Consider the following 72,089-nt stretch of genomic DNA (forward strand, 5'->3'; position numbering starts at 1 on the left):
ATTAGAAGTTCAAAGAAGAAACACATTTTGGAAGGTATTACAAAGTTACGGTTGCTAATCTACCTGAGAACTATCTTTGAGGGTAACTTTGTTTTCTTTTAAGTGTTTCATGTGCATTTTTGTTACTCAAAAGCAAACCTATACTTGAGATGTCTTTTTTTTTTTTTTTTCCAAGACAGGGTCTGGCTCTGTTGTCCAGGCTGGAGTGCAGTGGTTCCATCACCGCTCACTGTAGCCTTAAACTCCTGGGCTCAAGCTATCTTCCTACCCCAGCCTCCCAAGTAGCTGGGACTACAAGCACATGCCACCATACCCCGTTAATTTATTAATTTATTTTTTTGGTAGAAATGGGTAGAATTTGGTAGAAATTTGGTAGAAGTCTCACTATGCTGCCCAGGCTGGTCTTGAACTCCTAGGCTCAAGCAATCTTCCTGCCTGGACCTCCCAAAGAGCTAGGAAGACAGGGTTGACCCACCATGCCAGGCCTTTAGATGACTTGATCTGTTGGTGGGAAGTGTTCCTCACCAACCTCCACCTATCTCCATTTTTTTTTTTCTTCCATACTCAATACCCACCACAAAAAGATGCCAGAAAGAGATATTACAAATGTGCAAGTCATTACTGCAACCACTGAAAACAGAATGTTTCTACAGGTTCAGCTTTAGATCATGTATCTCCTCTGTGTTTACCTAACTAACCACACCTATGTGGACATAGTGATTCACAGAGAAATATAATAACCCATATTTAAGCATAAAGATCAACAACAGAAATACCACCCAGGGAAATACTGTTACAAGTGAGGTCATGAGGCGCGTTTAGCCTGAAAGATGCATAAACGAATTGCTAACCTAATGGCTCAGGTGCCAGCGAATACTAATTGGAGCCAGACCTCAAATCCATCTTGAGGCCTTGTAAATGACAATGTCGAGCACTAAAAGTGGGAATGTAGGAAGAGAGAGGATCAGGGACATGCATCATGCTTGAGGACAGAACAAATGTCCATCCTGCATCAAAAGAGAGGTTGCCTTTGTGAAGTCCACAGGTTATGAAAAGTAGCTATACTGGGGTGTGGAATGGGGGTACGTGAAGGATGTATAAAACTGTCAAACACCTACTCTTACCCTTGATAAAATTAGTTTCTCAAGCAAATATTGTTGAAGGCTAAGGACTGGTCTGAGAATACAACTGTTGTAAGTTCTGACCTAATGATACTAAATATCTACAGATTTAGTGTGTACATACTAAATATGTTTATGATCCTGCCCATACTTTTTAATGCTTTGTGTCTTACAGCTTAAATTCTGTAATCCTAGTTGTAACAGAAAAACATGTAGAAGGCAATATGACTATGTTTTTGAACTATGTCATATATGATCTTGATTATTAGAATTTTCAACTGCTCAAAGAGTTAAACAGGAGATGGCAGGGCAATCAAGGGAGGGAGACCAAGTTAGGAGACATTTGTGAAAGTCTTTTGATGGCTTACAATTACATAACAATTTTACAATATATGTAAAATATTGAGGGAAGAAAGCAAAATACAGTGAGATAGTGAGATAGGTATTATGTCTTTCATACAATGTTTGTTTGTTTGTTTGTTTGTTTGTTTGAGATGGTCTTGCTCTATCACCCAGTCTGGAATGCAGTGGTGCAATCATGCCCACTGCATCCTTGACTTCGTGGGCTCCAGTGATCCTCCCACCTCAGCCTCCTGAGTAACCAGGATCACAGGAACGAGCCACCACACTTGGCTAATTTTTGTATTTTTTGTAAAGACAGAGTTTCACCATGTTGCCCAGTCTGGTCTCAAACTCCTGACCTCAGGTGATCAGCCTGCCTGGGTCTGCCAAAGTGCTGGGATTACAAGCATGAGCTACTGCACTCAGTCAAAAATTTTAAAATTATGTAAAGCAATATTAAATATTTTTATAAATTCAAACATATTATAAATATATAAAAATAAACGGGACAGATTCATACACACCAAATTCGCTGAAGCCAGTATACCCAAATGTTAACATCTGTAAAATCCACTCATTGGTTGATTGACATTTGAGTTGTTTTCACCTTTTGGCTATTATGAATAATGTTGCTATGAACTTCTGTGTACAATTTTTTTGTTTGATTACATATTTTCAATTCTCTTGGGTAGGTACTTAGGAGCAGAATTGCTGGATCACATGGAAGTTCTATAACTTTATGAGGAAATGTCAAAGTGCTTTCCCCAGCGGCTGCGCCATTTTGCATTCTCAGCAGCAATACACAAGAGTTCCAATTTCTCCACACCCTCACTAGCCCTTGTATTCTCTGTTTTTTAAAAATTATACCTGTGAAGTGGTACCTCCTTGTGGTTTTGCTTTGCGTTTCCATAGTGACAAGTGATGCTGAGTATTTTTCATGTGCTTATTGGCTACTGCCTATTCAAGTCCTTTGCCTGTTTTTAAATTGGGTTTGTTGTTGTTGTTGAGTGTTAAGACTTTTAAAAATATATATTCTAAATACTAGATCCTTATCAGATACATGATGTGTGAATATTTCCTTTCATTCTTTAGGTTGCCTTTTCACTTTTTTTCTTTCTTTTTTTTCTCTCTTTTGTTGTTGTTGTTGTTGTTTTGTGTGTGAGAGACAAGGTCTTGCTCTGTTGCTCAGGCTGGAATGCAGTGGTGTGATCATGGCTCACTGCAGCCTTGACCTACCTGGCTCCAGTGATCCTCCCGCCTCAGCCTCCCAAGTAGCTAGAACTGCAGGCATGTGTTACCACGACACCCAGCTAATTTGTATCTTAGTTTTTGTGGAAATGGGGGCTCCCTATGTTGCCCACGTTGTGGTCTCCCAAAGTGTTGGGATTACAAGCATAAGCCACTATGCCCAGCCTTTTCACTTTCTTAATCGTGTCCTTTGATGTACAAAGTTTTTGAATTTTGATAAAGCCCAATTTATCTTTTTGTTTGTTTGTTGCTTATGCTTTTGGTGTCATATCTAAGAATCCATTGCCAAATCCAAGGTCATAAATATTGACTCCTAAGTTTTCTTCTAAGAGTTTTATAGTTTTAGATCTTACAATTAGGCCTTTGATCAATTTTGAGTTTGTTTCAATATATGGTGTGAGGTAGGGACCCAACCTCTCTTGCATGTGGATATCCAGTTGTCCCAGCACCATTTGTTGAAAAGATTATTCTTTCCCCATTGGAGTGTTCTTGGCACCTTTTTCAAAAGTCCATGGACTATAGACACATGGGTTTATTTCTGTACTCTAAATTTTATTACATTGAGCTATAATCCTCATGCCACCATGAATGGGGAGGTACACACCCTGTACAACAAATTGCAAATGCTTTCATAGTGATACTGGGTCATTACTGTTAGTATCAATTGTATTGTGCAGTAACAATGCCACCTCAGGGTCTACCAAAATAAATGGGTTATTTAACTTCAAAGCAAATAATCCCAAACTGGTATTTTTGATTATGTTTTATGTGGCTGTCTTTCTCTTGCTGAGAGTTATATGTTGCCCTACAATCAGCATGCCTGTCATACTTGCAATCTCATTTTTCCCTTCCTAATTCATTATCTTTAATGCCTCTGTGAATTCAGATAACTGAATTTTATTCATTCAATAAGCACTTTGAGTGTCTACTATTTTGGCTTATGAGGAATTGCAAGTGACTTTCATACGAGGTGGTGAGTATGACAGCACTCTCAATTCAACAGGCATACATGTACACAGCTCATTGTAAAACAAAATGATAAATACACTAATAAAGGTGGGAATCATGTCATGGGAGTATAAAGAAGGAAACATTCATTTAATGCAAAGAGATAGGAGAAGGTTTCATAGAGGATGTGACATTTAAACTAGGCCTTGAAAGATTAATTGGATTTTGTCAGATCCTGTCAGGTTAAGAAGGATGGGAAGTACATTTTAGGGAACGCGAACATACCATATTCAGACAACAGTAAGTAGTCCAGTGTCACTACACTCATGGTAATTCAGGCAACAGTAAGTAGCCTAGTGTCACTACAGTCATAGTAAAAGGCAGTGGGATAAACAGGCGTTGTGGCTCAGCCTATAATCCCAGTACTTTGGGAGGCCTAGGTGGGTGGATCGCTTGAGCTCAGGAGTTCCAGACCAGCCTGGCCAACATGGTGAAACCCCGTCTCTACTAAAAATACAAAAATTAGCTGGGCCTGGCGGCACACGCCTATAATCCCAGCTACTCAGGAAGCTGAGGCAGGAGAATCGCTTGAACCTGGGAGGCGGAAGTTGCAATGAGCCAAGATTGCACCACTGTGCTGCCTGGGTGACAGAGCGAGACTCAGCCTCAACAAATAAAAAAGTAAAAAATAAAAAGGAGAGAGACAGACAGACAGATGAGCTCAGGGTTAAGAGAACAGCCTTGAGCACAGTACTATGCTAAGAAGTTTGAACTTTATTATGAAGGCAACTGGAAGTCAGTAAAGATTTTTATTTGGAAAATGATGGGATTAGTTCTATTTTAGGAAAAAACTGAACTGGTAGTGGTGAGACTGAGGCCAGAGGGAGTTGAAAGGTTAATGGTTTTTTTCTTTTTTTGAGACAGGGTCTCACTGTGTCACCCAGGCTGGAGTGCAGTGGTGTGATCACAGATTACTGCAGCCTCAACTTCCCAGGCTCCAGCAATCCTCCCACTGGCTCCCAATCCTCCCACCTCAGCCTCCTAAGTAGCTGGGATCACAGGCACGTGCCACCACGCCTGGCTCATTTTTGTGTTTTTTGTAGAGACGGCGTTTCTACAATGTTGGCCAGGCTGGTCTCGAACTCCTGGGTTCAAGTGATCCGCCTGCCTGGGCCTCCCAAAGTGCTGGGATTATAGGCATGAGCCACTGCCACTACATCCAGCTGGGAGGTTGATTTTTAATCAATATGTGAGATGATGAGTACTCGGCAATGGGAATAGGTTTGTGATTTATAAAAGTAAAGCACCTGAGTTAGAGTTTGAGGCACTTTCTGATGGGTAAAGTGTACAAGAAAGTCATAGTACACAGATTTTGAGATGTTCATCTTGAGGGGTCCTATGAGGAAAGAAACCATTAAAAGAGCATGGGCTTTAGAGTCACCAGGGTCTCAACCCTGATCCTGCCATTTCTTAGTTTCTTAACTGTGAGCAAGTTCCTTAGCATTGTAAAGACCTATCATAGAATGAGTACATTGCCACTTCCGTCTCCTAGATTCATGCAATTCTCCTCCCTAACATCCTCCTGAGTAGCTGGGATTACAGGTGTGCGCCACCACCCCCAGCTAATTTTTGTATTTTTAGCAGAGACGGGTTTTCACCATTTTGGCCAGGCTTATCTCGAACTCCTGACCTCAAGTGATCTGCCCATTTCAGCCTTGCAAAGTGCTGGGATTTCAGGCGCAAGCCACAGCATCCAGCCAAAGTACATTAATATTAAGATCACAGGGTTAATGGGAATCAGTGGCTGAGATAATATGAATGGTATTCAATAAATGTTAGTTTTTGTATTTTTCTCCCCCTCCCAGATTCTTCACTATACTTTTGGTGGTTGAGGGTGCCGTATAATTGACCTTGAGATTTAGCATTATTATAACAGCTTTTAGGTTAATTAAGGGGTTGATGAGCATAGTGACTCTGATACTTCCCTTTGAACTTGACACAATTATTTTCTATATTGTGCACTTTAGTGTGGCAACTGGTTGACATTTAAGGTGCATGCCATGCTGTCTTTGGTTTCTGCTGCCCCTCTGTTTGGAATGCTCTTACTCCATCCCTTCCAATAGGCCAGGTTAGCTCACCAGGCTCAACTGAAGCCTCATCTCCTTTAGGAAGCCTCTTTTCTCCTCTACCCCAGGTAAGGTCTGCCTTCTCTGGGTCCTCGTGTTGTTGTATAATACAATGTACTAAATGCAGTGACAGAGTGCACCGTATTTCAGTGATCTGTATGTGTGCTGGGTTCCTCTTGTGGATGACAAAGGATCAAGAACTGTGTATTATAGATGATCTTGATGTTTCCTCCATTCCTATCCTGGGCCTGGTACATACAAAACATTTGATAAATCTGTTGAATAAAGAAACAAATTTTAAAAATCACCCACCACCCATTTCAAGTGCTTGCAAGTCACATCCACTTTCCCGTCTTGAAGCTCTCCTGCCCTACTTACTAGCCTATCTTTCTCCTCAGAGAAGAAGCTGGCATGGCTCTGAAGGAACTGATCTTATCATGAAAACTCCTGAGTTTCAGCCTGGCTCCACCATCATGAGATGTGAGATCTTGGGCAAGTCATTGATTCTCTTTACCCTTGCTTCCTCAGAGGCAAAGTGAGAATAATTATGGATCTGTAGCAAGAGTTAAATGAAATAGGACATAATATAAAATCTTACATAGTATCTGTCACATAATGACTTTTCATAATTTATTGATTACATATCACTTTCATTATAAATTTTAGTTAGAATATAGCTGGAAATGAAAACATTCTCTTGAAAAATTTGGATCCGTCATGCAATTAACTCAGATTATTCCAATCATCCAGGGAACTCTGTTAAATCGCTTTTATTTCTACTGTTATCCCTAGAACCAGAATGAACTTCTTAATAAAAATAAAACAAAGTAAAACACCCCAGCCTTAAAGTCCTTGCCAGTCATAAATAACTTGAAAGTTATTTAAATGAAGATATATTGCCTCTATAATGGGTGCTGTCTATAAATCAGGAAGAAAAACAAACAAATAAAAAGCCTATTAATGTGAAACACTGACAAATCTGTGTTTTCAAGGGCCCTACAGTTGGTATTTTCAGAAGCTCTAATAAAATACACATTCATCGCGTCTGTCTCCCAAGCCCCACAAATAAGTCTGATCACAGTGACTTTAGAAATGGATGCTTGCAGAGTCGAGGAAAGTTGTTACTCCCAACAAAGAAAAATTCTGGCTGTTTTTTAAAGTGAGTGAACTGTAGTCCTCCGGGCACCAAAGAGCTTTTATAGCTCTTTCTCACGACTCAGTCCTGGGAGGCTTTGGAAAGGATGCATTAGTGTGATGCTGCCATCTGCAGCCAGGACTTTCCATATGCTTTGATAACATGAACAAATACTGATCCCAGGCCCGGCCGGCCAGCATACTTTTTAAATGGTCTTTCAAGTTGCTTCCCTGAGTATGGACATATTCATCAGCTCCAAAAGAATTTTTGGCAGATATTTCTCCCAGTTACCAAAGGAACCCATTTTCGTTTCACTTCAAGAGGAATTTCATACAGAAGATGCTTCCACTTGATATGAGTTTTCCTGAAGTTCCATGGCACACATTTCCATAACATGGTATTACTACAGGAACTTTTTCAGAAGAAATGATGTTCGTGTACTTGGATGATGCTACGGACTCACTTCAGAGGACGGTTGGGTGAAGCTGGGGCAGAGTCATTCATAGGCAGGTAATTCAGCCCCCGGGGGTGCTGGCTCCAAATGTCACTCACAGGATTGCCCCCTGACCACTTTGCCTTGGGTTTTGCCCTTTCCCTCTGTTCTGACAGAGGCAGAATGAAATAAGATAACACCAGAGGGCATCAATCTTTTTTCTAGAAGACAATTTTTTTTCTAGTTGGACAATTAGCATCCAACTAATATATAAACTGCATTTATAAAACACATAACACTTCCAGAAATAACCAATCAATTTTACAAAAATAAAACTCATGGCTACCATTTCCATCTTTAACTTGTTTCCAAATGTGCTTTCTTTCAGCTAAGTATCTAATCTCTTCTGTCCCACATTTTTAAAAAAATGTTTCTTGTCTCATTATGAGTCATCTTATGTTCCACAAGCTAAGTTTGCTCCTCCTGTATCTCAATGCTCATCAAAGAACAAAATAATAAAAATCAATGTTCATAATCTCTTTAAAATATCATCATCTGAATTATCTTATTTATACCTTCATAGTGTCTCAGTGTATTTTACATTGAGTTTGACTAGTTTCCCAAATGTGAATAAAAATACCACAGAAAATGTATAGGTTGTATTAAAACTATTAGTATGTTGATATCCTTCCCAGCAACAGAACATACACAATTACTTGATGTTATACAACTACTTTCGGTCATCATAAGCCATATAACTAAACCACTCTTTTCTCTCATTTGGTAGATGAGAAAAATAAGGTATATAAGGGTTAAGTGACTTATTCGAAATCATCTCAAGTAATCTGTGCAGACACTTAGAGATTCTTACTGTTCAGATCTGTACTGAGGTCCTTGCAAGAACATTAGTCTCCTCTTTTTACCTCTCTAGTGAGAGGTGTACTTCAAATTTTTCATCTGTAAAATGGGTCTCAATTTCTCAAATTGAATAGTAGGAGAATAATTTGTGACAACCCATTTAGCTCCTAAGAGATGGACTAGAGAAGAAAAATGAGATGTCAAATTGGAAAGCTTACTTAGCGTTAAGGAGAAAATCTAAATTTAAAACGGTAGCTTTATGTTTTTGTAGCTTTGGTGGTACATATTACTAGAAAGTCATTCAGTACAGAAGCAAGTTATTCAGCTTGTTTACAAAATAGTCAAGAAAAAATTGGTAGCAATTTTATTGCAAAGCAAAAGGTTAAGTAGAAAAATCTGGTTAACTCATAATCAATCATTTGAAATACTCAGGATAAAATAGAAATATCTTAATGATTATTACTTATTGCTTTGAATCAAACCTATGCTTTCTCAAGATATAAGCAGGTTTTCTTTCCTTGCCTTGAAAAGAAAAGACAACTATTATCCTTCTATCACCTTCAGGTATTTTTCTCTAGGCATGATATTTTTAATCATCCATTAGAATTATGTGTATAGAGGGAAGTGTAAATTTCAAATAACTCTAAATACTTAAAATACATTCAGAAACATATAAACTTTTGCAAGCATCTTACTTATCTTTCATTGTATTATAAAACCACCAAACACACATTTTTAAATTATTTTTGTCGTGTAAACAAAATACTTCCAAGTAGGATTTGGTAGATGGTAGATTTCAAATTAAATAAAAACTGTGCCCATAACATATATCCAATTGTTTTATTAGCTCTGAATGGTTTAAATGTTTACAATCAAACAGGGTATTGAATAGAAAAAAAGGACCTATACATAATACCAGATCCAAAAACAGAAACAAGCACTAGTTACACTGTCCAGATATTTTCATTTTATGTATTTAACACATATCTCTAGTAATGGTGGTAGAGATATTCAGTAATAATCTCTGAACATGCTAAAAACCACTGAATTGTATACTTTTTTGGTATATGAATAATATCTCAATAAGACTTATTTCATTAAATTTATTTATTTATTTATTTATTTATTTATTTATTTATTTATTTATTTATTTTTGAGACGGAGTCTCGCTCTGTCGCCCAGCTGGAGTGCAGTGGCATGATCTGGGCTCACTGCAATCTCCACCTTCTGGGTTCAAGCAATTCTCCTGCCTCACCCTCCCGAGTAGCTGGGACTACAGGCGCCCACCACCATGCCCGGCTAATTTTTTGTATTTTTAGTAGAGACAGGGTTTCGCCATGTTAGCCCGGATGGTCTTGACCTCCTGACCTCGTGATCTGCCTGCCTTGGTCTCCCAAAGTGTTGGGATTACAGGTGTGAGTCACTGTGCCCAGCCGCAAAACTTATTTTAAAGAACACATCTAGCTAAATATTCTGTAGGAAATAATACATGATTTTTTTCCTTGCTAGCACTGTATTTTAGAGTAGACACAAAAGTGAAATAAACAAAGTGTTCATTGCAGCCCAGATAAAGTGATGCTATCTGATCAGAGTAGGATATCTTTTGTGCTGTATTTACAAGCCTCAAATTCTGATTTCAATGATTTATGTGCAATTCCCACTGAAACCAGTGACCATTACACTACATAGCTTAGGGTATAATTTGGCACTTTCTGCAGTATATTTGTATTTTTAAAGGATTCTTTGTTACAACTTTCATCTGTTTTTGTTTAACTGACAAAAAGATTGGGTGAAGGTCATGATATTTCTTTAAAAAAAAGTCTGGATAGAAACATGAAAGGTGCCCCAGTACAGCAATACAGATTTGCACTCACCGAAAATTTTCAGAAATAAACATTGTATGCACTCTCCATTTGGATGTTGAAAGGAGGAGTAGTTAGAAGATTCATTCTTTTCTGGAAAAATGGTTCTGATCATATCAAAGAATCTTAGAGTCAGAAGCACTTTAGTGATACTCTGGTTAAATCCAATGCTGTCCTTGATGAAGTAATAGAGACCCAAAGAAGTTAAGTAATTTACCCAAGGTCACACAGCAAGTTAGTGAAAGGGCCAGATCGAGAATATGTCTCCTCATTCCCTAATCAAAACTTTTCATCCTCTTATTCCCTAGACAACTATCATTTGGGGAAAATTAACATTTGTTAGGTGTCCCCAATAAAAAAAAAATTGTATTCATCATAATCCCACATACAGCAGGTGCTTAAGAAGTATTTTAAAATTGTGAATGATCTTCCATCTATTTTTACTGGTTTTTTTTACATAACAGTTTTGCGAGACATTTTGTAATTAATCTCATAATGAAGAAAATGGGACAGGGAAGGGTTAAGAGGGGTTATGGAAAAGGTCAAACAGCAGCCACATCTCCTTCCAGATTCCACTGTACCTCATGAAATCTCAAGAGAGTTTCAAAAATCAGCCATGTGATTGAGCCATGAAATAAACACGATCATGCTCTGCTACAGAGTGTAAACTGAAACAATCGTCCTGGAAAAGGCACAATTTCTATCAAAAGCCTTTAAAATGTTCTTATAAAATAATCTAATAATTCTACGTCTGGTAGCCAATTATATAAACGTAAACCAAGATGCAGAGATACAAGTTTGCAGAGAAATGTTCATTGCAATAGTACTCATGATAAAGTGATAAACATCAACGAGGGAATAGCTAAAAATACCACAGTATATCTGTTTGATAATTACCACTGTAGGCTAACAAAAGGAAATTGAGAAGAATTTAACACAAAACATTTTTTATGTGACAGTGTGAAATTTAAAAAGCAGAATATGGAATTGTATATGTGGTATGTTTTTAAAAATATAAAAACCAATGCACAGAAAAATTTGTTGGTTGTCTTTGGGGTGTAAAAACATGGGTGGTTTTTGTTACATTATCCATGCATTTAATGAAAAATATGTATGCTTTTATAGTAGAAAAAATCTAATATTATTTAAAATGACACATATTGTTGAAACAAACATAATAAGAGCTAATTGATCAAAAACAAATCCAGAAAATATAATTAGAATCTATCATTGGAATAAAGTATGTAAGGGCTTTGGCTTCCGATGCCTTAACTCTGCATCATGTTATTCAATGCCATAATTTCCGATGTTGTTGCCAAGTGCTTTTTTTTTTTTTTTTTTTACAGAATCACACATGATTAGTAGCTAACAATATATATATCATTCTTTGAGAGTCTAAAGAATATCATTCACTCTAGAGCTTATAAATAGTTCATTCAATTGGTTTGCTTGATCAGACCACACCCATTAAAAGCAAACTGCATATGTCTCCCAAACTTAGTTCAGGGGAAGGGGCTCTTCCAGCTGCCTCCTGCGAGGTTTCCTAATTTAAGTCCCTGTTTTACTACACATGGTGAAGTTGTGTTATCTCTTTGGACTATGTAATCATCTAAACTCACACAAAAGCACGAGGGGCTGTGATCCCTCATTCCACAAAATCCCAAGTTAACCAAAGTTGTCACACATGGACCTGGAAAGACGGCAACTCTTTACAGATAATAGCAACTGTCTAAAAGGATAATAAAACATTGTTTTGAGCAAAACAAAACAAAACAAAAAGAAAACAACAGGTCCTAGTGAACTATTAAGAGGAAATTTTCATTTAAAGATGAGATTTTGTGAAGGGGGATTTCAAAATTCCTGGGGATTTCAAAATTCCTGTCTCACCTTTAGAGAAATTTCCGCCTGTTGCTTACACTTGGAAATAAAAAGGCCAGCTAGAAGAACCTTGTCTTCCTCTGTCAGCGTGATTCACGTTCCAGCATTTGAAATGAAGATGAGCCTTTCCTGACTAGATCTCAGGAAGACAACCATGAAGGCAAACTGACAACCTGTGCTTCTGCTGTCAGAGATCTGCACATCAATCAATAAGACTCCATATGGCATCTGTTTTCAGTGATCATGTCACTTACATTCAACATCACATTAAATCCTTGCGGTAAAAATGGGTTCTTTCCCCCATATTCACAAACAAGTGATCTCTGATTTCATCCCCAGGCCTCTCGCTTGGGGAAGAGAGCACAGTGCAACAGTGTCTCCTGCCGCCTGTTAGCGTGGTGACACGTGTGCGTAGGAGGGGCTCTCCCTCCTGAAAAGGAATGAAGACTTAATCCTCTGCCAGACTTGACTTCATTCCAGCGTGTGCTTTCTCTACATTCAATTAAAATGGGCTTTGAGTTTCACATTGCTCATTTCTAAGTGTAAGAATATCATTATTTCTAGTTTTAGAGCTCTCACATCCTTTTGATGTTTCACGTGTTCACTCCCATACTGGCCGGCTCATCACTCCTGCCCTCCCCTCAAAAAAGCAATACAAGATAGCTAGTTAAACAGTTATATCAACAGAAGAGTCCCAATTTAAATGCCAGAGAGAAAATGACTGGTGTCAGGATATAACCTCACGGTTTTACAGGTTTTGGCATAGTGTTCGGGGGAAGTCATGCTGGAGGGATGCCACCAAGACCCACATGAGTGCAAGCTGGTCTTTTAGTATTATTTCAGATCCTCAATGGAAGAAAAATGCATGTCTGGGAGCAATCACACTCAAGCATATATCTTCCTCTGATGCAATTTTGTGAATCCATAGTGATAAAAAGAAGTTGTGACTTTTGACATTACTGAATAAATTCCGAGGTACTGTTTGAATCAATCAGGTTACTTCTTCCTCTGAAATAAATTCAGTATGTTTACGCTCTTACCATATGTCAAAAGAATGCATTTGGAAATCTCATGAATTAGCTCATTTACTGAAAAAAAAAAAAAAAAAAAAAAAAAGAAAGAAAGAAAGGCAGGGTAGAAAGAACTCATGTAGAAAAGTGCATCATGTTTGCCCACCCTCTGCATTTCTGGTCATTCTCTAAGATTTGCTCCTGGAGAATGCCTGGTTTTTATTGTCTCTTGTTTTGGGAATATTTGACAAGCAAGATTGCACTCATCTTAGATGCTGACAAAACGGCCTTTGAGTGCAGGGAAAGTTAATGTTACATATGTGTTCAGAGTTAGCTGAAGAAGAGCAACTCCCTCCTCTCATCTCAAACCAGCTACAGTGCTGAAGTCGTATGGATGTAAGATGAAATCATAGTCTGTTAAGGCCTCCCGTTTCTTTTTTTTTTTTTTTTTTTTTCCTTTTTCTTTTTTTTTTTTTTTTTTTTTTTTGAGACGGAGTCTTGCTCTGCCACCCAGGCTGGAGTGCAGTGGCCGGATCTCAGCTTACTGCAAGCTCCGCCTCCCGGGTTTACGCCATTCTCCTGCCTCAGCCTCCCGAGTAGCTGGGACTACAGGTGCCCGCCTCGTCGCCCGGCTAGTTTTTTTGTATTTTTTAAGTAGAGACGGGGTTTCACCGTATTAGCCAGGATGGTCTCGATCTCCTGACCTCGTGATCCGCCCGTCTCGGCCTCCCAAAGTGCTGGGATTACAGGCTTGAGCCACCGCGCCCGGCCCTCCCGTTTCTTAAGAAGCAAAATAGCCCATTGCTCTAAGATTGATCTGGCTTTTCACCTCTCTACTCTGATCTGTAGCAATTATTGTTTATTTTGGCCTGTAATCACATCCAATCTTGAATTCTTCCCTAATTGTTCCAGAAGTACCTCTCTTGCCTCTGGAATAGGACTAACTTATTTAATGGTATCTTAAACTTGCCGCAGTCCCTCCAGCCCAGTGTACCCTCATTGAAATGACTTGAAATTTCTCTCTTTGTCTTAGAAATCTCAATGACGACACACACATTTTAAAAAGTGTTGTAAGAATCAATTCACTAATATTTGCGCAGCACTTCAGAGATTTAAAGCCCCAAGCATTGTAGTTGGATAACAACCTAATAAGATAATTAGCCAACCACTTCTAACTTGAAACTGTACGTATGGACATGTTTTACTTCTGAGTATTTTATTCTTTCTTCCTTTTATTGGCTTAAGCATAATACTACACATTCTGATGACTCAATTTGAGTGAAAGAAAAAGAGACGTTTTTAGTTTGAATAAGAATTACCTTACCATTTAGCAGTATTTTTTTCTCTCTGTATACAGAATGTTTTTCATTTTAATCCACCATTTTTAACTCCCTGAGCAGAAAGACTATTAAAGGTAAACACCTGAACTTATCCTCTATTTTGGGAAGGTATTTGATCACGAGTTTTGTTTTGCATTTGAACCAGAACACTCTTTAACATGACAGTCAGCCCCTCCTAGAGTGGAAAGAGACTATTGATTTCTCTTATACACAGTTAAACTTTCCATTATGTGTCCTATTAATAATTATATTTGCTTTTGTGGTGTTTACTGGCTCCTAATCTCTGAGCTCAGACCTATTATAATCCTCTCTAAATACATAACCTTCGAGATCCATTCCCCAAAGACCTGCTGGGAGAGATTTCCCGCCATTTTTCTAACATTCCAGGACCCAAGCATACAATGAAAATATAAATTTGTTTTAAAGCAAAAATTAGAATCAAATAATAATTAGAAGCCCGCTAAAATTCATAAAATGTTTAAATGCATTTACTGGTCTTTTTTTTTTTTTCTGGCAAGATGTGGTGTTAAAGCCATAAATAACTCTTAGCCTAAACTGTTTTGAAGACAAGAAAGCAACAAAAAAATGAAATAATAACTTAAAATCAATAATAGAAAACAATAGAGAAAATCATTTGAAATAAAGGATTATTTTTTAAATAAAAAATTATTAAATTTCATTTACTTTGCTGAATATTAGCTTTAATAATATCATTAATATTACTCTTAGGGGAGAGGTCATTCCATTTTTGCATCCTCAATGCTTAACACAATGCCTACAACAATGAAGGCACTCAATAAATATTTAACAAATGAGCGAGAGAATAAATGAATGAATGGCTAAATGGCCAACATTTGCTTACCACTGATGTTCAGTTTACAGATGTATTTGAAACAAATATCTAGAAGGCAAACAAATAATCAGAAATCAAACGTCTTTAACCTGGATTCCTTGAAACTAACCTTAGAATTCATTTGAGAGTAAGTATTTGAGAGCAGGCTCAATTGAAGAAGTTATTGTGGAAGAGAGAAAAAGGCAGAATCCCAGGTTTTTGGATGTCTCTAAGTAGATCCTTAGAGAGTTTAAAGTTGGTGGACTTTATTGCCAATAATCCTTAACTTTTTGTTCTGAATAACTTCTAATATTATTTCACAAATTTCATTCAGGTCTATATTTATGCAAATAATATTTACAGGTAAAGGATCATATTATTTCTCTAAAGTGTATTTAATTTTTGAAACCATAGCCACAGGGGAAAAACCACAGGGGAAGCTGATCTTGCTGAGCGAGAATACATTTGGACTTCCCATTGGGATCAGGGTCAAGAATATGCCCAGAAGTGTGTTTATTGAGGGCAATGCAGAAAATATTGGCATATGTTATCCATTCAGGAACAACTATACATATCTGCATTGACATCGGGCAATTTGTTAGACCCAGAGGCAAGATTCTAAATGATGTGCTACAAACAAGACAAAAATAAGAAAACGGTTTAAAAAGCACATCATTAGATTCAGAATACAAATACTACACCCAACTAGTTTAAACAGAAAACACACCACCTTGTCGAATGAAAGATAAATGCTTTACTATGTTCTGCCACGTATGAATGATGTCATTACTGTGATTACATGAAGAAGAAACTTCTTAGCTCCAGATGGTCACCATTCCCTGTCTCTGGTAACCCTGGTATTCATAAGTAAGTATAATTTTTGTTGAATTCAATTGTATAAAAACACACTGCCTTTCTTCACTGATATGAGTGGATGAGCACACTGTTTTATTACTCTCTCAGCCTTCGCTAATGGTTTTTCTATAGAAATTTATTGTTTTAGTATAGTAATCACTAGCTTTGCCTAGATAATAAGAATAGGCTTTTAAATTTTTTTAAGGGAGAGACAGGCTCTTGCTCTGTTGCCCAGGCTGGAGTGCAGTGACATGTTCACAGCTCATCGCAACCTTGAACTCCTGGGCTCAAGTGATCCTCCTGCCAAAGTCTCCCAAGTAGCTGGGACTACAGGCACGTGCTACCAGTCCCCATCTCCAACAATGGGGAATACATTTCAACATGAGATCTGGAAGGGATAAACATCCAAACCATGTCAACCAGATAATTTTTTTTATTTTTATTTTTTGTAACAATGGAGTCTCGCTATATTGCCCAGGCTGCTCTTGAACTCCTGGCCTCAAGTGATCCTCCCACCTCAGCCTCCCAAAGTGCTAGGATCACAAGCTTGAGCCACTGTGCATGGCCCAGAATAGACTTTTAGAAAACTCTTTTCTATTAGTTTCCAAGAGGGGTCAGAGATGTTTTTTTTTTTAATGTTTATTAAACTTTATGGCATTCAAACAAAGACACTGTTTTACTTCCTACATGTGTGATGTTAGGTACCAACTAATTAATGTGGAAAGAAAAGAGTCGTAATTCTTGTCTGTTAATGTTCATATACTAAATACATAACTCAACCCTAACTATTCCCAAGATACTATAGAGTTTAGAAACCATGTGGTTCAACACCTTCATTTTTAAAATTAGGAAATTGAGGCCTAGAAAGGTTAAGCAAATGATCTAAAGTTACACTATCAGTAAATGGTTAAGCCCAGATCCCAGGCCTTCTATACAGCCTAATGCATTTTCTACTGTATGATACAATATTGCTTAGAAGTAGAGTGAATTTTAAATGAACTTTCCAGACAGTAAAGTTCATTGTTTAGCAACTATGCTACTTACTCAAAAGCTACCAATCTCTCATTATTTTTATATTTCACATCTTAAAAATGATGCTAAAGTTTCACTCTGATGAAAAGAAAGCTATTTTATCCACTTCCTAAATGTTATATTTTAAAAACATGCATTTTACTTTGAGATTTGCTTTGTTGTATATATATATATTTAAAACTAAGATAATGGAAACACTTCTGATTTTTCCATTAGCTATAAAAGCAATGTATTTGCTTCAAGATGAGAAAATGATGTAGGTATTTAATCTGTTGCACATATGAATTCTGCCAGACACTTGGCTGGTCCACGTTACATGAGTTTGATGACAGCTATCTTGCAATTTCTAATTGAGGGAGCTTTAAGTAATTGTGCTAAAGCCATCTTCAGTGTGTGTAGCAATGAAGAAGCCCAGATACCAGAGAGAAATCGTTCACTGGAGCTGTTAATAGAACCCAAATTCCAGTTTGTAAGGCTGCCAGCTGCAACCCACTTGTGATAAACCATATGAAAAGGAACGGATTAATCTGATATAAATGATTTATTTGAGAATGCAGAAATCTGCTGTTGAAAGTTCACACTAGTTGATTTAAAACAAAAACAACAAATACATCCGTCTATTCTTTTTGGACTATTACATTAAAATAAGAACAGGCAACCTAAGCAAAAACTCATTAATATCCTAAAAATATGTAATGTTGAACACATTTATTAATAAATTCCTTCTTTTGAAAGTTTTTAAAATGGAATTAGAATACCATTTGTATCATTTCCTTTATTTAAAAAATGGGTGCAAAATTCAGTGCAGCTGAATCACAGCTCACTGTAGCCTCGACCTCCCAGGCTCAAGGAATCCTCCCATCTCAGCCTCCCAAGTAGCTGGGACTACAGGTGCACGCCACCACCCCCAGCTAATTTTCATATTTTTTGTAGAGGTGGGGTTTTGCCATGTTGCCCAGGCTTGTCTCAAACTCCTGGGCTCTACTGATCCTCCCACCCAGCCTCTCAAAGAGCTGGGATTAGAGGTGTGAGCCACCATACCTGGATGTTTTCTTTCTAATTATTTCTTATATCCTTTGAAATATTTATCTTAGGTAAGTTTTTTTTTTTTTTATTTATGTGTTTACCCTCCTCATTACAATATAAGAGGATCTTTGAGAATAAAGGATGGCTTGTAAAATTCTATATTATTTTTTGGGCCCAAAAAAGATCTGTATGAGCAGAGGTGACTCAAGAGATGCTTATAATACATAATTAAATAAATCACGATGAATGGCAAGGGATAGAAAAATGATTAAAATTAATGATGAGCTAGAAACAGACTCCACAGACCTTAAAATAAACTCTATGAAGTCCAACACACAAGGAGATGAGGTTAAAGCATGCTAACTTGTAAACAGGTAGAAAAAATGGATTCACAGAGTTTCATGACACAAGGTCTTACTAATTTCTTTAGCTGGATGCTTCCCTATCACTGGGCACTAAAGACTCTTGCATCATAGTTTTTTGCTACTATTAAGCCGGAAAACAGAGATAATGTGCCAGCCTACCTACACAAGATGAATCATGTTTCTCTCCAAGAACCTCATCAAGGGCACCTAGTTAAAAGTGGTAACTGAATTTGGTTCCATCTACATAATGGCATAATCAAGACAGAGAAATGATAAAAATGTTATGGCAGCTGATGCCTTCCCTAGAGACTGACAGAGTCCAGTAGCAAGGTCCAGATCCACACTGGAGTCTGTACTTGAACAAGATACAGATATCAGATTTAGTAACTAGAAATATTCCATCGACCCTCATCCCCACCCCACCCTTCCCCATAACAGACTCAATTATTAAGTGGCAAGAAAAATTCCCCATAGGAAAGGCTTGGTGCCTTCCTTCAAGAATGTGCCTGCCATTCTACAAGAAGTAAAGATCATGGAAAATCAGTTTCCATGGGGAAGATCATCTGAGAAGGATGGGGAGTAACAACTTTGGGGGCAATGAAGTTAGAAGGTTGGCATAGTTCTTCAAGGAAAGTCAAGAACGTGGCCAGAAAATGCTCAACATTATAGTAAAAAGTTGAGGAAAAGGTACCCAACAGAAAACTTTGATGCTCATTTTGAAGAAGGTAAAGCTGCCAGAAGACTGAGACCCTGCTGAAAAAATGGGCACAAAAAGAATGACAGTGATAGAGGTGGGATCTAAAAATGTACAATTTTTGCATATGAGAGTGGCCTCGTTCCAGTTCATTACATAATTTGAGTGAAGTGGAAAGAACATGGGCTTTGGAATCATGTAGACCATGGGTTCTCAGTCTAGCTCTTCTAATTGAGACATGTATGATAATGAGTATCACCAACCTCTCTTAGCTTTGTGTTCTAAAATGAAAAATAACACCTGCATATTGAGTGCTTAGCTTAGCATAATTTCTCACTCATAGTGGGGGATCTAAATGAGATCTATTATTGCTGCTTTTAGTAGATTTATTTCTCCAGTTCTGTTCTTGCCCATGATTTCCCTTATCACCATTAATACATATTTCGAGGCTTCTGACCAGAGTGTGAAGGCACCATCAGTGCCGTGAACCTTGGACTCACTCATTAACTTCAGTGAACAGTGCCAACCCAATCTCACAGTGGTTGGTACCCTAGAGAACTATCTTAGTTGGCATAGGATTATCTACATTTCATAACATTTTTTTGGAAGTATTTGAAGTAGGTGGGCTAAAGTAACTTTGTTTTGTGGTGACCTGTGGCCAAATTTTGATTATCAATAATTTGCATATTATTGTACGTATTCACAATAATGAGGATGATAAGTAACATTTGCTTCCAATTTATGGGCTCTACCATATTATGCTTTTGCTGAAACTTGGAGAAAGCTCATACGTACATAAAAGTGTGTCTAAAAGAAACAAGATTTTTGAAAAATGTCTGACTGTATACATCAAATGAGCAATACCCCCTACAAAGGAGTTCCCTTAGGAAGCTGTACAAACATTTTAACAATCCTGCATTAGATCAAAACACTTTGGGAACTTCTCTATTGGAATTGCCTTATGACCTAGTTTATGAGCCATATAGAAAACTCAGACTCATTAATTTATAGTCACATATAATTAATTTTTCACCTCTGGTGGAGTTAACCAGCTTGATCACCCATTTTGGCTCTGAATGATTTTGCTGCTTCCAAAATAAAATCCAATCTCAAAGTGTGAATATTTGCCACTATCTAGAGTATTTAGGAGAACATATCACATGTTATGAAGGCAATTCCAAAAAGAACTCTAGAATTTCAGATTCTGGAATAACATATCTCATGGCAGTGAGTTTGCTGAGGGCAACTCTCTTCTGGACAGCAGGTTATTTTTAATAGTATATTTGTTTTTAAGACTATTCATCCAACAAACAATTATTGAGGGCTAGCTATTGTCGATTTGTTCTTTCATTCATTTGCTCAACAATTATTGAGTCCCTATTACTCGATAGGAACTGGGCTAGGAATCCAGCAGTGAATAGGAAAGACATGGCCACTATTCTCGTAGAGACTTCATCCAATTAAGAAGACAAATACTAAACAAGTAATTGCAGCAAAGAGAGGCATAATGAGAACATATTTCAGAGAGACCTAACCTAGTCTAGGGATTAGGGTAAACTTTTCTGAGGAAATGATTTTGAAGCCGAGATTTGAAAGATGACTAGGAATGTTCCAGGTAGAGGGAACAACATGTGCACACGCTAGAGGGCAAGGGAGCGTGATGTTGCAGGAACTGAAAGACATTCAGTATGACCAGAGCATTTAGGGGAATAGCAAAAGACTGACAGAGGCCAGACCATTCGAGGTCTAATAAGCCACATGAAGAGTTCAGACTATTTCAGTTGCTCATACACTAAAGAAGGGATACGCAATTCTGGTTGCAAATTGGATCAGAGGGAAGAGAGACTGGAGGTAGAGAGATGGTTTAGAAGGTTATTAGGAAAATCTGGGAGAGGATGATGGCAGTAGAGATACAAAGAAGTGCATGAATCTGAGAAATGCTCAGGAGGCAGTAGTAATAGGACTTAAAGATTTATTGGATGTCAGAGATTTTAAAGGATAGGGAAGAGTTAAGGATGAGTATTGAGTAACTGGTTTGGGAATGAAGGGTATGATGGTGGCTTTCACTGAGCTGGGGACATTGCAGAAGGAGCTCTAGTTATCCAGTGGAGAAGAGACGATGAGTATACTTTTGGCTATGCTGTGATTGAGGTGCTGGGAGAGTATCCAAGGAAAGATGGTATGTAGGTGGCTGGATATCCAAGTCTGTGTCTTGGGACAAAGATGGGACTGAAACCATTTGAGGATCATCAGCAAGAGGAATGAATCTGATCACCTATGTTGGGTGTGCAGAGTGAAAAGAACACAAGGCCTCAGAAAGACCCCTGAGATGCACTAATATTTAAGAACTGGGTAGGAGAAAAGATGACCACAAGGGAAACTGAAGAATACGCTAGGGAAGAAGGTAGATCCAGAGAGTACGGCTCTTGGAGACCAAAAAAAGAGAGCTTTTCTTTTCTTTTCTTTTCCAGCAAGAAGTCATAACTTTGTTTATGATAGAAACAGCACAAATTTCAAACCAAGCTGCAGTTACTCCTTTGAGACACCAAAAAAAGTTGCTTTCAGATGGTTACATTGTTAATTCCATAATTGCATTTACAATATCATTACTGCTGTTCTTCAGAGCTTGGACTGCCTTTGCTCTCGACACATTTGCTTGTGACATGACCAATTCTATATCCTCAACTTCTACACCTGTTTCATCGACCTCTTCCTCTTCACTCTCCTCTTGTACAGTTGGAGTCTGTGTGTTTTCTTGAATATTTGAGACAGCTTCACCTTGAACTCTGAATTTCTCAGCAGCTGCCAGTTGTGCTTGCTGAGATAAATCTTGGATCTTGGCCTCCCCAAAAACTATGTAGGTATCAGAAGCAGGGCTCTTGTAGACATCTGGTTTTGTGACGACAAAGAGGATATTCTTAAATTTCCGGATAGTGATTCTAGTCACTCCTGTAACTTGTAGAAGACCCATTTTGGACATAGCCTTCCGTGCCTTCTTTTCACTCCGACTCTGTTTTGCTTTACTAACTGGTTCTTCATCAATTTCAGCTGCTCCCATCAGCTGGGCTTTTTGTGTGGTGGTCTGGGTGGAATCCTGTTCTTCAAGCCCTGGTACTGATTCAACACTGTAAGATGCTGTTCCAGAACCTGTCTCAGCCTGGGGCTGCGGCAACTCCCGCTCTGTAGCAGGGACGGCTTCTGTGACTTCGCCGGGCATTTTGTGCGGGGAAGGCGGAAGCAAGATGGCGGCAGAAAGAGAGTGAGCAAGAGCGTGACCCGCTCCTGTGGCAGAGGGAAGCAGAAAGAGAGCATTTGAAAAGACATTTGTCAACGGTGTTACATATTGCCAAGAGGTCAAGTTGGAATGGAAAAGGATCTATTGGATTTAGAAACTGTAAGTTACGTGGTCTGAGTGGTGTGGTATGAGTGGCACTTGGGAATTGTTTAATGGTCAGTTCATTGAAAAAGTGACTAAATTGGGGAATCGCTTTTTAAAATTTACATTATTTAACATGCTATTTTAACTGAAAACATATCACTGTACCTTTATTTGCCAATCTTTTGATAGGAGCCCTAAACCTTTCTTTGAGTATGATCTGTTTATTGGAATTCAGCCTCAGTTTTCTCACGTAAATCATATCCATAAAGGTAGTGTCTCTCATTCCCTGTTTTAGTTTATTTAAAATAGACCAAGAGCTCAAAGGTGCTCATGAAGCAGTCTGAATGCAGAATCCTAGATGTTTATGTTTCCCTCGATCTTTTCTTGCTCACCCCAATTCAGTGGAAAATTGTAAATCTTTCCAAACCATTCAATTTAATTTGCACAGAAACAACTATTTTATTTTTTCTATTTATATTTCATATAACAGTTATATAATGAGTATATGTAATAATGAGTTAAATTACGTAATTATAGTAATAAGAATACCCGGCATAAATAGGTTAAATAAACACAACTGATTCTTGGTAAGCCTATAACTACATAGAGAAAACAAAAATCCATAGAAAAGAAAACCAAAAAACAAAAATCCATGTATGTACTATGCAGTAGCACGTTAGCTATAGTGCTACCGCCTATATGTTTTATAAAGGCAACAGACAGTATCAGTCAATTTGTATTATGTTAGCTAAATATACGTTAAGAGAGTTTTTGCTTTAGTTACAGGGGATGGTTCAGAAGGCAGTTAGACTGCAGTGAGCTGAGAAGTAGGAATTGAAGAAATGGAAAGATTGGATTAAATCAGAGTACTCTTACAAGAAGTTTAACTGTGCGGGAGGAGACAGTGCAGTAGCTGAAGACATAATTATAGTTGGCAGATAGGTAAACACATATTCTTCCCAAGAAGAGACCTGAGTATGTTTAAATTCTAGAAGGAGTAGTTAAATACAAATGAAAGAGGGAAGTTGATCAGTGAAGGTTCTGAGGAGGCAGGAATGAAATCCATGGCACATATAGAATGATTAATCTTGAATAGCAGGAAAGACATCCTTTTCATTGTAATAGGAGGAAAGAAGAAAAATATGGATTTGGGTGCAGGTAGATTTTTAGGTTTGGTAGCACAAAGTCAAAGGAGTTCCTATCTGGTGACATTTATTTTTTTCTAAGAGGTTAGAGAAGCTGTCTGCTGAGAGTCAGGGGAAGGCAAGAGAGTTAAAGGTTTATGTATGATGGAAAAGATTTGGAATAGGTGCTGCATAGAAGGAAGAAAATGATCACTAAAGCAACACAATAGAGTTGTAATTCAGTGTTGAGGTCCTAGCTGAGATAGGCAAATACTGTGCTATATGCTGGGTTGAGCAGGTTAAATGGGAGGAACATGCAAAGATAGGTAAGACACAGTTTCTGTTCATCAAATGAGAAACAGAGACATAAAAACAAACCACTTAAAAAGAATAGAAGATATAAATTGTGGCATATTGTGAAAATTAGTAAACAAGGTTGCACACAGCCACATTAATAAATCTTAGAAAACTTATTATTGGTCAGGTGTGGTGGCTCACGCCTGTAATCCCAACACTTTGGGAGGCCAGGGCAGGAGGATCACAAGGTCAGGAATTCAAGACCAGCTTGACCAACATGGTGAAACCCCGTCTCTACTAAAAAAACTACAAAAATCAGCTGGGTGTGGTGACATGCCTGTAATCCCAGCTACTCAAGAGGCTAAGGCAGGAGAATTGCTTGAACCCGGGAGGTAGAGGTTGCAGTGAGCTGAGATCACGCCACTGCACTGCAGCCTGGGTGACAGAGCAAGACTCTGTCTTAAAAAAAAAAATAAAAAGAAAGAAGGAAAGAAAAAGTGAGAATGATTATCATAAAAGTCAGATCATGATTACCTCTAGGAGAAAAGAGAGGAGTGTGATCAGAAAGGGACATAAAAGGGACTTTTGGGGTGCCAGTGATGTTCTAGTTTTTGACCTGGATAATGGTGTATTTAGTTGCAGCTCAATCAGGGAAGCAGAACCTCTTTGGGTCATAGGATAAGGGATTTATTATAGGAATTAGACCTTACACGACTGTGGGAGGAGCTGGGGAAGTAACACCTCAAGAGGAAGTTGGAGGACCAGTGGAGTCACCAATTGATCCAACTGAGAAACCAAGTGCATCCGGCTGCTGAAATGAGACTGCACAGACTCCTTTGGCTAGTGAAGGAGTCTGTGGGCAGCTGTTGCTTCTGTGAGTCTGCAGCCAAACATCTGGTCATGAGCCTGGGACCGCTGTTGGGAAGAAGAGTTGCGTGTGGCACACAGAAGAGCAAGGACACCTGGACCCTGTGAGACCTGTGCGTCTCTCTGTGTCCACACCCACCACAGCAACTTGCAGAGAGAAGGGCTGCTGCTTCACCTCTGCCTCCCAAATCTCACACAAGCTGCTCTTTTGGCCATGCCTGGAAGGGGACTCTGGGAAACACAGGTCCCAGGTTAATCAATTTGAAATAAAATGATCCAGCACAGGTGGTCTCATGAGTTTCACTTTATAATTATCTGTGATAATGTGCATTTACAGTTCAGCATTTTTCTAAAGTTATTATAATTCATAAAAAGACTGTCAATCAATCAATAAAAGAACAGGCATGGCATTTCAAGGGCCATATATAATATGTTCCCATCGTGTTATTAGAGTATGTTTTTAAAAAATGCCATGAAGCTAAAGAGACAGCTCTGCCTGGGGGCATTAGGAATGTTTTCATAGAAAAGGAGACATTTCAATATAGTAATAAAAATAGCTACCATTTATTGACCACTTACTATGTATGGGACATTATAATATGCTCTTTACTTATATCATTTTGTATAATTTTTACAACAATCCTATGAGCTAGACATTATACTTCCAGTTTTTCAGATAAAGAAACTGAGGTCCAGATAAATAAATTAACTTGCACAATCTAACAAGAAACAGATCAGAAATTTGAAATACCTCTAATTTACTCCAACCACGCGGAGCCACTACTTTCTATGGCCTTCCATTTGAGTCTGTTTTTTCTTTTTGGAGACAGACTCTCACTCTGTCACCCAGGCTGGAGTGCAGTGGTGCCATTATGACCCACTGCAGCCTTGACTTCTAAGCTCAAGCAATCCTCTCACCTCAGCCTCTCAAGTAGCTAGGACTACCAGCCCTTGCCACCATGCCCAATTAATGTTTTGTATTTTGTTTTTGTAGCGATGGGGTCCCACTGTGTTGCCCGGGCTGGTCTTGAATGCCTGGGCTCAAGAGATCCTCCTGCTTTGGCCTCCTAAAGTGCTAGGCTTACAAGCATGAACCACTGTGCCTGGCCAGGCTTTTTAAAATACCATCTTTTCTTACCCAGTCTTCCATTTGAGTCTTCACAGACAGTAAAAATATACCTGGCAGGCAGAAGGAATGGCATGAGCAAAGAGTTGGCAACATGAATGAGTGTGGTTTGCTTAGGAAAGATTCAGAAGGTTGACGAATGTCTCTGTAGGAGATGGTGAAAAAGGTGAAAGATAAGCTATAAAATTTATTGAAGATTTTTTATGCCCCGATAAAGTGTTTCCAATTTATCCTCTAGTCAAAAAGAAGTCATTGGAAATTAATAAGTAAAGAAACAGCACTAACAGATTGTTTTCCTGGCAGTGATTATTTAATAGCCATCTCTACCTTTGTGTCTGGGAGTAGACTTTTTACCTGGACTCTTCATTATTCTCTTTTTTTTTTTTTTTTCTTTTCTTTTTGAGACAGAGTCTCACTCTGTTACCCAGGCCGTAGTACAGTGGACTGATTTTGGCCCACGGCAGCCTCAATCTCCTAGGTTCAAGCAATCCTCCTTCCCCAGCCTCCTGAGAGGCTGGAACTAGAGGCACAAGCCACCATGCCCAGCTAATTTTTTTTTTTTTTCTTAAATAGCTAGGAGGTCTCACTTTGCTGCCCAGACTGTTCTCAAACTCCCGAGCTCAAGTGATCCTCCTGACTTGGCTTCCCAAAGTGCTGGGATTACAGGCATGAGCTACTATGCCCAGCCTGACTCTTCTTTATTCTTTACATAGAACTTTCCATCACATGATTTGTTTTGATCTCACAATTAGCCTATGAAGAATGTAGAATAGGTATTATTATCTCCATTATATGAACTTCAAAACTGAGGCTCAGTAAGGTTAGATCATTTGTCCAATGTCACTTGGCTAAGTAAGTGACAAACTTTGGAAACTTTGGAAGAAAGCCCACATTTCCCTGATTCCCTGTTTTCTCTTCTTCCTACCCCATGTTGCCTAACTTGACCTGGGCATATGTGAAAGTAAAGAAAACAAAACGAATCAAAATCCCTGTGCGTTTTCCAGTGAGCTGTAGCCAGGCCAAGTGAATTTTCTGTCTCTTGAATTCTAGGAGCTGAGAACTGATTGGCATCATCATCTTTTGAGAAATTAAACTTTAGTCATGAAATTTCTATTTGTACCAAAACAGAGATATAGATCAATGGAACAGAACAGAGTCCTCAGAAATAATACCACACATCTACAGCCATCTGATCTTTGACAAACCTGAGAGAAACAAGAAATGGGGAAAGGATTCCCTATTTAATAAATGGTGCTGGGAAAATTGGCTAGCCATAAGTAGAAAGCTGAAACTGGATCCTTTCCTTACCCCTTATACGAAGATTAATTCAAGATGGATTAGAGACTTAAATGTTAGACCTAATACCATAAAAACCCTAGAAGAAAATCTAGGTAGTACCATTCAGGACATAGGCATGGGCAAGGACTTCATGTCTAAAACACCAAAAGCAATGGCAGCAAAAGCAAAAATTGACAAATGGGATCTAATTAAACTAAAGAGCTTTTGCACAGCAAAAGAAACTACCATCAGAGTGAACAGGCAACCTACAGAATGGGAGAAAATTTTTGCAACCTACTCATCTGACAAAGGGCTAATATCCAGAATCTACAAAGAACTCAAACAAATATACGAGAAAAAAACAAACAACCCCATCAAAAAGTGGGGAAAGGATATGAACAGACATTTCTCAAAAGAAGATATTCATACAGCCAACAGACACATGAAAAAATGCTCATCATCACTGGCCATCAGAGAAATGCAAATCAAAACCACAATGAGATACCATCTCACACCAGTTAGAATGGCAATCATTAAGAAGTCAGGAAACAACAGGTGTTGGAGAGGATGTGGAGAAACAGGAACACTTTTACACTGTTGGTGGGATTGTAAACTAGTTCAACCATTATGGAAAACAGTATGGCAATTCCTCAAGGATCTAGAACTAGATGTACCATATGACCCAGCCATCCCACTACTGGGTATATACCCAAAGGATTATAAATTATTCTACTACAAAGACACATGTACACGTATGTTTATTGCGGCACTATTCACAATAGCAAAGACTTGGAATCAACCCAAATGTCCATCTGTGACAGACTGGATTAAGAAAATGTGGCACATATACACCATGGAATACTATGCAGCCATAAAAAAGGATGAGTTTGCGTCCTTTGTAGGGACATGGATGCAGCTGGAAACCATCATTCTTAGCAAACTATCACAAGAACAGAAAACCAAACACCGCATGTTCTCACTCATAGGTGGGAACTGAACAATGAGATCACTTGGACTCGGGAAGGGGAACATCACGCACTGGGGCCTATCATGGGGAGGGGGGAGGGGGGAGGAGGGAGGGCTTGCATTGGGGAGTTATACAAGATATAAATGATGAATTGATGGGTGCTGACGAGTTGATGGGTGCAGCACACCAACATGGCATAAGTATACATATGTAACAAACCTGCACGTTATGCACATGTACCCTAGAACTTAAAGTATAAAAAAAAAAAAAAAAAAATTTCTATTTGAACTAAAATTATAAGACTCAGATATCTTTTGATTTAAACCTAATGACAGCAAATTCGTTCATAGTGGGAATACAGCAATTCTGGATAGGCATAAGTTTTGTGTTTTAAAATGAAACGCAGTTTTTGAATTGCAATGAACAAGAGAATGTAATTAGTCCCAATTGCCAAATCAGAAATTCTGCCAGGAATTTCAAGAAAAGAAAAAAAGAATGGAATCGTGTTCAACATCAATGCCAGGGAAAGAATGCTTCCAGAGGCTGGAGGACTCTCCATGGGAAATCAGTTCCCTCCAGTTCCTTAAATCTCCACAGCCGTACCTTTCATCAACACTGAGCATTTCCTCGATTTTAAAATTCCTAGTTTGGTATTCTGTTTTCCTTTATTAAAACTCCTGTCATTGCTCTGAAATCCCCACCTCCGTTTATAAAGTCTGAATGTATGAAGGTCATGAGGATTTTGTTTTTCAATGGTATCCAATTTTTCCTTTAACGTAACCAGTGAGGAGGAATAGAATAAGGGCTGGACCGGGGTGGCTGGCATCTGAAGTGCTTGCTTGCGAGCTTTTCTTTATCCCTTGTTTGTTTCCTGGATGTCTGTCTAAGGAGATGCCAGAGTCTGGGTCCTGATAACTCACTGGGTCTGTAAAGTGACTGCTGATGGAAAGCTTCCCCGCCACCCCGGCATGATTACACTGAAATTCAGAAATCTACCAGAAGACAGTTTTCTCAATTCATCACCCTTCCAAGGACGTTACGTAGGTCTCACTTTCTCAGAGTGAGCAACAACAAAGCAACATAGAAAGAAGGCACATCACCCTTCCATCCCTTCCAATTTATATTACTTTCTCAACTGGCTTTTAAGCTATTGCAAGCATGTATTAATATCATCTCTCTTTGCAAAACTGCTTAGGTCTGAAGCATGGGAATATATATATTTCTTCCAAAGCAGAAGATACATATGTTTTCTTCTCAAGCAATACAATATTGGGGATAGGTGTCAAAGCATCACATGATTCTAGTGTCTTATTAAAATTGGTATTTTTCTAGATCCCAGGAGTTCCATGAATAGACATTAGCATTTCTCTTCATTCTCAATGCCAGCTATGTCTACCTGGAAGAAGAGACACACACTTAAAGGTGGTGGCAAAGGCTACTGAATTGGTTGGTAGGAGTATTCTGCTTTGATTATTTTGTTTAAACTTCTTTTGAGAATGTTTTATAATCTGTTAAGATTCAACAACATCAGGGGAAAAAAAAGATCTCAAAAGCTCTATGCCTCACTCAATTTCAGATAATTATGTTAAAAATTGTTTAGAACTACAATCAGAGGAAGGTTCTAAGCAACTTTTAACAAAATAAAGTCCAACAAGCAGACCTACATAGAACTGGCTCATTGGCATGTAGCATAAGTTAAGAGACAGAATTGTTTTGTTTGAAATTGTCGTATTTCACCATCCTCAAATTAGGTGAATTTTTTAAAAGTTTCAGTTATCCCAAATGAATTTCTGATTTTCATTAGAAAATTGCTAAACCTTCATGTTGTCTAGAAAATTTCTCTAATTTGAAATTAAAGATTTTACTAAAAAGAAATAAATAATAAAAAATAAAATAGGTAATTTTTTAACCTAAGTTTTCTCTTTTTCAGTATTCTTCTTACTCGGCTTGAAAGATGCTGCTTTATGCCCAGCCAAAAATATGAAAGATTCAAATATAAAGCATTTAAGTACTGAGCATATTGCAGTATGCAATGCTGGCCTCACCATCCTATTGGCTCCTATCCACAAGAATTCAAAATGGAAAATGTACCTAATGACGGTTTATGCATAACTTCTGGGAAATCTCTTTGGATTTAATTTTTTAGAATTTAACCCTATTCGTCATTTCATATAAGTGGTCCCAAAGAGATCTCCATAAGTGGCCAGCTTTAAATTGTATGCCTCAGGGGTTCACAGCATTGTGAATGGAAATGAAGGGCTGGCCCTGGTCTCAAAATGACAGCTTGCTCGGTTACAGGCAGGATACAGTAGTTCAAAATTAACCACAATTATCAGAGCAATGTGTTCTACCTCCTGCTTATTTAGCAACCTGAGTCCCTCAGTCTAAACCTGAAAGGTTATTCTAACTGCATCTGATCAAATATATTAGCTGAATTAGATTTAATCCATTGCTCAATACCAGCTCCTTCCATAGCATTAGACAAATGGTCTAAGTGTCTTGTCTTCCCTACCTGTATAATTGGAGATTATTCTCTTGGATTCTGTGATGAAATACTAAACTTCTGCTTTTGTTGCCTCTACCCAAGGGCTTAGGGCTTTTTCATGTGCTTGTGGCTGGGGAAAGTAGCCCTTTCTTTCTCTTATACTTTCCTTGTGTCTATAGCAACACACTCTCAAATACTTATCTTGTTTGAATGGGAAACAAATCCTGTATTACTTGTTGAGATTTATAAGTAAAATAATATAAGTGCACAATTATAGGTAGGTAAAGTGGCTCCATAATCTAACTTTTTGTAGTACAGAGAATAAACATGGTAAAAGATCTTGTTTCTGGGTATCTCTATTCAGCTACCTGGCTTACTTCTCCAATCAGTCTACTCTAGATAGTTTTCTGATCAGTTTTGAGAAGGAGATAATATTTGTCTAACCCCTTTTACAGATAAGAAAGAATTTATGAGTTAGGCTTTTGTGTTTGACTTATGCTCTTCCCTCTATAGTTACATATTAAAATAGTTTAGAATGAGTTAATATATGTAAAGCATTCAGAACAGTACCTGTACCTGGTATATGATACTATATAAACATTTGCTGTTATTTCGAGTTTGTTTGTTTTAAGAAACTGGGTCTCACTGTATTGCCCAGGCTGGTCTTGAACTCCTGGCTTCAAGCAATCCTCTTGCCTTGGCCTCCCATTCCAACTCCTTTGTGAAGTCTTCCCTGTTCTCATCTGGGCACTCGTCTCTCTGTATAACCAGGTGCTTCTTGGACTTGTTTTCCAATTTAAACTTACATTGTATTTAATTGCTTCTATTGCCGTCTCTCTCACTAGACAGTAAGCTATTTGAAGGCAAGAACCATGGCTTTTCTTTGTATTGTCTTCTGCTTCAGTGCCAGTCATATTACTTTCAGGCATTACATCCTTTAAAAAGTGTTCATTGGTTTAATTGCACTGATGATCTTCAAAAACGGTGGGAAGTTATTAACCAGTGTAGGCTTCGCTCTTAGACCTGCCTACAAATACTGAGAGACATTAAATTAATTTCTCTATGGTGTAGATAAATTGGAGTTGTGATAAAATTAAGCAAGTGGCATGGTCAAATGGCAGGGACCAGAAAAAAGGTCATTGCAAAACAGCAAAATCAAAAAATGTACAAACAATGGAATTAATTTAGATTGGAACTCACTAAAGCAGCAGGCAGACTGGGGCACAAAATTAGGGACAAGATCGATACAAGGTAAGGGAATAGGGCAAGCTGAAGCATGGTTCAGACCCCATCCACAGAGAGCTGCAATCTTAAGAAGGTATCTGAAATGACTTCTAAGTGTTGCATTGACAGGTGACTGTGGGATCGGAGATCAAAAGATGATAGTCTCTTAACTAGGAAGGATAAGTCTTTCCACATTTGTTTTGTCCCAAGATGTTTGTTAAAAGATCTCAGCTTATTAGAATAGTTCCCATTCTTCCAGAGCTGTGTCAAGATAGTAGTGCTATGTCTTCAAAAAGGATCACAGATTTAATCATCACTTAATTAGAGAACCAATTCCAATTTTCTAAATACTGCAGGATTTTCCACATTGAATTTGTTCTCTGGAACTCCTAATGGTTGGGCTTTTGACCACAGTACCAATAGCATTCGCCCTTAATGCTCACTAAGTGGAAGATTAGATGCACAACTCTCTAGATGTTATTTGGTTGCAGATGGCGGGTCCTTAAGTCTAAAAGTTATCCCTCTCAGTGGTGTACCACTATGCAATACCACATGCTTCAGACCTCAAATTCTACAGTACTGCTTACTTGGATCAGAGAAGGAAGAAAAGGAAGGGAGAGAGGGAGGACATTGTGTAGGAAGGAAAGAAGTTTAATAATGAGTTTGGTGGGCAGACAACAAACAGGGAAATGCTGTCTAGACTTAGAGGTCGCTGAGAAGCTGAATTTAATAGTTTTGACAATAGAACTAAAGAAGATGTATTTCAGTCTTTAAGAGAGTTAAATAGGGCTCTAAGTGCAGAAGGTTAGAAGTACTTGGCCGCCAACCCATTAGTATACACTTGGAACCGTACTTTATCTTGTCCCAAAATTGATTTTTCGTTTGCAGAAGGGCGCCCCCCAATAGTTGAATAGTTTTCAGCTAGAAAGTCTGCAAAGAGCTCAGGTCCTTGAGTAAAGATGTTTTTATGTTTCTATCATTTGGACTCTTAACTCTTAAAGAGGGTTAACCAGATATTTGTGTTTGTCAAGTCCAAGAGCTCTATTGTCTGAGAAAGGGAGTCATCCTACGGCACTTTGGGAGGCCGAGGTGGGCGGATCACGAGGTCAGGAGATCGAGACCATCCTGGCTAACACAATGAAACCACATCTCTACTAAATATACAAAAAAATTAGCCAGGTGTGGCGGCGGGCGCCTGTAGTCCCAGCTACTCAGGAGACTGAGGCAGGACGATGGCGGAAACCCAGGGGGCAGAGCTTGCAGTGAGCCGAGATCATGCCACTGCACTCCAGCCTGGGCGACAGAGCGAGACTCTGTCTCCAAATAAATAAATAAATAAATAAATAAATAAATAAATAAATTTTTAAAAAGGGAGTCATCCTAGACTTCCCCCTCTATACTGGGCATCTGATGTTTCTTTGGCAATCCCAAATTCAGTCTTCCTCCCTAACATCACCTTAACATTTGGGGGGTGAGGATTTTTCTTTACTAAATTTTGAGTACTATAAATCGAGATACCTTGTCCTTGCTCTGTGAAAGCTGATGGGGCTCTCAGATGCAATTATATGCTCCTTCCATAAGATCTGTAACTCTTACTGTCTTGGTTATCAAAAGCCAAACATATGGCTTAAACTCAGCTAGCTGGGAGTGCCTTTTCTAGGACTTCTCTTTAGTTCTCCTATTATCAAAGCAATTGACTTCAGCTTCCCAGCAACCTCTAAGTCTAGACAGTAGTTTCCTGTTTTCTGCCCCATCAAACTCAATATTAAACTTCTTTCCTTCCTACACAAGGTCCTTCCTTCCTCCCACTCGAGTCACAAGTGCAGTGAGACAGGAAAAATCAGTAGGACCTATTTCATTCCAGTGGCAGTAACCCAGTGAAACTGTCAATTAGCTCCTACTGACTTGGCCCCTGTCATTCCTAAGCCTAGTTCTCCACCCAATTTTTTTAGTTGTCCAATACCCTTAATTTTAAAATTCCCTTTTTGTTTAAGTCAGTCAGATTTGATTTTTATTATTAGCAACCAAAGAACCCTAATTCAATATCCCTTTTCCCACACATTTTCCTCTTCACTCAGTCCTATTTATTTTAATCCAGAACAGATCTTGACTCTATTTACTTTGTATACAGCTACTTTGACATCACCTCTAAGCCAAGGTTTTTGTTTTTGTTTTTGTTTTTCTGAGACAGGGTCTCGCTCTGTTGCCCAGGCTGGAGTGCAGTGGCACACCATAGCTCACTGCACCCTCCAGCTCCTGGGCTCAAGTGATCTTCCCGACTCAACCTCTCAAGCAGCTGGGACCATAGGCGTGCGTCACCAAACCCAACTAGTTTTTTTTTACTTGTTTTGTTTTATTTTAGATACGGGATCTCACTGTGTTGTCCAAGCTGGTCTTAAACTCCTGGGCTCAATCCTCACACCTCAGCTTCTCAAAGTGCTGAATTACAGCAGGCATGAGCCATTGCACCTGGCCAAGCTTTTTTTTAATATGCAATCTTTTCTTACCCAGACTACTGCAAGAACGTTCATGCTTCCACTGTTGTCATCCTCAAATCTAACCCATTTTCCATATTGCAAGCACATCAATCTTTTAAAACTCAAATCTAATCATGATATTCTTCAGTCTAAAACTCTTGCTTCCCACTGCTTTTAGAAGAAAATTTAAAATCCTTAAGAAGGCCTGTAACACATTTCATAATCTGGCCCTGGTCATCCCTCCAGCCTTGTTTTACTATATTCTGCCTGCCTGCTCACTGAGCTCCAGCAACTCTGGCCTGCTTTTCATTTCTCCTCTCTCTCTTTTTTTTTTTTTTTTTTTTTTTGAGACAGTCTCGCTCTGTCGCCCAGGCTGGAGTGTGGTGGCGCTATCTCGGCTCACTGCAACCTCCAACTCCTGGGTTCAAGCGATTCTCCTGCCTCAGCCTCATGAGTAGCTGGGATTACGGGCACATGCCACCACGCCTGGCTAATTTTTGTATTTTTAGTAGAGACAGAGTTTCACCATGTTGGTCAGGCTGGTCTCGAACTCCTGACCTTGTGATCCGCCCACCTCGGCCTCCCAAAGTGCTGGGATTACAGGCATGAGCCACTGTGCCCGGCCCCTTTTCATTTCTTGAACACACTAAGCTTTTTCTTATCTTGGGGCCTCAAAAATGCAGCTCCCTCCACCCAGGCTACTTCTACCCTGTCAGTTATCTGCCTGCCAGTCTACTCTTCCTGTCTCACCTACAGTGTCGCTAAGGGAGGCCTTTTTGGCCTGGCATGGTGGCTCATGCCTGTAATCTCGGCACGTTGGGAGGCTGAGGCGGGCAAATCACTTGAGGTCAAGAGTTGGAGACCAGCCTGGCCAACATGGCAAAACCCCATCTCTACTAAAAATACAAAAATTAGCTGGGTGTGGTGGCGGGCACTGTAGTCCCAGTTACTTGGGGGGCTGAGGCAGGAGAATCACTTGAACCAGGAAGGCAGAAGTTGCAGCGAGCCGAGATTGAGCCACTGCACTCCAGCCTGGTGACAGAATGAGACTCCATCTCAAAAGAAAAAAAAAAAGAGAGGCCTTTTCTTATCTCCTAATCTAAACACTACTCTTTTCCTTCAGAATAGTTATAATTTTTACATACCTATTTTAAAAATTATTCAGATAATGTCTGTCCCTGTACATGACAAGGTACAGATGATGTCCTAATGCTTGTTACCTTCAGGAGAATGGGAATCACATCTGCTTTGCTCACCACTCCATACTGGGTGGATTGCTAGCACAGAGTAGGGTGCCTGACTTATCAAACTTCTTTAAGAAGCATCTCAATTCAAATGACTGAATGAATGGATGGGAGTCATCACATCATAATTTCTTCTCCTACCCTCACCATTACTTCCTATACTAAATCAATTACTCAATCAGCAAATCTTTCATTCAGTCTCTAAAATATGCCTCTCTTATCACTGCTACAGTTTAGTTCAGACTCTTATCATTTCTCCCCTGGGCCTTTGCAATAACTTCCTAAATAGTCCTCTTGTCCCCAGTCTTGTCCTTCTCTTACATTTCACACTGCAGCTGGAGTGATCTCCTGAAATCACGAATCTGATTGTATCACCTCTTTACTTACAGTGCTTTGATAGCTTCTCATCACCTGCAGAATGAAGGCCAAATTCCTCATACAAAGCCCTAAGTGACTTGGTTCTCTATATATCTCTAGCTTCTTTCCTCCACTACTCTCTACTTTTAACTTGAAGCTCTCTTTCTTTTCCCTCGTGGTTCCCTTGGCCTAGGACATGAGTGACACTGTTCTTCACCTCACCAACTCTAACATCCCACAGCGCCCTGTGTCCTAGCACAGTTTATTATATTGTGCTGAAGTTTATCTGTTTATGTGTCTGCCTCTGTCATTACAATGAAAGTTCCTTGAGGATATGAACTATGCGTTATTCATATTTCTATTATCCTTGTAGGGCCTTTTTCAACCTGCAAGTTGCAGGTTTAATTGGTCATTAAATCAAATTAGTGGGTTATGGCTAGTATTAGTTTTTAAAAATTATGTGAAAGAGAAGAGAAAGTCTCAGACTATACCACATATAATAAGGGTAATTGTGTGTGTGTGTGTGTGTGTGTTTGTGGGTGTGTATGTGTGAAACTTTTTTTTCTTTTTTGAGAAGGAGTTTCGTTCTTGTCTGCCAGGCTGGAGTGCAATGGCACGATCTTGGCTCACTGCAACCTCTGCCTCCCAGGTTCAAGCTATTCTTCTGCCTCAGCCTTCCAAGTAGCTGGGTTTACAGACATGCACCACCAGGTTTGGCTAATTTTGTATTTTTAGTAGAGACAGGGTTTCACCATGTTGCTCAGGCTGGTCTCAAACTTCTGAGCTCAAGTGATCCACCCACCTCAGCCTCCCAAAGTGCTGGGATTACAGGTGTGAGCCACCGTGTCTGGCCTGAAACTTTTTTATATGCACATACATATATAAAATATATATAAATAAGCATATGCACTAGGTCCCTATGTACAATGTATTTTTGCCATAAGATTACAGTAAAAGTTTATTTTCTGAAGAACATTATTCTAATATCTAGAATATAGAAGGAGCTAAATAGCTACCCATCTTAAATCTTTTTGGAATGAAGTAGAGGGGAAAACAAATGTGTCTGAATAAACCTAACCTCAGTGAGCCCATGATTTCTCCTGCTTATCTGACTTCTTACTCTTCAAGGCCCAAATTATTCCTATTCATCAAGAAGACATAAAAATCTTAAAAACTTATACCTTTAATAACAGAGCTTCAAAATACATGAACCAAAACCTGATAAAACTGAAAAGAGAAATAAACAAACCCACAATTATATAAGATATTTCAACACCCGTCTATCAATAACCTATATGACAAGTTGACAGAAAAGCAGAAAAGGCACTCAAGACTGAAATAACGTTGTCAACCAACTTGGAGAGTCCGACTAACAACAGCAGGATAAATATTCTTTTCAAGTGCTCATGAAACATTTATCAAGAGAGACCATATTCTGGCCCATAAAACAAGTCTCAATGAATTTTAAATTATTTAAGTCATGCAAGGTAAGTTTTCTGACCACAGTGCAATTTAATTAGAAGTCAGTAATAGAAAAAGGTATTTAAAATGCCTAGGTACTTGGAAATTATACAGTATTGTTCTAAATAATCAGTGAATCAAAGAAGAAATCACAAAGGAAATTAGAAATTATTTTGACTAGAGAGAAATTTTTAGGACTAATAGCCTATGTTAGGAATGAAAAAAGATCTCAAATTATTGACTGCAGCTCATACCTTAAGAAACTGGAAAAGTAAGATCAGATTAAACTCAAAGGAAGAAGAAGAAACAATAAGAGAATAGAAACAATAAGAGAAATAGGAAACAATAAGAGAATAGAAATCTATAAAATGAAAGAGACTAATGAAGAAAATCCATAAAACCAAAAGCTTGTACTTTATGAAAATCAATATGATTGATTAACCTGTAGCCACTCTACTCAAGAAAATAAAAGATACAAATTGCCAAAATCAGGAATAAAAGAGAATATATTACTAAAGATCCTACAGACATTGGAAGAATAATAAGAGAATATTATGAGCAATTTTATGCCCATAAATTTTACAGCTTAAATTAAGTGAAAAAATCCCTTGAAAGACTCAAACTATAAAAGCTCATTCAAGAAGAAATAGATAATCTGAATAGCCCTATATCTATCCACAAAACTGAAGCTGTTAAAAATAATTTCATAATGAAAACTCCAGTGCAAATACTACTTAACACTTAAGGAAGAAACAATATCAATTCTATACATACTCCTTCAGGAAAGTGAAGAGTGGGAATATTTCCCAGCTCGTTCTATAAAGCTAGCGTTACCTTGATATGAAAACCATCAAAGATACCACAAGAAAAGAAAACTACAGACCAATATTCCTCATGAACAAAGTTGTAAAAATTCTAAACAAAGTATTAGGAAGTCAAATCCATCAATGTAAGAAGAATACATCACAATAAAGTTGGGTTTATCCCAGGAATGCAAGAATGGTTTAATATTAAAAAAGAAATCGATGTGAATCATTATATTAACGAACTGAAAAAGAACCATAGATCATCTCATAGACACAGAAAAAGCAACTGACAAAATCCAACACACATTCCTGATTGAAAAAAAAAAAAAAAACTCTCAGCAAATGAGAATAGAAGAAAATTTCTTCAATTTGGTAAAAGGCATTTACAAAAAATATCCTTCTAATATCATACTTAATGAGGAATGATGGAATGCTTTCTCCCTAGAATTAAAAACCAGACAAGTTTGTCTCCTCTCACCGTGCCTATTTAACATTTGTACTAGTGGGTTTAGCTAGTGCAATAAACAAGAAAAGGAAATAATAAGCATCCAGTTGGAAAGGAAGTTCACAGATGATATGACCATCCACGTAGAATATCCAATGCAATATACACAGCTGTACTGGAACTAACGTGAGTCTAGAAAGGTGACAGGACACAAAAGCAATATACAAAAATCCATGATATTTCTATATACTAATAACAATCAGAAATTGTGATGAAAAACAACATATTTGTAACACAAATACAGCATATTTATAAAAATATGGAACATTTAAGAATAAATGTGACAAAAGGCATATAAAAATATACAAGGCCTATACTATTAAAACTATAAAATATTGCTGAGAGGGCTGGGTGCAGTGGCTCACACCTGTAATCCCAGCACTTTGGGAGGCTAAGCCGGGAGGATTACTTGAGCCCAGAAATTCAAGACCACCTTAGACAACATAGCAAGACCTCGTCTCTACTAAGAATTAAAAAAAAAAAAAAAAAACTAGCCAGGTGTGGTGGTGCATACCTGTAGTCCCAGCTACTTGGGAGGCTGAAGTGGGAGGATTGCTTGAGCCTGGGAGAAGGAGGCTGCAGTGAGCCGTGTTCATGCCACTGCACTCCAGCCTGGGCAACAGAGTGAGCCCCTGTCTCAAAAACATAAAAATAAAAATAAACGTTGCTGACAGAAATTAAGACCCAAATAATGGAGAGATATACTTTGTTCATACATTGGATGACCCAATATTTTAAAGATATCAATCTTCCCAACATTATCTTAATCAAAATTACCATGAGCATTTTAGTATTAATAGATAAACAAATTCTAAAATTCATAAGGAAATGTCCAGGACCTAGAATGGTCAATGCAATTTTTATAAAGAAGAACAAAGCTGGAGGATTAACACTTACCTGATTTCAAGACTTAAAAAGATATAATAGTCAAGACAGTGCAGTATTGTAAGTATAGACAAGTAAGTGGAACAGCATATAGAGTCAGAAATAGACCCACACATATATGGACAACCTTTTTTTTTTATCTTGAGACAGGGTCTCACTCTGCAGCCTTGACCTCCTGAGCTCAGGTAATTGTCCCACCTCAGCTTACTGAGTAGCTAGGACTACAGGCACACACCACCATACCTGGCTAACTTTTTGTACTTTTTGTAGAGACAAGAGTTTCACCATGTTGCTCAGGCTGGTCTCAAACTCCTAGGCTCAAGCGATGCTCCCACCTCAGCCTCCCAAAGTGCTGGGATTAAAGGCATGAGCCACCGTGCGTAGCCTGGACAACTTATTCTTGACAAAGGCACAAAAGCAGTCCAGTGGAGAAAAGATACTAATTTCAACAAATGTTGCTGGAATAATTGGATTTAAAAAAAATAAAATTGGACTCATACCTCATATCACATGCAAAAATTACCCCAAAGTGCATCACAGACTTTAAATTACATTTAATTTAAAGGAAATTACAGGAGAAAAATACAGGAGAAAAATCTCTGTAACCTAGAGTGAAGGAAAAATGTCTTAGATCTGATACCAAAAGTATGATCCATATTGACAAATTTGATTCATCAAACTCAAAAGCTTCTGTTCTTTGAAAGCCATTGTTAATAGAATGAAAGGTCACAAACTGGAAGGAAATATGTGCAAGGCGTATATCTGATAAAGAACTTGAATCCAGAATATGTAAAGAACTCTTAAAACTCAACAACAAACAAACCGGTTTTTCAAATGAGCACAAGATTTGAACAGACCCTTCACCAAATAAGATCTATGGATGATCTATAAACACATGAAAAGCTGCTCGATATCATTAGTCATTAGAGAAATGCAAACTAAAATCACAATAAAATGTTACTGCATACCCACTAGAATGGCTAAAATCAAAAAGACTGTGCATACCAAATGTCGACAAAAATGTGGAGGAACTTAAACTTTTATATCTTGCTGACAGGAGTGTAAAATGGTACAATCACTTTGGAAAACAGTTTGACAGTTTCTAAAAGGGTCAAACATACGCCTACCATATGATTCAGCCATTTCACTCCTAGGTATTTACCCAAGGGAAATGAAATGATCCATCCATGCAAAGATTTGTACATGATCATTCATAGCAGCTTTATTTGTTATAACAAATAACTGGAAATTACCCAAAGGTCCATGAACATGTGAACAAATAAACAAATTTTGCATATCCGTACAATGGAATGGTACTGAGCAATAAAAGAAAGTAAGCTATTGTTATGTGCAACATGAAATTTCAAAATAACTATGCTGAGTGAAAGAAGCCAGACAAAAAAGAATACATACTGTATGACTGTATGACTCCATTCATATAAAATCCTAGAATGTGCAAACTAATCTATGGTGACAGAAAGCTGATCAGTGGTTGTTTGGGGACCTAGGGGTAAGGGGCTGCAGAAAGAGAGTTGGGAGGGGGATCTATGAAGAGGCATGAGACAAATTTTTGAGATGATGAATGGCCTCATGGGTTATAAATACATCAAAACTTGTCAAATTGTATAGTTTAAATATGTACAATTTAATGTATGTTAGTTATATATCAGGCTGGATGCAGTGGCTCATGCCTGTAATCCCAGCACTTTGGGAGGCCAAGATGGGCAGATCACTTGCGGCCAGGAGTTCAAGACCAACCTGGCCAACATGGTGAAACCCCATATCTACTAAAAATACAAAAATTAACGGGGCGTGGTGGTGCGCACCTATAGTCCCAGCTACTCAGGAGGCTAAAGCAGGGGAATCACTTGAACCCAGGAGGTGCAGATTGCAGTGAGCTGAGATCATGCCACTACACTCCAGCCTGGGCGACAGAGCAAGACTCTGTCTCAAAAAATTTTTTTTAAAATTATTTATCAATTAAAATGAATTTAAAAAATAAATGGAACAAAACTATCGAAGCACTAGAAGAAAATAAAAGATGGCTGGGTGCAGTGGCTCGGGCCTGTAATCCCAGCACTTTGGGAGGCCGAGGCGGGCGGATCACAAGGTCAGGAGATCGAGACCATCTGGCTAACATGGTGAAAACCCATCTCTACTAAAAATACAAAAAAAAAAAAAAAAATTAGCTGGGTTTGGTGGCGGGCGCCTGTAGTCCCAGCTACTCAGGGGGCTGAGGCAGGAGAATGGTGTGAACTAGGGAGGCAGAGCTTGCAGTGAGCCGAAATCACGCCACTTCACCAGCCTGGGTGACAGAGTGAGACTCCCTCTCAAAAAAACAAAAACAAAGAAAAAAAAAAGATATTATTTCATATTCTTGGGTAAAGATGACCTTTCTTAGCACTCACTAAAGCTAGAAACTCAGTAAACTGGCTAATATAATTCACCACATAATTGACCACAATTTACCACATAACATAAACTAAGTTAAAAGATAAACTTCAAGGCCAGAACTTTGAGAGGCCAAGGCGGGCAGATCACTTGAGGTCAGGAGATTGAGACCAGCCTGGCCAACATGATGACACTCCGTCTGTATTAAAAATACAAAAGTTAGCCAGGCGTGGTGGCACACGTCTGTAATCCCAGCTACTCTGGAGGCTGAGGCAGAAGAATCACTTGAATCCAGGAGGCAGAGGTTGCAGTGAGCTGAGATGGCGCCACTGAACTCCAACCTGGGAGAGTGAGTGAGACTCCGTCTCAAAAAAAAAAGAATAAACTTCAACTTATGATATGCAAAAGGCTAATACCTTCACTTTATAAAGGGCTCTTACAAATTAATTTTTAAAAGATGAATACTTAAATAGAAAAACAGGGAAAAGGCATACATTTCCTGGTAATTCACAAATGAAGAAAATTACAGTTGTCACTAAATGTATAAGATGTATTACTCCGTCAGTAATAGAAGTTTATTTTTGTTTGTTTGTTTTTTGAGACAGAGTCTCACTCTGTCACCCAGGCTGGAGTGCAGTGGCACGATCTCAACTCACTGCAACCTCCACCCCCTGGGTTCAAGCGATTCTCCTGCCTCAGCCTTCCGAGTAGCTGGGATTACAGGTGCTCACCACCACACCCGGCTAATTTTTGTTATTTTTAGTAGAGATGGGGTGTCACCATGTTGGCCCGGTTGGTCTCAAACTCCTAACCTCAGGTGATCCACCCACCTCGTCTTCCCAAAGTGCTGGAATTACAGGCATGAGCCACCGCACCTGGCATAACATATTTAACTTACAACAATAAAATAGAATTTGTATTTTATCTAACTGGCAAATATTGGAAACAGATTGTCCACAGAGCAGGTAAAAGTGTGGAGGACTCTTGCACACTCTTGGTAGCCGTGGAAATTTGCATACTGATTTGTATTACTCTCACAGCAATTTGGCAAGATACATAAAATTATCAAATATCTCAACACTTAAATCCAATAATTTCAATTTTTAGGAATTTACTCCAAAAACATTACCAAACATTTTATTTATAATCACTCCAAATTGGAAACAACTGTAATGTTTACCTCTCTGTTGTTTCACTATGACCAGAATACCATGTCATCGTTAAAAATTACGAAGAGCTACATTATTGACCTGGAAAGATATCTATTAAGTGAAAAAAGGTGGTTTGCAAAGTACTATGGATAAGTATAACTAAATTTAAAAAGTAGTTTGTAAAAAATATCCTGGAAGGATGTACAGCAGAGTGTTACTAATAACAACGGTTTTCTCCGGGTCTGGTGGCTCAAGCCTATAAGCCCAGCACTTTGGGAGGCCAAGGCAGGCGGATCACTTGAGCTTAGGAGTTTGAGACCAGCCTAGCCAACGTGGCAAAACCCCATCTCTACTAAAAATTAGCTGAGCGTGGTCCAGCCACCTGTAATCCCAGCTACTTAGGAGGCTGAGGCAGGAGAATCTCTTGAACCCAGGAGGAGGAGGTTGCAGTAAGCCCAAAGCCTAGATCACTCCACTGCACTCCAGCCTGGGCAACAGAAAGAGACTACTTCTCAAAAAAAAAAAAAAAAAAAAAAAAAAAAAAAGTCTGCATAGTAAAAGATCCCCATTTTAGGAAAAAAAAAAAATCTGATCTAAAATTATTCAATAAGAATTTTATGGCCAGGCATGGTGGCTCACAACTGTAATCCCAGCACTTCGGGAGGCCGAGGCAGGTCAATCACCTGAGGTGAGGAGTTTGAGAATAGCCTGACCAACGTGGTGAAACCCTGTCTCTACTAAAAATACAAAAATTAGCCAGGCGTGGTGGCGCATGCCTGTAATCCCAGCTACTTGGGAGGCTGAGGCAGGAGAATTGCTTGAACTCAGGAGAAGGAGGATACAGTGAGCCGAGATCGCACCACTGCACTCCAGACTGGGCAACAAGAGTGAAACTTCATCTCAAAAAAAAAAAAAGAATTTTGTAATAAAATTCGTTTCTACCTGGGCTTTTTAATGTTCTAATTTGTTCATTAAAGCTTTTAGAAAGTGCTGCTTCCATTGAAAAGTCAGGAATAATTTTCCTGAATGGTGATTTTTTCCCCGCTTTCTAGGCAATGGTTCCTAACCAAACAGTTTTGAGCATGAAAAGTACAAGAGCTTCTATAACCAGCTCTGAGTAAAATACATCTATCATCACTTCGTAAGATGACTTCCCACTAAACAAACACCTGGGCTAAGAAAATTAATGGATAAACCAATATTGCAAGCCTGGGCTACATTCATATATATTGGATTAGTTTATATTCACATCATTATTTCTTGTTGAAAAGTATTCCATTTAAATAGTTTAAAAATTTGCTTTCATGAGATATTGTCATATTTAAATACACACCGAACATACTCTGGATAATGTTACACAAAAGTTGTGAAACTGTAATCATTTTTGAAAGGATACTGTATAATAATTAATTGTGCTGTATGTTTACACATGAAAACAAAGCACTCTAAGGAATGCTAGTTGTTAGAGTGATGTGTCTCAAGGTGAATCATCTTCAAACTGTAAAAATTCACACTGGGGAATGTTGGCAAGATCAAGGCATTATTAAAGATAATAATAAGTTATATATCAAATGTGAACGGCATCATTTCTCTGCACCAAATTTTACCACACAGCTGCCTATGACAATTTAAACAAAAAACCCAAACACATTATAAATCATGCACCCCCCTACACGCCCTCGTAAGCAAAAACATCTACCAAGTATACAATCAAATTAAAACTGTAGGAGAGATTTATTAGCTTGTAGATGTTCCTAATTATTTGAAAAACTTGTCTGACGTTCGATAGCAACATCATTCAAGAGCACAGTTCAATCTTAGGAAAGGGAATCCAGTCATGAAACTGATCACAGAGAATGTTTATTAAGTCTATGTTCCAGGGCAAAGCAAACTTTTGGGAAGTAGGCTGGGTTTTGTTATATAATGCACACAATAGGTCTCAGTCTTTGCCGCTATCTAGAAGACTTGCTTCGCACAGGAGATACAGTCATACAGCAGGTATACCAGGAAAGGGGCAACAAGGAAGGAAAGGGAGTAAGATTTATTACCTTCAATTATTTTTGTTCAAAACTTTCCTCAGGGCACAGGCACATAATATATCGTACTTTCCATTACTTAGTACAAATGTAAAACATATCTAAAAAACACATTTCATCTTCATAACATATTAAAATAACAAGTGGGATGTCATGACGTTAATTTGACAGATGGACTGTCATTTAGCAATGTTGTACAACATTAGTTAACAGCAAATTAATATCATCATATCCAGTTTTTCCTAACAGAAGCTATCAAATTGGAAAAAAATTAGTAAACAAACCTTTGATTTGTTTTGGGGGCAAAATAACTAGCTAAAATATGCAAATGCAATTCACATATAACTTTAAAATAGCTACCTTTTACAAACTTAAGTAAATAGTCTAAAAACTCTGATCTCAGAATCCCCCCCTGACTTCATTGTTCACCAGGGTATTGATTTTTTCTGACAAGTTCGCATGTACATTATGAATTGACTCATAAAAATTTTCAGCATATTGTACTGGGTTTATTATAGCCATCCTTACTATATATTAAGACCAGTATCTTTTCATCAACACCAGCTGTTAAGCAAACTCAAGTGACACAGTAGATTCATGATTAGTTCACAGAAAAGAAAGCAAAAATAGAGTGACATAAATTTAATTTCATTACACTTTGGCATTTAAAGCCATATTTTATACCCCACTGACCACAAAGGACTTCTCTATTGTAAAAAAAAAAAAATCTCGCTCTGCACAATGCTGGTAACAACACCGCTTACCAAATGGAGGTTCATTTTAGTTGAAATTCTTTATCAAATTTTGATGTATCTGAAATAATTTTAATAGTATTGAAATAACATGAGAAAATTTTGTCTTGCAAATTTATCCTCACTGATAAGTTAAGGGATTCTGTAGGTCATTTCTGTTAATTTTTTTTCTTTACATAGTGCATAAAGGGTAGGAACAAAAGAAGAAAGAAAACTTCTAGCCTGATATCAGGGTTTGAGTCAAAACATCAGCTTAACTTTATCTGGCTCTTAGAGCAGTAGCTGGAAGGGTCGCAAAATCGTGGCTTTAAATCTTTAGTAGCTACACTCTAGAAAAAAATAAAACAGTGATGTTATAACATTAAATTGACCTGCTTCTTATTTACTTTTTAGCAAATAAGTTATAATTTCCTAGTGGAAACACGAAAGACCTGATTTCAGGAATGATTGTATGAAACTTTAGGAAGGAATTTACATGCTTTTTGTTTAAAACCTGTGAATTCTACTTCCTTTGAAGAGCGAACTCATTCCACACCAAAACCATATAACTTACTTCTCCAGGTTTTTTATGTATGTTAATTTGGTCATCCCAACTGGATTTTATATTCCTTGAAACCAGGGGCCATAGCTTAAACTTCCTCTTTATTCCCTTATTAGCATAATGCTAAGCAAATAGTGTGTACTCAGCAAATACCTGATTGTGAAATTCTAGCAATGTTTATCTGTTTTTAAAAACCTAGCTGTATTGGGCTGGGCGTGGTGGCTCATGCCCATAATCCCAGCACTTTGGGAGGCCGAGGCAGGTGGATCACCTGAGGTTCGGAGTTCGAGACCAGCCTGGCCAACATGATGAAACCCCGTCTCTACTGAAAATACAAAAATTAGTCGGGCATGGTGGCAGGAGACTGTGGTTCCAGCTACTCGGAAGGCCAAGGCCGGAGAATCGCTTGAACCCGAGAGGCAGAGGTCGCAGTGAGTCAAGATCATGCCATTGCACTCCAACCTGGAGGACAAGAGCAAATGTTCCATCTCAAAAAGAAAAAAAAAAAAATCTAGCAAAATCTAGCTGTATTTGTTTTACCCTCGTAGTCCAATTTTATTAGCTGTCTGTCTGCCTTTTCTGTTTATGACTTGTTCTGAGTCTCATTTTTCCTTCGTTTTATCTGTTACTCACCCCACCACCCTGAACTTCTCTTTTTCTCTCTTCCCACTCCCAGGAGATACTAACTGTCCAAGTACATATACACACACACACACACACACACACGCACGCACACACACACGCGCACACACATACACATATGTATATCCAAGTACATATATTTTTCCAAGTACATATATATGAGTGTATATATGTACACACACAATCGTAAATATGCAACGTACTTTTAAAAATTATGTAATACAATTTTATATATTAATAATTTAGAGTTTTGTGTATAAACGGTAAGTATACTTTGTTCCTATCTTATTGGTTTAAAAGAAAGCTAGAAAACAGGCTGGGTGCAGTGGCTCATGCCTGTAATCCCATCACTTTGGGAGGCCTAGGAGGGTGGATCATTTGAGGTCAGGAGTTAGAGACCAGCCTGGCCAACATGGTGAAACCCTGTCTCTACTAAAAATATAAAAATTAGTCGGTGGGCAGTGGTGCACACCTATAATCCCAGCTACTCAGGAGGCTGAGGTGGGAGGATTGCTTGAACCCAGGAGGTCGAGGGTGCAGTAAGCCAAGATCGTGCCACTGTACTCCAGCCTGGGCAACAGAGTGAGACCCTGTCTCAAAAAAAAGAAAGTAAAAAAAGAGAAAGCTAGAAAACTGAAAGCTCGAAAACTAAATAAAGATTTTTTAGGTTATCTTAAATTGATTTTTCTCCCTAAAATAACTGATCCTTTCTTCTAATGCTTTGTCTACATTATCCCAAAATACAGCAATAATTTCAATCAAGCATCACATTCTCTACTTAAAATATTTAATTTTACTAATTTCTTGAAAACTGTATTTTGCAGCATTTGCCAGTTCCGTTGGAAAAAAGTGGTTGTTACTGACAAAAGAGGATTTTTAAAAATCATTCTTGATTTCTTATAGTGGCGTTAGCAATCCTATCTCCACTCAACGCTCAGCCATTCCTAGGTTATAAAGCTTTGAGATTTCTGATTATTTTGGGAGAAGTACATCTGGTATAATAATTGATACACAGAGAAGTACATCTAGGATAGTAATTGATACTACGTATAGAACTTAGTAGGAAACCTAAATTCAATTCCTACCCTCATAATAGAAACAGAATGGTTGTTCAGTTTCCATATCTGTAAGATTTGAACTGTGTCATTCATTCATTATTCACATTATTCATAAAGAAATTTATTGTGCCAGTTAGTTATATTAACAAAAGGTAAATAAAATATAGTAATATGATAAATGTAATGCAATTATTATACTACCATTTGAACATCAAATATTTCAGAAAATTTTATTCTGTAATTTGAACTATACTATGGATAGGTACTTTGAGCAAAGGCTTATGGAAAGTCAATATTCAGATTTGAGATTTTGGCATTAACAATGTGTGGCTGAAGAAATAAATTAATCTGTGTGTTAGTAAATTGCAGTAACATAGGTATTTTAAATACAAGTTGGCTAATGGTAATAGTTTTCTATGGGCAAAAACTGCCTATATCAATTACCCTGAATGGTGTTTATTGCCTTTGTGAAATATAAGGTTTTAAAAAAAAATCTAAACTGGAATCAGAATATTATTACTATTATTATTATTATTATTATTTATTACTTTTGAGACAGGGTCTCGTGCTGTCATCCAGGCTGAAGTGCAGTGGTGTGATCACAGCTCACTGCAGCCTCAACCTCCTGGGCTCCCGAGATCCTCCCACCTCAGCCTCCCGAGTAGCTGGCACCACAGGCACGCGCTATCACACCAGGCTAATTTTTGTATTTTTTCTAGAGACAGGGTTTCACCATGCTGCCCAGGCTGGTCCCAAACTCCTGAAGTCAAGCCGTCCTCCTGCCTCAGCCTCCCAAAGTAGTGGTAATACAGGTGTGAGCCACCATGCTGGGCCCAGAACATTATCTTTTATTGTGTGTGTGTGTGTTTTTTTTTTAAACTGTTCCTTGAGGAGTAGGACTACCCCAAAGGCAGTGTGCCCAGAATAGCCCAGAACATTCTTTCCATGATTCTGTATCAAATAAGGAACTAGTTATTATGAATCTTTAAACTTACCTTAAAGGTAGGTGCAGAAAGAAAAAAAAAAGTAACTCCCCGATGAGATTTATCCAGAGTGACTGTCATTAATCTACTGATTACCACTGTGTGTGAAATTCCATCAGAATTGTCTAACTATCTCTTTGTTTTTTTTCCCCAATGACAAGTATTTGTCATTGTAACCATTATAACAGGCAACTGTGATATAATAAAAAATGTATATCTGACCTTTGTCCTGGATTCCTGGCACAGACAAAAACCCATGGAATTTCCTGAGTGATAGGAGTGTCTTTATTATGCTAATGAATGACTAGGCAAAGCGCCTAGATAGTTTCAAGTTGAGGGCTGGTCATCAGAAGCAATAATATCATGATTAAAAGATTGGAGCATTGGACCAGCCCAACTTTCAGAGAGGGGAGGAGGCTGGAGAGTTCAGTCAGGTGACTGATTTAATCAATCTTGCCTATGTAACGACACCACGGCTCGGGGAGCTTCCTGGCTGGTGAACATATCCATATACTAGTGGCACACCCTGACTCCACAGAGACAGAGGCTCCTGTGCCTGGGATCCTTCCAGACCTTATTCTAGGTATCTCTTCATCTAACTGTTCATTTAGATCCTTTATAATAAAACAATTATTTCAAGTACAGTGATCTCCTGAGTTCTGCAAGTCATTCTGGCAAACCACAAAACACAAGGGAGCTGTGGAAAGCCTCAGCTGGGCAGAAGTGTGGGAGTTTTGGTAACACCCGAAACTTCTGACTGGAACCTGAAGTGGAGGCGGTGAAGGACTTTGTCCTTAGCCTGTGGTGTCTGATGGTGACTCTGGGTAGTTGGTGTTAGAATTGAATTGAACTGGAGGACACCTGGTTGACATCAGGTAACTGGGTGTGGAAACACAGCAACAAACACTTTTATTTCAAGAATTGTAAGCTTTTGGATTTATTTCTACTCTGCTTCCTGCAATGTGTAACTAAATAATTTAAATAGTTTTTAAAGAAAAGATGTCAGTGATGTCACAGCCATTATGCCAATTGCTTTTTCTAAAGTTACTTTCATTTTAACAAAACAAATTTTTAAAAACCCAAATTATTACCTACTAATAATACATATGCAGAATGCACAGGGCATGAAAATAAAAGCCATCGTGTACCTATTCAAAGGTCTTTATTACAATAATTTTTATGGAGGTCAAAAGTGAAACCAAACAGACTATGATTTAATGGGAAAGCAAGAGCTAAAATGCCAAGAACTCAAAACACTAGAAATTTTAGAATATGAACTTTCTGTTTCATGAATGTCTTTATAAAATCGTCTTTGTCAACTATACAATGTGAATTCTGCTATTTAAAATAGAATTTACATGACACCTAGATAAAAAGCATTCTGCTAATTTTTGTTTTTTCAATAAAAGATGGAGTGCCAGCATGAAAAAGTTTGGATTATGAATTAAGAGAGCCCTTGAGCATAAGACTGTACTGAGAGTTAAAAATCATCATAAACATTGGTGAATTCCACGTGTCTCAAATAATTATCAGTTTTAAAGATGGATGAGAAACATATGAAATGTATGGTAAAGTTGCCACAAAGACTAAGTAAAAGTCCTCACCACTATTTTTGCTAACACTTAATAGTCAGCAGTTCTAAAACATTTGCTAAATGCACTTATTAGAAACTGAGGGATGTGAAAGTTACTTACAAAGAAGAAATGCTGAAGATTCAGGAAAAAAAAAAGGTCAGTTCCTTTCTGATACAATGCATTTCACAATTCAAATAATTCATCTGGTGGTAAAATCTGAAAAATATATTTTCCAGCACACCTTATCCACTTATCATAGTATAGGAAAGTGGATTTCAATTTGGTGATTTAACCTATAGCTTTAAATCTTTAATAAACAAACTTGAAATTCCAAACTTTAATAATGAAAAGGCCATAACTGAAATGATGTCAACCCTGGATATGAATCTCTTACCAACATGATGAAAGCCCCACTTGTAGAGCTGCACTTCTGGTCAGCAGCTGCATTTTTGTTTTAATAAAAGGAGAAAGGGTGCCAGCACACCAGTGCGATCCAAGACATGGTTACTACATAAGCAGTAGGATTAATTGCTTTTCCAGAAAGCCAGAATAAGCTTTCCTTCCACTGTCCCATCAGGATCAGCTTCCATAAAATGAGTGTAATAAGATAATGTATTACATACGCCAGTAACTCCTACCAGCAGTATTCAGCTGCACAAAGCCATACATATTTATATCAATCAATAAAAACTTCATTGCTACATATATTTCAGACACCACATTTTAGCTCTGTCTTTAACGTGCAGATAAGATAGGCTATAAAGAAGCAAAAGTGCATTTTCTTACCCCTCGAAGAATCTGTCCACCATTCCTTTAACATCTTCTTGCTAGCAAGATAAAGAGAAATAAATATGTATTAGAGATTTTGGAAAAACAGCTCTACCAATATGAAGGATCTGGTTTATGAAAGCTACAAATATTTTAATTAGCACCCAGATGGTTAATGTATGATTTTATGATTGATGAAATTTGGAGAGATCATTTTATTATCCCACGTATAGGCAAGAGAAGGTACATTTAGGTTGTGTTGTACCATGATGATTTCATAGGCTCACACCACCCTTTTGAGGTGAACATGGAGGAGAAAGTTATTTCTAAATTTAAGAATAACACAGAAAGGAGTATGACAAAGGTTACCCTCCAATCAGAAAAAGAAATATTTTCTTCTAGTTCTACAGTCTGGAGCTTACTAAATCATTTGGGTTTCTAGACCACAACCTAAATGTATCTTCTCATGGCTATCTATGGCATAATCAAATGATCATTCCAAAACCTATCAATCATTTTAGAAACTATTAGAGAGCCTAAAAACCATATATTCAGATTTATTTCATAAGTACAGCAGTTCTGAGATTCATTTTGAAATTCTGGCCCACGTAGGAATATGACACAATGTACTACTATTTTAGAAACTGAAGATTTCTCTTGGAGATTTTTTTTAAGATAGGTCTTTCTATTTAGAGGAATAGATAAATTATTGTTGTCCAGCGAAATATAAACCAAACCCAAGACAACCTCTTTACTCAAACAACTGCTGTTTGTTGTAATGATATAAAGAATCATTTAGGTCTCTGCTTCAAATTTGGAGAAAAACAAAAACAAAAGCAAAATTATGATGTTAAACTAAAAATGTTTAACCTGCATATACCTTCTTAATCTCTCTCTCTCTCTTTCTCTGTGTGTGTGTCTGTAGCACTGAAAATAGGTAAAAGGAAGAAATTACTACCTTTACTCAGAAATATGCCATAGTAGCTTTAGGAAAATTAATACATACAATATTATTTTGAAAGCAAGCTATTAGCTGCTTGAAATATTTTAACAATATCAACCTAGCATTTTCTAAATTCTTAATAAAATTATTTTTTCTTGTAGCCTTTACCTATCCTGAGAAAAAACATACAATGCTATTCATCCTCTATTATAATGTCCCTGATGATTTCCAAATGTTTCTTTGCTATGCAGCAGAAGTATATGATTTCTGATCCAGATGCTTTAAAAAGCAATTCTAACAAAGAAACTTAATCTGAACTGAACTTGGCACAGATTCCAAAAACCTATAGGATGATGTTTTGGAAGCTGCTCAAACAAAAGTTGAAACAGAAATATGCATCCACAACCATATATCTCTGGCTGTTAGTAATAAATGAAGGATACAGACTTTTTCCATAAGTGTGGGTGAATGGAAGTTAATGCTTATAAAATACAGTTTAAGTACCAAAACAGTATTTGAGATTGACGCTTTTTCTTTTAAAGCAAAAGCATTTGTTTAATTCACAAGAAGGTAAAAATCAAATAAAGAAATGTTATACTTGTTCTTTGAAAGCTATTCAGAAACTTTAGTGCCCAACCTCAAGAAAGGAGTTATTTTCTTTATGATATATAGTACATTTATGGTATAAAGGTCTACAAAATATTAATATAGAGAGATAAGGGTATTTGGAGTCAGTTTCTTCCAGTGAACAAGAATAAGTCAGGTACACAGATTTGCAGACTCATTTTGGAGTCCCAGAAGGAGAAGAGAGGAAGAATGGGCCTAAACAATATTTGAAGAAACAATGCCTGAGAATTTTAGAAACTCAGAAAATATATCAAGCCACATAATCAGGAACTGCTACATACCCCAGGAACAATAAACATAAAAAATGATACTCTAGTAAAATCATAGTAAAGTGTTAAAAATCAAAGACAAAGAGAAATCCTAAAAGTAGTCAGAAGAAAGGACACATGACATTTCTATGTAAACAATGGAAGTCAGAAGACAATAGATTGTTATTTTCAAAGTGCTTAAAGATAACTCCAACCTAGAATTCTATCCTCAGTGAAAATATCTTTCAAAAATGAATGTGAAAGAATATTTTCAGACAATTAAACACTGGAAGAATTGATTACCAGCAGTCCAACACTAAAATAAATACTATATAAAAAACATAATTTATTTTTGTACATTGACTGTGTATCATGAACCCTTATTAAACCCACTGATTAGTTCTAGTAGCTTTTTGGCAGATTCCTTAGGATTTTTGACATAGGTGATCATGTTGACTATGAGTAAAAACAGTTTTACTTACTGCTTTCCAATCTGTATGACTTTTTTTTCCCTTCCTTTGTTGCACTAGCTATAGTTTCCACTACAATGTTAAATAGAAGTGATGATGGCAGATATCTTACTTTGTTTCTGATATAAGGGGAAAGCATTTAATCTTTCACCATAATTAAGCATGCTAGTGGCTATAGGTTTTTCATAAATCCCTTTTTCAGCTTGTTTATTGAAAGTAAATGGATGGTGAATTTTCCAAGTGCTTTTTTTTTTCTTTCTTTTTTTTTTTTTCTTTTTGAGACACAGTCTCACTCTGTTGCCCAGGCTGTGGTGTGATCTCAGATCACTGCAAGCTCTGCCTCCCAGGTTCATGCCATTCTCCTGCCTCAGCCTCCCGAGTAGCTGGGACTACAGGCACCTGCCACCACACCTGGCTAATTTTTTGTATTTTTAGTAGAGATGGGGTTTCACTGTGTTAACCAGGTTGGTCTCGATCTCCTGACCTCATGATCTGCCTGCCTCGGCCTCCCAAAGTGCTGGGATTACAGGCATGAGCCACGGCACCTGGCCCGAGTGCTTTTTCTGCATCTATTGAGATAGATGCATGACTTTCCTTTTTTAGACTATTTAATAGGATGATTACATTGATTAGTTTTTAAATAATCATAGATTATTTTTTAAAACTGATAGATTCACAGAAAGTTGCAAAGATAATACACAGAGGTCTTGTATATCCCACATTCCTCTATTACAGGTTCATCTGTAATATGAAATGTGGAAAACCACAGAAATCTGATAAAAGAAATCAAAGATCTAAATAAACAGAGAGATAGTCCATGTTCATGGATTGAATGAGTCATACTCTTAAGATGTCAGATCTTCCTAGCATAATCTATAGTTTAAGATGAAATACCAGTCAGTATCTCAGCAGCTATTTTGTGGTTACTAACAAACTGATTCCCAGTTACATCTTATGTAATTATAGTAAAATACCAAAACCAGAACACTGACATTGACATGAAGTGTATGTATAGTTCTATGCCATTTTATAACATATGCAGATTTATGTAACCACCACTGCAATAAAGATACAGAATGATTCCAATTCCATCAATATAAAGATCTTCCTCATGCTACCTCTTTATACCCATTTCCCTCCCTGCCACCATTTCTCACCTCTGGAGACTACTGATTGTTTTTAATCTTTATAGTTTTGTCATTTGAAGAGTGTTATATAATGGCATCACATAGTATGTGTTCTCCAGACAGACAGAAGTGATAGGATATGAAGAGAGAGATATGAAAAGAAATGTATTAAGGGTATTGGCTTGCTTGACTATGGAGGCAGAGAAATCCCACAATATGCTGTTTGCAAGCTGAAGAAGCAGGAAAGCTAGTAGTACAGCTCAGTCCAAGTCTAAAAGCCTCAGAACAAAATAAGCCAATAGTGTAACTCTCGGTCCAAGGCCAAAGGCCCAAGAGCCTGGGGGAGGCACTGGTGTGAATCTCAGAGTCCAACAGCCAGACAACCTGTAGTTCTGATGTCCAAGTGCAGGAGAAAAAGGGAATCTTGGCTCCAGAAGAGAGAGGGGAAATTTGCTGAAATCCTCACCTTTTTGTTCCATCTTGGCCTCCAGCTGATTGAATTATGCCCGCCCACAGTAAGAGCAGATCTTTCTCAGTCAGTTCACCAGCTCACATGCCAATCTCTTTTGGAAACATCTCACAGACACACTTGGATAAGCCCAATCATTCTAATTAAAAGCAAAACCACCTAATTTCCCTTTCTGCAGAAGAGAGATGGGCTCAGTGCCTACTGAAGCACTGAGAATAAATAATGCTTTACCAGCTCTCTGGGTATCCCTTAATCCAGTTAAGTTGACACTCAAAATTAATCATCAAAGTATGTGACCTTTTGACATTGGCTTTTTTTTCACTCAGCATATGCCATTGAGATCCATCCAAATTGGGTATGTATCAATAGTTCATTCCTTTTTATTGTTGAGTAGTATTCCATGGTATGTAGGTAGCACACATTGTTTAACCATTTACCTATTGTAGAACATTTTGGTTGCTTCTAGTTTCTGGCTATTACACACAAAGCTGTTATGAACAATCGTGTATATGTTTTTGTGTGGACATAGGTTATCATTTTTCTGAGATAAGTCTCAGGAGTGCAATTGTTGGGCTGCATGGTAAGTACATGTTTGCCTTATTAAGAAATTGCCAAAATAATTGCCAAAGTGGCTGTAACATTTTACATCCTCTCCATCAATGTATAATAGATTCAGTTTCTCTGCATTCTTGCTAGCATTTGATATTGTCATCATTTTTACTGTAGTCATTTTGATAGGTGTGTAGTGATACCTCATTGTGGTTTAATTTGCATTTCCCTCATCCCTCATGATGGTGAACATCTTTTCATGTGCTTATTTGCCATCTGTATATCTTCTTTGGGGACATGTCTCTTCATGTCTTTTTCACATTTTTTAATTGGGTTGTTCAATTTTTTTAACTGTTGAGTTTTGAGAATTCTTTATTTATTCTAGATACCAGTCCTCTAAAAGACACATGGTTTGCAAATATCCCCCAACCCGGTATGCTGTAGCTAATTCTTCCATCCTCTTCATGTGAGCTTTCAAAGAACAAAAGTCTTATTTTAATTGAAATCAAATTTAGAGAAACAATTTAATGATTTTTTTATTATGGATTTTGCTTTTGGTGTCAAATAATTCTTTGTCTAGCTCTAGATCCCAAATTTTCTCCTGTGTTTTTTCATTAAAGTTTTGTAGCTTTTTATTTTACATTTAAGTTCATGATTCACTCTGAGATAATTTTGTACAATTTTTGTATGAGATTTAGGTCAAGGTTTATATTTTTACCTAAGGATGTTCAATTGCTCCAGCATCGTTTGTTGAAGAGATTATCTTTCCTCCATTGAATTGCTATAACACCTTTGTCAAAAATCAGTTAAATATATTTCTGTGGATATATTTTTGAATTCTCCATTCCGTTTTATTGATCTATGTGTCTATCCCTCCAGCAGTATCTCTCTTGTCTTGCTGAGATGAGAGATATTGTCTTGTCTTATTATTGTTATATAGTAAGTCTTAATGTATGGTAAAATGATTCCTCCCATTTTATTCTCTTGTCAAGCTACTAGTCTGTTGCCTTTTTGAAGAATTTTGTCTATATCTATGACAACTCTTGCTGGATTCACAGTAAATTTATATATCAATTTGAGGAGAACTGACATCTTTACTATGGTTAGTCTTCCTATCTTGTGAACATGTGTCTCACCATTTATTTAGATCTTCTTTGATTTATTTCATCAGTATTTTGTAGTTTTTGACATACAAGTCCTATACATGTTTTATTAGATTTGCATCTAGGTACTAGGTATTTCATTGTTGTTTTTTTTTTTTGAGACGGAGTCTCGCTCTGTCGCCCGGGCTGGAGTGCAGTGGCCGGATCTCAGCTCACTGCAAGCTCCGCCTCCCGGGTTTACGCCATTCTCCTGCCTCAGCCTCCCGAGTAGCTGGGACTACAGGCGCCCGCCACCTCACCCGGCTAGTTTTTTGTATTTTTTAGTAGAGACGGGGTTTCACCATGTTAGCCAGGATGGTCTCGATCTTCTGACCTCGTGATCCGCCCGTCTCGGCCTCCCAAAGCGCTGGGATTACAGGCTTGAGCCACCGCGCCCGGCCGGTATTTCATTGTTAAAGTGATTTTAAATGGTATTGTATTTTCCCCACAAACTGTAGAATCAGTTTGTTGGTTACCACAAAATAGCTGCTGAGATATTGACTGGGATTTCATCTTAATCTATAGATTATGCTGGGAAGATCTGACATCTTAACAGTATGACTCTTTCAATCCATGAACATGGACTAACTCTCCATTTATTTAGATTTTTAATTTCTTTTATCAGAGTTCCATTGTTTTTCACATTTAGATTTTATACATACTTTGTTAGACTTATACTTATGTAATTCATTATATTGACACAATTATAAATGGTTTTTAAAATTTCAAATTCCAATTGTACATTGTTGGCATATAGGAAAGCAGTCAACTATTGTACATTAACTTTGAATCCTTCAACTTTGCTATATTCACTTATCAGTTCCAGCAGATGTTTTTCAATTCTTGGGATTTTCTACATAGCTATACATTCATGTCATTAGCTAATAAAGACAGTTTTGTTTTTTCCTTTCTAATAAAAGGTATACAGGTTGATTTTATTTCCTTTTCTTATTATAGAGCTAGAATGTCCAGTATGAACTTGAATAAAATGGCAAGAGAAGATGTCCTTACCTTTCTTCTAGTCTTCAGAGAAAAAGTATCTAGTTTCTCATTATGAGGTATGATATTAGCTGAAGAGTTTTTTTCTAGATGTTCTTTATCAAGTTGAGGAGTTTACAGAGAGTTTTTATCATGGAATGTGCATACAATTTTATCGAATCTTTTTTATGCACCAGTTGACATGACTCTATGATTTTTCTTCTTTAGATTGTTGATATTGTGGATTACACTGATTTTCAAATGTTGAACCGGGCTTGCATAATTATGGTGTTAACACTTTTTACATATTGTTAGATTTGACTTACTGATATTTTGTTGAGTATTTTTGCATCTATATTTATAAGAGATATTAATGTGTCATTTTCTGTTTTTTTTTTTTTTTAATGGACTTTGTGTGGTTTTGGTAGTGGGTATATTAACTCTATAAAATGAATTGAGAAGTGTTCATTTCTCTTCTATTTTCCGGAAAAGATTGTGTAGAATTGATGTTAGTTCTTGAAACATTTGGCAAAACTCTCCAGTGAAACCATCTGGGCCTGAAGATTTCTTTTTCTGGAGTCTTATAATTGTAAATTCCATAATATTTACAACGCTATTCAAATTATTTATTCCATATTAGATGAGTTGCAGTAATTTGTGCCTTTCAAAGAATTGGTCCCTTCAATCTGTCAAATTTATATGTAGAGTTGTTTTTAGTATTCTCTTATTTTCACCTGCAGGCTCTGTAGTGATACCTGTTTCATTATTGACATTTGTAACCTGTGTCTTCTCTTTCTCTGTCAGTCTTGCCAGAGTTTTGTCAGTTTCATTGCTCCTTCTTTAAAAACTTTCCTTCATTGATTTTTTTTCTTTTTTCTTTTTCTTTTGTTTTTTTTTTTTTTTCTTTTTTCTTTTTCTTTTTTCTTTTTTTTTTTTGAGACAGAGTCTCGCTCTGTTGTCCAGGCTGGAGTGCAGTGCAATGATAGCTCACTACAGCCTTGACCTCTCAGGCTCAAGCAATCCTCCCATCTCAACCTCCCAGGTAGCAGGAATTTCGGGTGCATGCCACTACACCCAGCTAATTTTTAATTCTTTTGTAGAGAGGCAGACTTTCTGTATTGCCTAGGCTGGTCTTGAACTCCTTGGCTCAAGCAATTCTCCCATCTCGGACTCCCGAAGTGCTGGGATCATAGGCATGAGCCATGGTAATATCCACCCAGCTATTTTTTAAAATTTCATTGATTTCTTGTGTTTATTATGTATTTTCTTATGCTTGCTTTTGTTTATTTTTTTCCTCCTTTTATAGTTTCCTGAGGTGGGAAGTTTGATTACTGATTTGAGACTTCTTTTCTGATGTAAACATTAAGGGCTATAAATTTCCCTTTCAGAGCTGCTTTAGTTGAGTCCCATAAATTATGTTATATTGTATTTTAATTTTCATCATGTTCATTCAGTATTTCCACGGAGCCTTCCTCATTGACCCACAGATTATAGTATTTAGAGTCTGTTGCTTAGTTTCCAGTGCTTAAAGATTACCCTGTTATTTTCTTTCTCTTTCTGCTATTTGTTGCTATTGGTTTCTAGTTTGATTCCATTTTGGTCAGTCATCATGTGGTTTCAATGCTTTTAAATGTATTGACTTTTAAAAATAGTCCAGGATATAGTCTATCTTGGTATATGGTCTGTGGCTGCTTGAAAAGAATGTATAGGCCAGGCACGGTGGCTCACACCTGGAATCCCAGCACTTTGGGAAGCCGAGGCAGGTGGATCATCTGAGGTCAGGCATTCGAGACCAGCCTGGCCAACATGGTGAAACCCCAACTCTACTAAAAATATAAAAAAATTAGCCAGACCTGGTGGCAGGTGCCTGTAATCCCAGCTAGTTGGGAGGCTGAGGCAGGAGAATCGCTTGAACCCAGGAGGCAGAGGTTGCAGTGAGCCAAGATCACACCACTGCACTCCAGCCTGGGCAACAAGAGTGAAACTCCGTCTCAAAAAAATTTTTTTTAATTAAAAAAAAAAAAAGAGTAGGCTCTTCCTGTTAATCTCTGCTGCTACTTCTTGGCTCTGGGAGGCCCAGGTGGCTCTGCAACAGCCTCTGCCACCCTGTGACCTGTGGGTATTGGGACATCCCTAGCTGACGCCAGGACACCCAGGAAGCCGAGGAATGGACTCCGTGGCTTTTGAGGATGTGGCTGTGAACTTTACCCAGGAAGAATGGGCTTTGCTAGATTCTTCTCAGAAGAATCTCTACAGAGAAGTGATGCAGGAAACCTGCAGGAACCTGGCTTCTGTAGAAATCATATGGTACAGAGACTGTGTGAAAGCAAAGAAGGTAGTCAGTATGGACAAGTTGTCAGCCAAATTCTAAATCTTGATCTGAACGAGGACATTTCTACTGGATTAAAACAATGTGAATGCAGTATTTGTGGAAAAGTCTTTGTACGTCATTCCCTCCTTAATAGGCACATCCTAGCTCACTCAGGATACAAACCATATGGAGAGAAGCAATATAAATGTGAACAGCGTGGGAAATTCTTCATTTCTGTTCCAGGTGTTAGAAGACACATGATAATGCACAGTGGAAATCCAGCTTATAAATGTACAATATGTGGGAAAGCTTTTTATTTTCTCAATTCAGTTGAAAGACATCAGAGAACTGACACAGGAGAAAAACCCTATAAATGTAAACAATGTAGTAAAGCATTCACTGTTTCCGGTTCTTGTCTAACACATGAACAAACTCACACTGGAGAGAAACCCTACGAATGTAAGGAATGTGGGAAAACATTCAGATTTTCTTGTTCTTTTAAGACACATGAAAGGACTCACACTGGAGAAAGACCCCATAAATGTACCAAATGTGCTAAAGCCTTCAGCTGTTCCACTTCCCTTCATTACCATGGAAGCATTCATACTGGAGAGAGACCCTATGAATGTAAACAACGTGGCAAAGCCTTTAGTCGTTTGAGTTCCCTTTGTAACCATACAAGTACTCATACTGGAGAGAAACCCCATGAATGTAAACAATGTGACCAAGCCTTCAGTTGCCTCAGTTCCCTTCACCTCCACGAAAGAATTCATACTGGAGAAAAACCCTATGAATGTAAGACATGCGGTAAAGCCTACACTCATTCCAGTCACCTTACTCGCCATGAAAGAAGTCATGATATAGAGGCTAGGTGTAGTGACTCAGCCTGTGGTCCTAGCACTTTGGGAGGCCACGGTGTGTGTATTGCTTGAGCCCAGGAGTTCATAGCCAGCCTGGATTAAAACAATGTGAAATAACCTGGGCAACATGGTGAAATCCTGTCTCTACAAAAAATAAAATAATGCCGGGCGCGGCGGCTCATGCCAGCTGCTCGGGAGGCTGAGGCAGGAGAATGGCGTGAACCCAGGAGGCGGAGCTTGTAGTGAGCTGAGATCGCACCACTGCACTCCAGCCTGGGCGACAGAGCGAGACTCCGTCTCAAAAAAATAAAAAATAAAAATAATTAGCTGGGCATGGTGGCACATTTCAGTTGTCTTAGTTCTTTTTCAAGGACATAAAAAGCCACGGGGGGTTGGGGGGAAGCCCTGTGCATGCGGATCACGAGGTCAGGAGATCGAGACCATCCTGGCCAACATGGTGAAGCCTTGTCTCTGCTAAAAATACAGAAATTAGCTGGGTGTGGTGGCATATGCTTGTGGTCCTGGCTGCTCAGGAGGCTGGGGTGGGAGGGTCGCTTGAACCCAGGAGGCAGAGGTTGCAGTGGGCTGAGATTGTGCCATTGCACTCCAGCCTGGCAACAGAGTGAGACTCCATCTCAAATAAATAAATAAATAAATAAAGCCCCTTGAATGTAAGAAATGTGGTAAAACATTTACTCTTTCCCATTCCCTCATAAACATGAAAGAGCTCACACTGCAGAGAAACCTTAAGAATGTAGGAAATGGGCCGGGCGTAGTGGCTCAAGCCTGTAATCCCAGCACTTTGGGAGGCCGAGACGGGCGGATCATGAGGTCAGGAGATCGAGACCATCCTGCCTAACACGGTGAAACCCCGTCTCTACTAAAAAATACAAAAAATTAGCTGGGTGAGGTGGCGGGCGTCTGTGGTCCCAGCTACTCAGGAGGCTGAGGCAGGAGAATGGCGTAAACCCGGGAGGCGGAGCTTGCAGTGAGCTGAGATCCGGCCACTGCACTCCAGCCTGAGTGGCAGAGCGAGGCTCCATCTCAAAAAAAAAAAAAAAAAAAAAAAAAAAAAAAAAAAAAAAAAAAGAATGTAGGAAATGTGGTCAAGCCTTCAGATTTTCCTGTTTTTGAAGATTTGGGAGGACTCAGAGTAGAGAAAAGCCTTTTGAATTTAAATTTGTGGTAAGGCCTTCAGTTGTGTTAGTTCCGTTTGAAGACATCAGCTCATTCCTGAGAAAAACCCTATGAATGTCCAGAATGTGGAATGTTTCATTTCTCTCATACCCACTCAAGGACATATGAAAATTCACACTGTAGCTGACTGGACCTTGTAAATACGAGAACGTACACAGGATTAAAACTCTAATAGTTTAGAAACTGCAAGAATGTTTTCAGTTTTAACATTTACTTGAAATGTCATGAAAACTCCCACCGGAAAGAAGTTCTATAAGTGAAACTTTTCTAATTTGGAAAGCCTGATGCAAATTAATTATCCTGCAGTGCTTGAAAAAAATGTATGAAATGTTATACAAGTTACAAGTATATTGTTCTTATCAGTGGCTCATTCTTTTTTTTTTTTTTTTTTTTTTTTTTCTTGAGACGGAGTCTCGCTCTGCCGCCCAGGCTGGAGTGCAGTGGCCGGATCTCAGCTCACTGCAAGCTCCGCCTCCTGGGTTTACGCCATTCTCCTGCCTCAGCCTCCCGAGTAGCTGGGACTACAGGCGCCCGCCACCTCGCCCGGCTAATTTTTTGTATTTTTAGTAGAGACGGGGTTTCACCATGTTAGCCAGGATGGTCTCGATCTCCTGACCTCGTGATCCACCCGTCTCGGCCTCCCAAAGTGCTGGGATTACAGGCTTGAGCCACCGCGCCCGGCCGGCTCATTCTTAAAGAGTCTTGAGTATGCATTTCACCTTGTTTTGCAGGGAAACGTTGAGGTGAGAGTTCTGTCAATGCTCTTTAAGCAGTAGTGCTTGACTTTCATAGATAATGATATTTTCTTAAGTCTGTTGGTAGAATTTTTGTCTATTCATTTGATAATGTGCCGGATTCATGGTTGAATTTTGATGTTTTTCTACTATGTAGGTAATATTTTTATTTCATTATTATTTTTGTTTTGAGATGGAGTCTCGCTCTGTTGTCCGGGCTGGAGTGCAGTGGTGCAATCTCGGCTCACTGCGGCCTCCACCTCCTGGGTTTAGGCGGTTCTCCTGCCTCGGCCTCCCAAGTGGCTGGGACTGTAGGCGCCTGCCACTATGTCCAGCTGATTCTTTGTGTTTTTGGTAGAGACAGGGTTTCGCCATGTTGGCTAGGCTGGTCTTGAACTCCTGGCCTCATGCTTTGCCCACCTCGGCCTCCCAACGTGCTGGGATTACAGACATGAGCCACTGCACCTGGTCAGGTAAGTTTCAATTGTATGTATTGTCCTGTGATTAATGGACCAGTGAATAATGATTGTAACTTGTTGGGATTGTCTTACTAGCCTCATTTGGCAAATTTTGATTATCCCTTATTCATTATACACATTCCACCTTTATTAAAGGAAAAACTACTCTTGATGTAAAGATTTTTTTTTTTTGCTAATAATGAGGTGGTATTAATTCCTAAGTACATAAAGTTTACCATAGAGTATCATCTCATGAAAAAAAAGAAAAAGAAAAAGAAAATGCATTCTCTGCTACAAATGCTTATCCTGCTGGTTCATGTTTTTTTTTTTTTTTTTTAGCTTTTCTATATCCTTGCTGATTTTCTGTCTAGGTATTCTATCAACTGCTGAGTGTAATGTTGAAATCACCAATAACTGTGAGTCTGTTTTTCCTTTTAGTTCTGTCAGTTTTGTCTTCACATATTTTGCCCTTCTATAGCTTTGTGCATACACATTTAGAATTGCTCTGTCTTCTTGGTGGGCTGACCCTTTTATTACTGTGTAATTTCCCTCTTTTTTCCTGGTAATTTCATTTACTCTAAAGTCTACTTTGTCTGATAGCACATTGCTATATTTTTTCTGCTATCCTTCTTTTCTGAATAACATTGTCCTGGATATAGAATTCTGAATCAACAGTTCTTTCCTTTCAGTACTTGAAAAATATTGTTCCGCTTTCTGCTAGCCTCCGTAATTTCTGATGAGAAATCTGTTCTCACTTGAATTGCTTTTCTTATGGAGTAAGCGTAATTTCTTACACATTTCATTCTTTTTTTTTCTTTAGTTTTCAGAAGTTTTACTATGATGTCTTCATGGATCTTTGGTTTATCCTGCTTGAGGATTACTGTTTCTTGAATATGAATGTGTATGTCTTTTGCTAAATTTGGAAATTCTTCAGCCATTATTTTTTAGAATACATTTTCAGTAAAGTGTTTCATATGGGAATTATAAAAGTATCTTTTAAAATAATTTCTAATGGAATTCCATTATAGTCAAAGCACAAACTTATTATTTGAAATCTTTTAAATTTATTGAGATTTGTTTATGGCCCAGTATATGGTCTACTGTGGTGAATATTCCATGTGAAATTGAAAAAGAAAAAGAAAAGTGTATCCTGCTGTTGCTTGGTGAGTGTTTTTTAAAATACCTTTATTACGGTATAAGTCATAAACAATAGAAATCACACATTTAGAGTCTAATGTTTATATTCACAGAGTTGTGTAACCATCACCACAATTTAATTTTTAGAATATTTTCATTCCCCTCTAAACAACATCCCATACCCATTATCATCCAATTCCCTTGGCTATCCCAGTCCTAAGCAACCACTATTTTAATTTCTTTCTGTTTCTGCAGTTTAAAAATTGACATATAATTCACATATTATGCAAAAACAAAATTTACCCATTGAAAGTGTACAATTTGGTGGTTTTTAGTATATTCATAAGGTGGTGCAACTGTCACTACTATCTAATTTCAGAATATTTTCATCACCCCAAAGAAACCCCATGGCCACGTGCCGCCACTTCCCATTTCCTTCTCATCCTCCCAGCCCTGAACAATCACTACTTTCTGTTTTTATGGATTTGCCTATTTCGGACATTTCATATAAATGAAATACAATGTGTGGTCTTTTGTAACTGGCTTTTTCACTTAGCATAATGTTTCTAAGGAACATCTGTGTTGTAGCATGTATCAATACTTTATTTCCTTTTATTGCTGAGTAATATTCCATTACTTTGATATACATTTTATTTATATATTCTTTAGTTGATGGAAATTTAAGTTGTTTCCATTTTTGCTATTATGCATAATATTGCTACAAACATTTATGTACAAGTTTTTGTGTGGACATGTTTTTTGTCTTCTGAGTATTGACCTAGGAATAGAATTGCTGAGTCATATAGGAACTCTGTGTTTAACTTTTTTGAGAACTGCTGAACTGTGTTCCACAGCAGCTGCACCGTTTACTTTCCCACCAACAATGTAGGAGGTTTCCAATCACTCTGCATCCTCACCAACACTTGTTTGTCTTTTTGGTTACAGCCATCCCAGTGGGTGTGAAGTGTTATCTCATTGTAGTTTTGCATTTCCCTAATAAATAGTAATGTTAGTATCTTCCCATGTGCTTATTGGCTACTTGTACATTTTCTCTGGAGAACTGTCCATTTGGATCATTTAACCCATTTAAAATTGGTTTTTTTTTTTTATTATTACATTGTAAGAATTCTTTATATATTCAGAATATGAATTTCTTAATAGATATATATTAGCAAATATTTGATTGTATTCTGTGGGTTGCCTTTTAAAATTTCGTGATGATACCATATGCAGCACAAAAGTTTGGGTTTGTTTTTTGTTTTTGAGATGGAGTCTCGCTCTGTCACCCAGGCTGGACTGTAGTGGTGTGATCTTGGCTCACTGCAGCCTCTGCTTCCCAAGCTCAAGTGATTCTTCTGCCTCGACCTCCTAAGTAGCTCAGATTATAGGCATGTGCCACCACGCCTGGCTAAGTTTTATATTTTTAGTAGAGACAAGATTTCATCATGTTGGACAGGCTGGTCTCAAACTCCTGACCTCATGTGATCCACCTGCCTTGGCCTCTCAAAGTGCTGGAATTACAGGCATGAGTCACCATGCCCGGCCAGTACCAAAGTTTTTCACTGTGATGTAGACCAACTTATTTTTCTCATGTTGCTTATGCTTTTGGTGTTGTATTTACAAAGTTGTTGCCTAATCCAAAGCCATGAAAATTAATTCTGTTACTTTATTCTAAGAGTTTTATAATTTAATCTTTTATATTTTGGTGTACAAACCATTTTGAATTATGTTTTCCACACGGTATGAAGTAGGGGTCCAACCAAAATTCAGAAACTCAGTTGTCATGTCACCACTTGTTGAAAATACTATTCTTTTCCAATTAATTGTCGTGTGCCCTTGTCTAAAGCTTAGAGTTTTTTAAATAAATTAAATTAGGTCAAGTTGGCTGATAGTATTAGTCAAGTCTTCTAAAATCTTGCTTTTTTTTTGTCCAGTTCTATAAATTAATGAAAATGAGGTATTGAAATTTTCAAATATAATTGTGAACTTGTCCATTTCTGCTTGAAGTTCTTTGTTTCTGCTTTATGTATTTTGAAACCTTTGTTACTACGAGTTGAAACATTTAGCATTATTACATCTTCTTGATGAATTGATCCCTCTATTATTATGAAAATACCATATTTATCAATGGTAATATCCTTTGCTCTGATATCTACTTCATTTAGAATTAATATAACATTTCAGGTTTGTTTGGTTATTATTAGCAAGTTTTATATTGTGATTTATAATAAGAAAATACATATTTTCATATTTGTCCCTAGTTCCTGACACAGAGTTCCTAGAACTCTTGTAATTGCCCAGATGACAGGAGCATCTTCTGTTCTAATGAGGCAACTCTTGGTGGGCTGCTGGATGGGGGCAGATGCCTAAAAGACCAAGCCATGATTAGAAGCTTGGAACTTTCAGCCCCCATTCCCTAGGATAGGAGAAAGGCTGGAGATTGAGTTAATAATCAGTCATGTCTACATGATGAAGCCACCATAAAAATCCGTGAACTACAGGGTTCAAGGGGCTTCCCAGTTGTGAACACATCCATGCACCAGGAGGGTGGTGAACCCCAACTCCATGAGGACAGAAGCTCACACACTAGGAACCCTTCTAGAATTCGCCCTATATATCTCTTCATCTGGCTGTTCATCTGTATCCTTTATCATATCTGTTATTAATAAAATAAACTGGTCAATGTGTTTTTCTGAGGTCTGTGAGCCATTTTAGCAAATTAATCAGATATGAGGAGGGGGTTTTGGGAACTGCAGCTTATAGCTAGTCAGTCAGAAGTATAGATGACAACCGACTACCTGCAATTGCTATTTGAAGTGAGGAGCAGGCTTGTGGAACTGAACCATGAGCCTGTTGGGCCTGACTCTAACTGCAGGTAGACGGTGTCAGAAGTAAATTGAATTGTGGGACACCCAGTTAATGTCTGCTGAAGAATTGTTTGCTGTGGGGAGAAATCCTGACATATTTTGATCACAGAAATTTTCTGTATTGTGAAGAGGGTAAGATTTTAAAAAATGGGTTTTTCTTATCTCAAGCAAAACATGGTATATTTTTCTACCTCCTACTTATTTTTTAATAATTTTTAATAGCTACATAATAGTTGTATGTATTTTAATAATACATGTGGTATTGTGATTCATGGATATAATTGTAAAGATCAAATCAGAGCTATTGGGATATCTATCACCGCAAACATTCACCCCTTCTTTATGTTGGGAACATTCCAGTTCCTCTCCTCCAGCTATTTGGAACTATAAAACAAATTATTGTGAACTATAGTCAACCTACTGTGCTACTAAACACTAGATCTTATTCCTTCTGGCTGTTTGTTGTACACACTAACCAACCTCTCTTTACATCCCACCTCCTCCAACATTTTCCAGTCTCTGGTAACCACCAGTCATCTCTCTACCTCCATGAGATCCGCCATTTTAGCTCCCACATATGAGTGAGAGCATGGACTATTTGTGTTTCTGTACCTGGTTTATTTCACTTAATATAATGACCTCCAGTTCCATCTGTGTTACTACAGATGACAGAATTTCATTTTTATGGCCAAATAATATTCCATTGTATATTTGCATCACATTTTCTTTATCCATTCATCCATTGATAGACACTTAAGTTGATTATATATCTTGACTATTGTGAATAATGTTGAAATAAAAATGGGAATGCAGACATCTCTTCAACATACTAATTTTCTTTCTTTTGCACGTATACCCAGCAGTGGGATTGCTGGATCATATAGTATTTCTATTTTTAGTTTTTGAGGAACTTCCATATTGTCTTGCATGGCTATACTAATTTACATTCCCACCAACATTGTACAAGTGTTCAGGTTTCTCTTTATGCTCACCAGCATTTGTTATTTTTTATCTTTCTGATAAAAGCCTTTTTAACTGGAGTGAGACAATATCTCAATGTGGCTTTGATTCACATTTTCCTGATGATCAGTGCTGTTGAGCATTTTTTCCTATACCTATAGGCCATTTGTATGCCTTCTTTTGAAAAATGTCTACCCAGATCTTTTCCCCGTTTTTTAATTGGATTATTTGGGAGTTTTAGGGTTTTTTCCAATTTTGTTTTGTTCTTGCTGTTGAGTTCCTTATATATAGTCCCTTGTCAACTGGATAGTTTGCAAATATTTTCTCCATTCTGTAGGTCATTTCTTCACTTTGGTGATTGTTTCCTTGGCTGTGCAGAAGTTTTTTAGCTTGATGTAATGCCATTTGTCTATTTTTGCTTTTGTTGCATGTGTTTTTGCTGTCCTAAACAAAAAAATCTTTGCCAGACCAATATCCTGAAGCTTTTCCTCCATGTTTTTCTTCTACTAGTTTCATAGTTTCAGGTCTTAGATTTAAGTCTTTGGTGCATTTTGATTTGACTTTGTATATGCTGAAAGACAGCAATCTAGTTTAATTTTTCTGCATATGATTATCCAGTTTTTCCAGCACCATTTATTGAAGAGATACCTTTTCCCAATGTCTGCTCTTAGTGCCTCAATTGAAAATGCATTGGCCGTAAATGCACAATTTTATTTCTGGGTTCTCTACTCTGTTCCATTGACCCATGTGTTTATTTTACACTTGTACCAAGCTGTTTTGGTTACTATGGCTTTGTAGTATATTTTAAAGTTTGTTAGTGTGTTGCCTCCAGCTTTATTCTTTTTGCTCAAGATTGCTTTGGCTACTTGAAGTCTTTTGTGGTTTCATACATATTTTAGGGTTCTTTTTTCTTTCTGTGAAGAATGTTATTGGTATTTTGATAGAGATTACATTGAATCTGTAGATTAGTTTGGGGAATATTGACATTTTACCAATACTAATTCTTCCAACTCATGAGCATGGGGTATCTTTCCATTTTTTGTGTCCTGTTCACTTTCTTTCAGCAGTGTTTTTTATTTGTTTGTTTTTAAGATGGGATCCTGTTCTGTCACCTAAGCTGGAATGTAGTGGCATGATCATAGGTCACTGCAGCCTCAAACACCTGGGCTCAAGTGATCCTCCTTCTTAAGCCTCCCGAGTTGCTGGGACTACAGGCATGAACCACCATGCTTGGTTAATTTATTGTTGTTGTTGTTATTATTATTTGTAGAGACAGTGTCTAACCACGTTGACCAGGCTGGTCTTGAACTCTTGGCTGTAAGCAATCTTTGGCCTCCCAAAGTGCTGGGATTATAGGCATGAGCCACCATCCATGGCCTCATCAATGTTTTATAGTTTTCCTTGTGGAGATTTTTTATTTCTTTAGTTAAATTTATTCTTAGATTTTTTTTTTTTTTGTAGTTATTGTAAATGGGATTGTTTTGTTGACTTCTTTTTCATATTGTTCTTTGTTGGCATACATAAATGCTACTAATTTTTGTATGTTGATTTCCTATCCAGTAACTTTATTGAATTCATTTATCAAATCTAAACTTTTTTTTGTATGGAGTCTTTAGGATTTTCCAAATGTACTGTTACGTAATCTGCAAACAAAAAATTTGACTTCTTCCTTTCCAACTGAATGTTCTTTACTTCTTTCTTTTTTTTTTTTTTTTTTTGAGACAGAATCTCACTCTGTAGCCCAAGCTGGAGTGCAGTGGTATGATCTCGGCTCACTGCAAGCTCTGCCTCCCAGGTTCACGCCATTCTCCTGCCTCAGCCTACCGAGTAGCTGCGACTACAGGTGCCCGCCACCACGCCCAGCTTATTTTTTGTGTTTTTAGTAGAGATGGGGTTTCACCGTGTTAGCCAGGATGGTCTCCATCTCCTGACCTCGTGATCTGCCTGCCTCGGCCTCCCAAAGTGCTAGGATTACAGGCGTGAGCCACTGCGCCTGGCTCTTCTTTCTCTTGCTAATTTCTCAGGCTAGGACTTCCAGCACTATGTTGAATAAAAGTGGTGAAAGTGGGCTTTCTTGTCTTGTTCCATATCTTAAAGGACTTTCCATTTTTCTTCATTTAGCACAATGTTAGCTGTGGCTTTGTCATGTGTGGCCTTTATTGTTTTGAGGTATGTTCCTTCTAAATCCAGTTTGTTGAGAGTTTTTTTTTTTTTTTTTATCATAAAGGGATGTTGAATTTTGCTGCATGTTTTTTCAGCATCTATTTAAATGATCATATGGTTTTTGTTCTTTATCCTCTTAATGTGATGTATCTCATTTATTGATTGACATATGTTGAACCATCCTTGCAATCCTGGAATGAACCTCACTTGATCATCATGGTGGATGATCTTTTTAAATTGTTGTTGTATTCTGTTATTTTGTTGAGGATTTTTGCATCTATTTTTATCAGGGATATTGGCCTGCAGATTTCTTTTTTAGTTTTGCTCTTACCTATCTAGTTTTGGTATCAGTGTAACACTGGCTTCATAGAATGAGTTTGAAAGTACTCACTCCTCTTTAATGTTTTGGAACAGTTTGAGTAGAATTAGTATTGGTTCTTCTTTAAATGTTAGGTAGAATTCAGCAGTGAAGCTATCTGGGCCCAGGCTTTTCTCTGATGGGAAAATTGTTCTTACTGCTTTGACCTTGTTACTCATTATTGGTCTATTTAGGTTTTCTGTTTCTTCATAGTTCAATCTTGGTTGTTTGTAGGTGTCCAGTAATTTCTCCATTTCTTCTGAGTTTTTCAATTTGTCGGCATATAGTCATTCATGATTGTCTCTAATGAGTCTTTGTATTTCTGTGGCATCAATTTTTATGACTTTCTTGTTTCTGATTTTATTTGGGGTTTCTCTCTTTTTTCTATTTAGCAAAAGCTTTGTCTATTTTGTTTATCTTTTTCAAAAAAACAGCTTCTTGTTTTGTTGATTTTTTGTAATATTTTTCAGTCTCAATTTTATTTCTACTCTGATTTTTAATATTTTTTTTCCTTCTACTAATTTTGTGTTTGGTTTGTTCTTGCTTTTCTTGTTTCTTGAGGTGCATCATTTGGCTGTTTATTTGAAAACTTTCTACTCTTTTGATGCAGGTGTTTCTTGCTATAAAGTTTCCTTTTAGTACTGCATTTGTTGTATCCCATAGATTTTGATATGTTGCATTTCCATTTGCATTTGTTTCAAGAAATTTTTAAATTTCCTTCTTAATTTCTTCATGAAATCATGTTGTTTAATTTCCATGTGTTTGTATATTTTCCACAGTTCCTCTTGTTACTGAGTTCTAGTTTTATTCCACTGGGGTCAGAAAAAATACTTGATACGATTTTAATTCTTTTAAATTTGTTTTTTTTTGGTTTTTTTTTTTTTTTTTTTTTTTTTTGAGACGGAGTCTCGCTCTGTCGCCCAGGCTGGAGTGCAGTGGCCGGATCTCAGCTCACTGCAAGCTCCGCCTCCCGGGTTTACGCCATTCTCCCACCTCAGCCTCCCGAGT

The 72,089-nt window shown here is 37.8% G+C and overlaps 1 protein-coding gene and 1 pseudogene across 2 annotated transcripts; one reads left to right on the forward strand and one right to left on the reverse strand.

Annotated features, from left to right (window-relative positions):
- Positions 1-21,568: 21,568 nt before the first annotated feature.
- On the reverse strand, positions 21,569-22,323 carry NACA2 (nascent polypeptide associated complex subunit alpha 2). Its single transcript, XM_010364073.2, has one exon. It carries the CDS (start codon positions 22,320-22,322, stop codon positions 21,675-21,677), a length of 648 nt encoding a protein of 215 aa, XP_010362375.1. The 5' UTR covers position 22,323; the 3' UTR covers positions 21,569-21,674.
- Positions 22,324-60,095: 37,772 nt separating this feature from the next.
- Positions 60,096-61,279, forward strand: LOC104662938 (annotated as a pseudogene). The gene has a single exon (XR_004055177.1). The product of XR_004055177.1 is annotated as a zinc finger protein 669 pseudogene (transcript).
- The last annotated feature ends 10,810 nt before the right edge of the window (positions 61,280-72,089 follow it).

The sequence above is a fragment of the Rhinopithecus roxellana genome, chromosome 19 (genome assembly GCF_007565055.1).
Source record: "Rhinopithecus roxellana isolate Shanxi Qingling chromosome 19, ASM756505v1, whole genome shotgun sequence".
Lineage (NCBI taxonomy): Eukaryota > Metazoa > Chordata > Mammalia > Primates > Cercopithecidae > Rhinopithecus > Rhinopithecus roxellana.

Excerpts from the sequence above, each read along its gene's own strand:
- NACA2 (XM_010364073.2), bottom strand. The coding sequence starts at position 22,322 with ATGCCCGGCGAAGTCACAGAAGCCGTCCCTGCTACAGAGCGGGAGTTG.